Source organism: Strongylocentrotus purpuratus, unplaced genomic scaffold (genome assembly GCF_000002235.5).
Source record: "Strongylocentrotus purpuratus isolate Spur 01 unplaced genomic scaffold, Spur_5.0 spur5_scaffold_14, whole genome shotgun sequence".
Classification (NCBI taxonomy): Eukaryota; Metazoa; Echinodermata; class Echinoidea; order Camarodonta; family Strongylocentrotidae; genus Strongylocentrotus; species Strongylocentrotus purpuratus.
This window is the reverse complement of record NW_022145599.1, coordinates 33212736-33284824: the sequence shown is the minus strand read 5'-3', so window position 1 is coordinate 33284824 and position 72089 is coordinate 33212736. Positions and strand designations below refer to the sequence as shown.

Sequence of the window (72089 nt, the reverse complement as noted above, 5' to 3'; positions counted from 1 at the left end):
ACTTTGGGTGACGATTTTCCTCACTACCGTCACTTCGTGAAAACAGGGACGATATGCTTAGTAATAGAAATAAAAGGTGAAGATTGTATAGTGTACTTACATGGAAATGATAGATGGTAACTTAAATCTTTTTGTTGTGAGAATTGCATATGATACCAAAAAATGCAAAGCCTTGTGTAGGTATAACAACAGGAATGAGACAGGCATAGTTTTGTTTGAAGGGGATGAGAAATTGATTTCATGACTTCAAATTTTTCTATCGTCATCACAGGTTTAATTATTACTTTCCTTTTTTTTTTTATTCAGCTACAGGACAATTCTAGTGCATCAGAGGGAGTAGCGGTAGGAAGTGGAATCACCCAGTCAACACGATGATAATAACCGCTCTACATGTAACAGTCATTCGATACTATCTTCTATCCACATGTACAATATTATCTCATTAGCAGTGAAAAATGTTTCTCATGTTATGACATTATAACTATTCTACTCTACTTCTCACATGTAAAATGCATTATTTGTCATATTTGAAACGATGCACAAGACGTTTTTCCCCGTAAATAGGGATCAATTTATTTTATGTTAACCTTATAACAGGTCTAAATGTCAACTGGCGGATGCATTGCACATTCAAACATGATTATTGTGTTCATATGATGCTTTAATACAATAGCAGAACTTGAAGGATGAGATACATGAAGTACATGTAATGTAAACATTGTGGTATTTACATGTATACGTACCGATACATGTTTATTTAGGAGAAAGTAAAAATATTTGAAACCTTCTTCTTGCTAATGTTAGGAAAGGGCTTACTTAGTCTTACTCTTTGAAGTGTCCACTAATACCAGGGCCCCATAACACAAAAGGTTTGCAATCAGTTGCAAAATGACAATGGCCAATCAAGATCATCCTTGCTTGCACATAATGTTCAAAAAGCTGACCGTTAACCGATCAGAATCATTGTTCTATATTGGCAATTGATTCAAAGCCTCTGTGTTACAGTATATGGCTCAGATGGGAAAAAAGGTACATGTACATCCACTGTGGTAAAAAAAAATGCAATTTGCAATAAACTCTGATGAGAAGTACATATACTTATCTTTAAAGTGACCATAACTTTTTATGCCTCCGCCACCGAAGGTGGTGCCGGAGGCATCATGTTTTCGGGTTGTCCGTCCGTACGTCCGTACGTCCGTCCCGTTTGACCGTTATCACAATATCTCAAGAACCATTTAAGATTTAAACTTAAGACTCGGGAATAGTATTTATCACCATAGGAAGACGATCTGATTAGATTTTGGAGTACGTAGGTCAAAGGTCACAGGTCACAGAGGTCAACTTATGAAATTCCTTGTATTGAGTTTGTTAGCGCGATATCTCAAGAACCATTTGAGATTTAAACTTCAAACTTAAGGATAGTATGTATCACCATAGGAAGACGATCTGATTAGATTTTGGAGCACGTAGGTCAAAGGTCAAGGGTCATAGAGGTCAACTTATGAAATTCCATACATTGAGATTGTTATCATGATATCTCAAGAACCACTGGAGATTTAAAAACTTCAAACTTAAGGATAGTATGTATCACCATAGGAAGACGATCTGATTAGATTTTGGAGCACGTAGGTCAAAGGTCAAGGGTCACAGAGGTCAACTTATGAAATTCCATACATTGAGATTGTTATCATAATATCTCAAGAACCACTGGAGATTTAAAATCAAACTTAATGATAGTGTGTATCACCATAGGAAGACAATCTGATTAGATTTTGGAGCACGTAGGTCAAAGGTCAAGGGTCACAGAGGTCAACTTATGAAATTCCATACATTGAGATTGTTATCGCGATATCTCAAGAACCACTGGAGAATTTTCACTTCAAACTTAATGATAGTATGTATCACCATATCATAATATCCCAAGAACCACTGGAGATTTAAACTTCAAACTTAATGATAGTGTGTATCACCATAGGAAGACAATCTGATTAGATTTTGGAGCACGTAGGTCAAAGGTCAAGGGTCACAGAGGTCAACTTATGAAATTCCATACATTGAGATTGTTATCATGATATCTCAAGAACCACTGGAGATTTAAACTCCAAACTTGTTTAAATTGCTCTATGGCGGAGGCATCATTTTGACTGCGCGCAGTCAAAATTCCATCTAGTTTTAAATTAAATTCACTGATTTCAAGAGCAACAGTTATACTCACTCACATGATCCTTTGCAGGGCTCAGCACTAGCAGGTGCCGGAACACAAACACAAAAATTGCGATGTTATCGCATTAAAACTACAGGGGGTCGAATCTAACGCCCAACCCTTTTAGGGTTAAAGAAAGAATCTGTTTTGTTTTATTTTCTGTTTGTATCCCCCCCCCCCCCCCCCCCCCCCCCCCCCCCCCCCCCCCCCCCGCCTCTACTCTCCTTATGTCATAGCATTGTAACGTTGCATATGAGGCTATGGAATTTAAACAGCATTGGTGGTAGACAGATGATCTAAAGATAGTTCGCTGTACTTTTTCATTACATTTCAGCGGCCTCCATGAGAACCATTGAAGAGGACCATTGACAGTTAAACACACATTCAGTGCATATCATGCTGAATCCTTACATAATCCCTGAGTAAAACCCATATTATGTCTTCGACCGTTTCATGGTCATTTCCATAGTTTTCCTTAGCGAGTTGATTTTACTGTGATCAGTTGGTAAAGCTTGTATACAGTGGATAGATTCTTCTATTGTAAGACAAACTAGACTAGGCACTCGTCTGCACAACTATTGATTATTACATATATTTATTTTAATTAAATGTTGTCATTATGTAAAGTAACTCCTTAAAGGTACTATGTCCCTTTTGCAGCCAACCTCAATTCTGTAGAACTTTGCAGGAATTATGAATATGTCATGTATGTCCTATCTGTGAAATTTAAACGTCAGCATTGTCCTCATATTCAAACTATGCAAGGAAACCTGTTTACTTGCTAGACTTCACCGTCAGACACTATTGAGTGACTGACTGGCTTTTTTTCTTCTTTGGTAATAACATACATGAAAAGAGTTGTAAAGGGTACATGAGCATTTGTCTACATCAATAACCCGCTTCATGTGATGGCCAAGATTAAACTGATTGAATCTTTGCGCAGCATAAAACGTATGATCATTCGGTACAATTGTCTAAAAATCAAGACTATTAGTTTTGGGCTCTATAGCCCTAAAGTCGATTTGACAACTAATAGTTGTTATTTTCCCACTTGAAGACATTTTCAAGCCCCACCTTTTTTAGGGAAGTTCTAAATTAGTATTATCTTTCAAATGCAGTTGGAATTTAACTTTTTCATTTTTTTGGCCTGCAAATGGGACATAGTACCTTTTAAAGTACATCAATTACTCTAGCTATGTATGACCAGGTTATGCAAAGCCTGCAGAGAGTATTGATCCTATTATACATGTACTTTGTATGTCTTCTCATTTGAGGGTCATGTATTGCTTGGTATTCTAAAGAAAGTACACTGAGTAAGAAAGTGGCTATCAATTGCTGTTTCCTCTTGGTGGTCAATTTATACTTACGGTATGTAAATGTCTGTGTGATGCATTCAAAGCTGGCATACAATGCAATCACTGTATGTCTTGTAAAATATCTGATTATTAAAAGCTGAAGATAAAGATGATATCATGTTTGTTGCTGTTTTATTTTGGTAACTTGTCATCTTTGGTTGAAAAAAAAATGAGTTGCAGGATAAAGTAAGGTTCAGTGTTATTATGACTGGATGTTATTGCAATAATCTTATTTCCAGATAGATTTACCACATGTATTAGATTTTGGAAATGATATATACATTTATATACAGTGGATAAACATGCTCTTCCATTCAATCATCACACATAGCGTTACATCATGATACTTTTTCTTCTCTGGTATGTATTTTCTTATGCTAATAATCTAAAAATGTGATTTATTTTCATTCCATTATTGTTAATTATCAAAATGTTAAACAAACACTGTCCAAAAAGTGTATTATGATGGTAAAGCCGCTCGTTTTCTGCCCATCTTGATTATATTTCAGTTTGTTGTCTGCTCAAAAATAATGATTTGTTTTCTTTTGAACCCATCAACTCTTGAGTTTTCTCATTCCCATATACTTAACGCATGGACCACCCAGTTCCATAGACAATGGGTTTCGTGTACAAAGCCATGTACTTAAAGAAATAAATCCTTGGCCATTACAGGGATTTACTTGGTACTTGGTTGGGTAATCCACAAAAACGACACAAAACAAAATGTATCAAAGCAAAATAAATCAAAACAAAACCATAATCATTAAGCGAGAAAAAGAACTCTTCCATACAAACTTGTCATTTACTCTAGAAACGTCCAACGCGGTGAAAGTAACGCGTAATACCCTTTAATACTAAGGAATTTTCACATGCGCTTGTAAAGTCCCATTATCGTTTTGGTAATAGGCTCATTATTGAGGTCGCAATTGCACTAAATCGATTGGTTCAAGGAAGGGTTAGGATTTCGATCCAAACAAAGGTCTTGGTAGTTTTGCTTGAGTAATATCCAACCACACTCTCACTGGTTCAACCTCGTCTTTTATCTGTACTCCGCTGAACTATATTTGACTCCAGAATGTAGACATCTTGTTTTCATTTGATTTCTTTGATCTATTTACATGTACGAGCTCCGGCAAGTTCTCTTTAATCACAGTTCATGGTATTTGCCCAACATTAATATGCCCACAATGGTTGATTAGAATACGACCAACAAAACTGTTGAGCATCTCTTGCTTTGCACAAATTAGTCAGTATATCTTCAACAGATTTCTTCAAAAGCAGCAGAACTGTAGGGAAATTTTGGACCAACTATCTGTATCCCATCTAAATCTACCCAGCACTGATTTTAAGAGTGCATATTATTCGTTAAAATGTAATGTTACCAACAGATGGATATAACTTGCTGAATAAGGTACACCAATTATGGGTGAAAATGAGACCAGCGTTTGGGAAGATGTTGCTTTGACACAAATCGGTCAAACTACCAGCAGATATGAAACAGATTTACACAACTTTGGCTAATTATATTACCAAAACTTCACTTGGAAAACGGAATTTACACTGTTGATATGCACATCATTTGGGCAAACCTTAATAATAGCGCTCCCTACCATAATGTACGTCCGGCAATGATTTGCGTATGGTTGAGATTACTTAATAATAATTAGCATCTCAATAAATTTACTCGAATGCATCAGTCCAGTTTGCCTAACACTAATATGCCCACAAAGGTTGGTTATAACCAAGGCTAGGCAACTTAAATTACACTAGTTGATTAATTCGTCGTTAACAGTTTTGGGCAAGAGTAACATAACTTTGGGCAAATTTCTAACTAACTATCAGTTACCTAACTAAACTAACCCAACATCATTTCACATCTCAGTGACACATGTAATTTATATCAATATACAAATATATGTAACTAAACCTGCTAAAGCACACACACACATACACACAAAAACAACGACAGCAACAACAACATCGATTGACATTGTTTGAAAGAAAATACATGTACTAAAAAGATTTACAACCTTAAGCCATAGTTTGACTGACGTAGGACTAGACTGCGTCAGCGTATAATAGTACGTGCGTTTTTCTCATTTCTGTATTATCTCCTTTGTCACCTTTCGTATTCGTTCTCCTCCCTCTCCTTATACATTCTTTCTTGCCCCTTTTCTAATTTTCTCTTATTTTCCTTATCTTTGTTCTTTTTCCCTCCCGCTTTTCTCATTTTCATTTGTCAATTTGTCCATCTCTTTCTCCTTCTTTCTCATTTATTTTAGTTGACAATCTGCTAGCTTAGGGAAGGTTATCTGTGAATAAAGAACTAAAAGGACCCTTGATTATATGTCGATTATGACGAATGTCGTAAGATGAGAGTTGCTCAAAAGAATTGAAGCTTATTGTTCAATTTATGCCGCGAAGAGGGTTATTTAAGAATCGTGTTCTTTTATAACTCTCTTTGAAAAAGCCTTTCTTGTGGCGTCATTCAACGAAAGCGGGTGGATGTTGTTTAAGTACTCCACCCAGGTAATTCTGTGACACAATCCTCCTTTCTCATTTTCATAATAATTAACAAATGTGATTAGAATTCCAGGAATCGTCTTAATCCGGCCGTTAGAGGAAAACAAATAGCAACAAAAATTGGATTTAGCAAAAGAGGTCCGTATTATGTAAGGACAATGCAAATATAGTATAAGTAGTAGTAGTAGTGGCAGTAAAAGTAGTAGTAGTAGTAGTAGTAGTAGTAGTAGTAGTAGTAGTAGTAGTAATAGTAGTAGTAGCAGCAGAAGAAGTAGTAATAGTAGTAGTAGCAGCAGCAGAAGAAGTAGTAGTAGTAGTAGCAGCAGAAGAAGTAGTAGTAGTAGTAGCAGTAGCAGCAGCAGTAGTAGTAGAAGTAGTAGTAGTAGTATCAGCAGCAGTAGCAGCAGCGGTAGTAGTAGTAGTAGTAGTAGCAGTAGTAGTAGTAGAAGTGGTAGTAGTAGTAGTAGTAGTAGTAGTAGTAGTAGTAGTAGTAGTAGTAGAAGTGGTAGTAGTAGTAGTAGTAGTAGTAGTAGTAGTAGTAGTAGTAGTAGTAGTAGTAGTAGTAGTATAAATAAATAACTTTTAAAACTTCATCTGAAATGTCAGAATTGAATTTCATTTTTCACAAGTTAAGGCCATTAAAGTTTGTTTGATCGATCTATCGAACCCGACCAACCTCGAATACTGTACATGCCAATCCAGACATTCTTTCACTGGACCTATTTACAACAACAACAAAACACCCTAGGCAAAATTTGCTCTCTTTCATAACGTCTTGTATGTCGAACCCAGAGGGAAAGAGAAAGAAAAGGAGTTGACGAAGTAACAGAAATAAGGTGGACCAGGGAGGGGGGGGGGGGGATTCGCAGGCCCATATGAACCCCTCCCCCATAAATCCTCTGCTCTCCCCCATCATCCTCTAAAATGTGATGTTCAACTTGCTGTGTTGTCCATTCTTTTCATTGACAGCTGCCCCATTTTCCCCATTTCTTTTCGAACTCCCGGTACCGCCTCTCTTCTTGGGTCACATGATCGCCCGATGTGAACTCGAGAGAAGCTATTGAGAGCTCCGAGAGCTATTCAAACATGTTCTATTTCACCACCAATGTTTTGATTTGGGATTTTATAGACATGTGTGACGTCCCAGTCTAGCCCAAATCGATCCAAGGGAGTTTAATCTTTTCACTGTTTTGAACTACAAATAGGAAAGAAGTGGGATAAAAGACCATTGACGGGGGAAAGGGCATTAGCTGTCAGATGTCATAATAACAAGACATTGCGAATGTTTCCGCATTCCGTGTCATGGACTAACCCCAAAGAGTCAGTGCAGATATACGGTAAAAATAGATGAATTCCTGACTTTTGATGTACAACAATTCTTACGAACCTGTACAAGAGATATATAAATGAAGATTTCAGGGCATTATGTTATGCCTTATAGCATGACATGGGCGTCATTTTCTTGAAAATGTGACGTACCAGGCGGAATTGTACATGTATCACACGTACACCACGCACCAAGCTTTAATTGGAAAGACTTTCAACTTCAATAACAAAACCTTTACTTTTCAATGAGGGAAACTCATAGCCGAGAAAGTACAAATTACCTTAGTGAAAAAGATATAATAAGATAACAATCATTTATTTGAAAATAAGTAAAATATAGCGGTTGAAAAATCTATTTCATTCATGCGAAACCTTCACCCCAGAACAGCAGCAATTTATTTATGCAATTTGCGTTCTGGCAATTTTATTGGAGCACAAAAGATATGAGCAGATGAATAAAATGCTTCAAGACTACAAACATCTGGGAAGAAAGCATCCATAGATGTGAATACATTTAGTTGATAATAATAATAATAAAAATAACAAGATATTTGTATACCGCAAATTGCCTCTAAGTGGTTTAGAAAAAATAGTTGATAAGTATATAGGAAAACAGAAATTGCATTACAAATTACACCAAACGACTGACTCCGCATAATACGTCATGCAATCAAGAAAATCATGGCGATGCCCATGTCTTGCTGATGAGAAACATTCTTGCCCCAATGCCTTTCTTATACACTGTCGTGGGGAATATTGTAGATTAATGGGCAAGAATGCAATACATTTTTTTTCAGAACAACCAAAGCTATTTTGTGGGGTTAGTTCTCCTTTAAGATCTGAATATGTGAACCCTTTTCTGCAAATGTTTCTCCTTATTTTACCATTATGCTTGCAATGACTAAGATCTGTAATTACGTACAGGGGCGGCCGAGCGACTTCCAAAGTGGGGGGGGGGGGGGGGGCTAAGAAAATAGGGAAATCTCAAAGCGAAAATATACAATCTTTTAGTCATTGGTATATGCCCTTACATTGTGATTACATTATCAGGAATGATTTCAATATTTGTTTCACTTTATACACCATACTAAAGTACAAGATATTGCTTAATCATCATGCTTTGCAGTTCGGTGTGATGGTCCGATAACTTATTTGCGAGTGAGCGAAGCGAGCAAGGAAAACAATTAATACTTGTGAGATCGCAGTGCGAAAATTACATCTTATATAAAGGAAAAACCAAATCCTGATGGGGTTATAAAAACATTCTCATAACGGAAGACTGAAAAGACCCTTGATAAATTAATATATCATCTATAGATGCGTGCGAGCGTAGCGAGCGAGCTTTGGGAGAAATTGCACTTAGTCGCTTGAAATTTGAGGCGCGTTTTGTGATTAGAGGAAAAGGGGACACTTATCAGAAAAGAAAAGGAGCATGTGTCAAAGTACAAAGAGTAATTATCAGAGGTGAAAATGGGACACTTCTTACACCCTCAAAAAGAGGCACTCACCAGGGATAAAAAAAAAAAAAGTCAGTCATGAGAATAGGAAATGGGCATTTGTCGACGGAAAAGGGCCCCCATCAGATTTTGATAGGGGCATTTATGAAAAGGGAATAGGCCCCTTATTAGAAAGAAAAAGGGGCACGTATTGTTAAAAGGAAAACATCAGAGGTGAAAAGAGACACTTATCGCACCTGAAAAGGGGCAATCACCAGATATCTAAAGAGGCACTAATGTGAATGAAAAAGGGGGTCTTATGATAAAGGAAAATGTGCATTAGTTGAAAGAAAATGGGCACCGATCAGATTTTAAAGGGCATTATCGGATGTTAAGGGGGCACTTATCTAAAAATGAAAAGGAGTAACTTCTCGTATCTGAAAGGGTCATGTACCAGAGAAGGGGCACTTATGAAAAGGGGAAGGGAATCTTTTTTTAATGGGGCACTTATCATTAGGAAAATGGGCACTTGTTAGAAAGGAAAAGGGACACATGTGAAAAACGGGGGTAGTTATTAAAAGGGGGAGAGGCACTTATTACAAAGGAAAAGGGGCACTGAAAGTAAAAGAGGCACCTCTCAGATTTAAATAGGGTAATATCAGAGAAGAATGGGACACTAATCAAAAGTGAAAAAGGCACTTCTCGTTCCTGAAAAGGGGAACTTACTAGAGATTAAAAAGGGCACTTATGAGAATGGAAAATGGACACTTATTGCACTGAAAGGAAAAAGGGAACTTGTCGAAGGAAAAGGGCATGTGTCCAGATAAAAGGGGCACTTATCACAGTTGAAAAGGGGAAGAGGCACTTTTACAAATTAATAGGGGCACTTGTCAAAGTAAAAGGGGCACTTGTCAAGTGTTTGAAAAAGTGGGGGGGGGGGGCACTGTGACCCTGCCCCCCCCCCGTAGGGTCGCCTCTGATTACGTATGATGTAATAAGGTTTATTGCTGTTCGGCCCGAGTAGTATGATGTTCTAGAGATAGGTATATAAACCAATGACAATGATATAATTAGTCACAGGTGATTTCATATGATTCATGGGGTTCATATTATTTTAGGTTGGAAAACCCCTAAAAATCGCACCATTGTTAGATCTGGACTTTAAACATGAATTTCTATATTTTTCAGAATAATATATCTCTTCCAGGCGTAGAGTGCATCTCCAAAATACAAAAACAAATATTACATCATTTCGTATTTCATCCTAAGTCTTATAAAAAGGATACCCTCTTCTGCCAAAAGGATGCTTAACATGAGAATGTGTTTGGAGGCTTAATTCAGCCGCACACCCCTCCCAAACCAAATCTGAGCCTGCATACAAAATATAAATGTATGTTAATAAACCTGTCTATTTATTCATGTATGTTTCTCTCCAGAACCCATAGTTACTAATAAATTCACCTCATACGCATAATGGCATCTCCAAATTGCACGCGTTAGTTCTTGCCATGTCTGCCATGTTTCTGGCAAGATTTAGAGTTGTCTAGAGAAAGCTTCGATCAAGATGTATGAATAAAATTAGTGAACGTATCCCTTACAGCTGTCGAGAATACAGTCATTAGTATCGATAGGTGCCGAACGAACGCAGATATCTAGTAGGCCCACTGCATTTTCACTATCAAGATTTGTCGACCGATTAAGTTTGAATAGGCCACTTTCATTCATCTGTTACGAATAATTGTATGCAATATAAGCGAATTGCACACATTGGTTGTTGCTCGGTAGGACAAAAATTATGTCACAGGTGAATGAAATAATTTGTATCAAGGCACTTAACAAAGATTTAGTTACATTACAAAAATGACCTACAAACGTCCTTGCTTATCTCCAAAGGAACAACGTTATGTACAACTCATCCATGCACCATTAGCTCTTTGCTTTGACACATAGATTTAAAGAAATTCTTTGCCACTCTATTTATATAACTGTACAATGGCCGTTGGTATGTATCTAATTACTAGCATGTAGGGCAGTTCAATTTATAAACGTATATTACAAAAATACTCTGCTATTGTTGTTTGTTCTCAACAATTATTCGGCGAAACTGACGATAAAATCAACTGACGTATTTATGGCAGATTGAAAGCGTTCAATTCACTTTGCAGTTTTCATAGGCGTCGTAAGAGTTTCTAGCTTTTAGCATGTCTTTCTCAAAGATTCATCTCGGCGTTGGTCGATCGAGGCAAGGGCATAAAGGATGTACAGTTTGAATAAAACCTTTGTATTGCCTGTTATTGTCCGTATTGTCCGAATTGTTACGGGTATACTGAGGTTTCTCCGAGATGAATACTTATGAAAACGTGATTGTGTTCTCACGTCGATTTTTACGCCACGATACGAATATAAAGTTAATCACATTCACCATCCATTTAGTGTAAGCCGAGTAGAAGATATCAAAGCCTGCTAACAATTAGACTTGGATTGCGTTACTACTTGTACCTGCGACAATCAATCCCGTGAATGTGAATGCAACCAACATACCACAGTATTTCAAGCTAATGTGTGCATCCTTTGCAATAATTTTGTTGGCTCTTTGTGCGATATCACCGCACATGAGTGGCGTCTCAAATGCCACGCCAGTCTCTGACGCATTCCCGTGTCAGCAATACCGCCTCATATCCATGGGCGTAAATCCTTACGTAATACCTATTGTTCAGGGGGGGGGGGATTAATGAATATTTCATCCCCCCTGAACAATAGGTATCAATTACAGATTTACGCCCGTGCTAATATCATATGCAACAAGCAAAGGGATTATATTTGTCGATCGCATGCAAGATTGGCGCTATGCTATCGCAAAATTGGCAATGTACATAAAGCTACAGTCCCATATACGTCCCGGACCGTCCCGGACCATCCCGGACCCCATCCGGGGTGATCCGGGATTCGGTCCGTGTTGACACCGTGTTGGCACCGGGGTGGTCCTGGATGGTCCTGGATGGTCCTGGATGGTCCTGGATGGTCCTGGGCGGTCCGGGAGTCGACCCCGGATGTTTTTGACGGTCAAAAACTGCCGGGGTGGTCCGGGACGGTCCGGGACAATAGTTTGATCCGGGGTGATCCGTGTAGCCACCGTGCTGGGTCCGGGGTCATCCGTAGTGGCGCCGGGGCGGTCCGTGTTGATCCGTGGCAGTCCGGGAGTGAGTTATTGACCGCCCAGGACCATCCAGGACCATCCAGGACCACCCCGGTGCCAACACTGTGTCAACACGGACCGAATCCCGGATCACCCCGGATGGGGTCCGGGATGGTCCGGGACTGTCCGGGACGTATATGGGACTGTAGCTTTTAAAGCATCACACTTTTTTGAACAAAACATCCCGGACCATCCCGGATCACCCCAGACCATGGTCCGGGATGGTCCGGAGTGGTCCGTGCTCGTCCGTGCTGGTCCGGCTTTATATGGGACTGGGGCTTTAAAAGCATCACACTTTTTTGAACAAAACATCCCGGACCATCCCGGATCACCCCAGACCATGGTCCGGGATGGTCCGGAGTGGTCCGTGCTCGTCCGTGCTGGTCCGGCTTTATATGGGACTGGGGCTTTAAAAGCATCACACTTTTTTGAACAAAACATCCCGGACCATCCCGGATCACCCCAGACCATGGTCCGGGATGGTCCGGAGTGGTCCGTGCTCGTCCGTGCTGGTCCGGCTTTATATGGGACTGGGGCTTTATGCTTGGGTTTTGTTTCGGGTTCACCTAATAAGTAAGAGAGAGAGAGAGAGAGAGAGAAGGAGGAGGAGGAGGGGGGGGGTTATTTCCGCCTAAAGGGGAAGGGTGGGGTGTTGTTAAAAGGATGGAAAGCCTGACCTCTGATTGAACTAAAGAGAAGTAAGAGAGAGAGAGAGAGAGAGAGAGAGAGAGAAGGAGGAGAAGGAGGGTATTTCCGCCTAAAGGGGAAGGGTGGGGTGTTGATAAAAGGATGGGAAGCCTGACCTCTGATTGAACTAAAGAGAAGTAAGAGAGAGAGAGAGAGAAGGAGGAGAAGGGGGTATTTCCGCCTAAAGGGGAAGGGTGGGGTGTTGTTAAAAGGATGGAAAGCCTGACCTCTGATTGAACTAAAGAGAAGTAAGAGAGAGAGAGAGAGAGAGAGAGAGAGAGAGAGAGAAGGAGGAGAAGGGGGTATTTCCGCCTAAAGGGGAAGGGTGGGGTGTTGATAAAAGGATGGGAAGCCTGACCTCTGATTGAACTAAAGAGAAGTAAGAGAGAGAGAGAGAGAGAGAGAGGGAGCGAGAGAGAGAGAGAGTTCAATAGACCTGCTTGCTACTATTAGTTCAAGCATATTTATCATTTGAACCTAATGGTTACTAACTATCTAATAGACCTGTTTTCTATAAAAAAATAAAAAAATAAAAATAAAAAACTGTCCATGTATGCAAGTTTCCTTCATTCAACTCATTCATTTACCTTCTAGAAATAACTTAAATTAAATGAATGGAATCCTTTTTACATAAAATAAGTTGTTTCTATATCGGGCAAGCCTCTGTCAACCATTTTAGTTGTAAAGAGATGCTCTTATAATTATATAACCAAATTTGATACATGCGTCTTTGTGAAGTGCCTCGATATAAACAATTTCATTTAGCTGATAAGAATAATATTATTTCAATAGACGGAATCCGAACTGCATTCATTAGTTGTTGCCAGTTAATTATATTTAGTTTGCATTCTGATTATTGAAATACTATTATTCTTATCAGGTGAATGAAATAATTTGTATTGAGGCACTTCACAAAGACTTATGTATTAAATTTGGTTACATTGAAAAAACAGCCTATTCAAAGGCTTGTCTGAGGCTTAATCAACGTTAAGGATATTTCTTTGTGAAACAAATCACTACTCAAGCTTTCCAATATTATTGGCGGCTTCGAACCGTGGACATCAAAGGTAACAGCACACCAGTAGATTCTATTGTGCAAGCATATAAATCGAGTAATTGTGATTAATATTTTAGAAAATGTTGCTCGAATTCCTCTCGCTTGCCTCCTGTAAAGATAACCACTGTGCACTGCTCGTTTTATCAGAGGAGTGGTAGCGAAAAGTAATTATCTTTACAAACACATAATTCTCTTTGAAAGTGGCCCGATAGTTTGCAGCTAGGCAAGAATCTTTTGTCTACGTATCTGCATAAAGATCCAGTTAAGCACATGCCTGACATATGTTCTCCTGGCGGCTTCGAAGATGCGGTACAAAGGGAATGAGCTAGTTAGGACTCCTTCTCTTAAAACGAAGACAAAACTAAGAAAAATTATATAAGAGCATCTCTTGATAACTAAAATGGTTAACAACAGCTTGCCCGATGTAGCAACAACTAATTTTATGGGAATAGGATTCCATCCATTGAATTCAAGAAGTGTGCATAGCATTAGTAATCTAGAATTTTATGAAATGTAAACATTTCAAAAAGTGTTATATATATTACTCTTTTAAAATGATACCCTATCTGTTTTTGTTGTTGTTTGTCTTTTTGCAGTCATGGAATGTGCATTACATGTAAATAAGGGGCAAGGTCAAAAATTGAAAAGTTACAAAATGCTCTGCTCTTGTTCGGGTGTGCATTCTTTTTTTTCTTTGCATTCGTCACTTTTCACTTTTGACCACGCCCCATATTCTGATGTAGGCCTACTGATCATTATATTGCTGCAGATCATAACGTATATGGTATCATTTTAAAGTGGTATAAATATACCTTCGAATGATACTAGACAAAGCGATACTTATTCCATGAAAAGAGAGATATAGTCGACCAATTGTTTTGATTGGTTCGTCAATCCCCTTGTGATATAGAATCTGTCGCCTGTGATTTTTGAAAGCCAACTTTGAGCGTTGGTACTTGAATAATATAGAATGCCAAATTCTCATTAGACATGCTCAAATGGGACCGGTTTGGTAATGTGTTTACGCTTCCAAAACAAATGGACCCTTTAATCGGAGAAAGTCTTTAGAATTCCCTGACAAAGATATTCTTATAGTACCGGGATTATCTTTTTGGTACACCTCGCCAAATTCCAAGAGGGGGTAATGAATTAACATCTCAAAAGGAGGACCCAACTATTTCACCCCCAGCCTTTATCCCTTCTCTCGAAGTTATGTCAAAAGAGTTGGAATTTAAGACTCGCACCGCATAAATATGGTGGCCCAGAAGGAATATCGCGAATCGTGAAATCGCGAAAAATTAAAGACGAAATTTGCGAAGAAATATGCGATGTCGAGAAATTCGTGCTTTTAGTATTATATTACTTTTTTCTCTATATCTCCTCTGTTTATCTCTCTATATATCTCTCTCTGTCTCCCTCTCTCTCCCCTTCCCTCTGTTTTATGCCGTACAACAGTGATGATAATGATGACGAATGATTTAAATTCCGGAGCATGCAAGATGGCCATCTCGGACAAAAATCCCTTTGGTAGGCCTACCTACACTTCCTTCTCCAAGATCTAGAAAAATGTACATGGCTGATCAGGTTATTTTAATTTTCAGTACTTTTATTTATATTTTAAAGTGTGAGAAAAGTGTTAAAAATTGTCAAATTAGTAACGTAGATCGAAAGTTAAAGCCTCTTTCAAGTATTGAGAGCCCCTATATAAAATTGTTACAATCCAACAGGTACTCCAAATCCACTGAACACTGTTAAGGTTGAAATCCTTGTTGATTACCCTCAACATTCTATCACCGTGTTACACTTTAAGACCTTACATAATTGTGTTAAGACGTCGCATATTCTGTCCCGAATGTCGCCACCATACATAAAGAGCCATTCAATGATTAACAATGGGGCAGGGAACTCAGCCTTTGATGTGGAGAGAAGGGAGGGGGAGAGGGGGGGGGGAGGCTAGAAGCAGATGAAAGTGAACGGTGAAGGAGGGTTTGGGGCAAACAAAAAGATGGGCGCGGTTCGGCTTCACCACGCATGACAGAATCCCGTGTCTTGTCTCCTAGCGTCGTTCTAGCTCTTCCAATGTGCTCGGTTACTGAAGCATGTCAAACCAAAGAAAAGGGTGGAGCGATATAAAACCTTTGCCAACGCCAAAATCACCTCACTCGCTGCTTGGGGAAGTTGTTATACGTAAGAGTCCTTGGTATATTGTTGGACTACAGCGCTTGAAGCAGGTTCGTTTGTTGGACATTGTTCAGGTGCCGGTTTCCTCATCCATCACGCTCCTTACCAGTGACTTTTGTTTTCTTCGCTGGAAAAGAACGCTTCAAAATGAGGACGTGGTTACTAGCTGTATTGCTTCTCAGCGTGATAGCTGTTACATACGGGCAAGGTAAGATTATGGCCGCCGTTGCGTTTGCGTGTTTTCGTAATATAAATAACGCATTCCGCCTGACATAGCAACGTGTCGCTTAAAATGTGAACTTCAGAAATTAAAGGAGTACACTCTGATGAATGCATCAACTTTTCATGAATTTATCTATTAGAAGAAAACATGTGACTCATCATTGAAACCATACTTTTCGTGGAAATTGAGTTGAGAGATTCCTTATGAAATATTCAAGATTCTGACAATCTATTAAGGCTATGACGTTAAGTCTACCTTGAATTTCAATTGTTGAGAACATCGATTAACAACACGTTAATTACTTCTGTCCATTAATGGTTATTCTTAAAGAAGCATGTATAACTTCCCAATTAAACAGGAAAGTCCACAAAAGAGGGACATTTAGATTTGTATCTTTTAAATGCATCTGTTTAGCCTTATAAACCTAACTTGTAGATTTCACTTTAAATCTTAATACTTTAAATCTTAATTTGTTAAATCGCCATGAGACCCCCAAAATGACAAACGACCAAACTTATTGTTTATGGTTTCAACTTCTCCGATTTCTCTCATTTCTGAGATGTGTTTGCTGGTGCTTACCGTTGTTATACTTCGAAATTGACCTTCACTTGACATTTTATTCAATAGTACCAGTACCGCTTAAACCAATGTGGTTATTCGTCGATATTCTTCATGGACATCCATACACCCGTATCTTAAAAACACCCTCTTTTATGATTGCACTTCTTGGCTCAGATTATGGTGTATAATAATACTTTCCAGATTCAGATTGAGGAACTTTTATTTACAACTGTTGACGTAACGATAGTGTTAAAAGTTCTTCTAAAAAATCTTAGTGAGGTGAATTTTTAACACCAACATGTATTTCATAAAAATGCACATGTGAAATTGAGATGCTTGCACATGAACAACAGAACAAATTTATTACTTAATCAAACAAATATATTGTTTGTTCTTGTGAGCACAGTACACATGCATTCGGTACGAGGACAAAAAGCATAATTTCAGTCACCGGTATGACATAACCCGACTTGACGCCATTTTGTTAAACCATGTCTTACAAACAGTTGCGAATAATCGCAAATTGTTTTCGATTGATATCAATCGCAACTTTTTACATAAGAGACGAGACTGCAAACTTGCTATTGATTTTCAGACTTGCGATAGATTCGGATCATTGCAACCATATATATCTTTAAGACGGGGCCCAGAGGCAGAGGAACGTTTGGGCAGTATGCTTTATTTCAATTAAGCGTGTACATGTATTCAAGTGGGCAACAAGAATAGGCACCCTTCACCCGAGTGCATTTGAATCGCAGTGGGAAAGTCCGAGATTAGCGTTAAATGTGCACTCGGATGTACAGTAGAAAAAAGTACTATACTTCCACATGTGAATAGTGAAATGCAGTATAAACATACAGATCGTCGATCAATGATTTATTCTTCGTCGATACACCTCATATCTTATACTGTAAGGATAATCAATATACAAATGCATTCAGTTTATCGGTCATTTCCCATTTCATGTATTCGCGAATGTACTAGAAAAACCATATGGCACTCAAAATGCTTAAGTGTAGTATTTTTGTGAATAATTATTTACTTTATTTTGCTTCATCGACCGGTCATGTCATTTGAGTCATCTATCAATTTCTAGAGTTCTATGAATGGCAAGGTGTGTGTGGAGAGTGTATTCACGTTAGTATCCTTCATGGTCATAATTTATATGGATAGTATTTTTCCTCAATGGATGTCTACTAGTCTGTTTTGGAAGGCTTTAACAGATAGGGCAGTAACTATCTCCACCGGTAGCCTATTTAAGACGAACTAAAAGTAAAGTAAATCGCCATATTCATTTCTCAAAAAATGCTCAAGTCTCTTGAGTGTACATGAATGAACTGAACTATAAATAAATATAAATTGAAATACAGAGTACATGGACAATACAAGTCGTTCTGATAAATATTATAGGTTACACGTACACCATTTCTTATTGATCCCACACCTTATGACAGGTTTGGTGTCAAAACAGCCACGCCCATTTGACCCTTATTAGTTTGCTTGCGAAGGTGTGTTTAATAGAAGTAACGACTATTTGAATATGTAGATGTAAGATGTCAATGCATTAAACTAACAGTAAACTCCAACTTTATAACGAAGAAAGTGAACATTGCACAAATGAAAAGCATTTCTTTGGGGCCTACTATGCCATGGAATACGCTACGGTAACCGGATATTCACACGCAAATAAAATGAAATTGGGATCCCAAATGCAAACTTTGTAATCGTCTTTGAGATACGAGTGTGAGAGTCTTGTGAAAATGGGGCATTCTTGAAGACTGCTACTGTTGCTACTTAGTTTTAGAAATGTTTCTTAACTCAAGTTGGGTCATGGCAGCATTTTAAGAAAATCTGTCAATACTGTTTCTAAAACTAACATTGCACACTATTTACTTTAAACTCTGTAAGAAATTCTTCAGGACACGGGTCTCTGTGCTCTTATTGTGGTAAATAATAGATCTATATGTGAAAGGTTACTGGCATCAGCAATGAATTGATTTATTTATTGCACAATGCAATATCCTAGCTATACTAGAGATGAGCTAAACATATATAATTACAGATAAATATACATCAATATTAAGGCCAGTACAAAGTAGGGACAACTTAATACAATTTAAAAAAAAAAATCATAAAATAGTTATTTAATTTTGAACATAATAAAGGTAGTTCAAGTAGTTCCTTTGCTTAGCGAATTAGACTTAACTATGTATCAATCAATTGCGTGTATCGAATCCACAAACACAAGGATCAATATAAAGAGATGCTTCATCTTGCGTTAAAAAGAAATATTTAAAAAATTAGCTTTCGAGGTCCCATGCGACAAAATATAGTCGCAAGGTCCCATTACATGGATTCTTACTACATCCAGTGCTTTTCATTATTACTTTGGAGGCAATTAGAGGTGAAACAAAAATCCGTTGTATAATTGGATTACAAAACCATCCAGTTTTTATAACATACATCCACCCGTTTTGTCAATTTAGGGAGATTGATGTGATTATTTGTTTATTTCTGTTATATTGAATATTTCATTGTTGGAACAATAATTTGCAAATTTTGTTTTGTTTGTAAAGATATGACTACATAACACCAACAGTGATGTACATATTTTTCTGGATAAAGCATCGCAATATACCTTGCCAATAGACCAACTTTTTACACTTCAATTATCAGGAGGAAAATGAAACGACGGAGAAAAAATTCTGATTGCTACCTTTCAGCAGATATTATGGACATACAAAATACTAACTTATCGTTGCATCACCAATATATTCGCGCCAGGATGAATTCTTCCTTTCATTCTGCCCAAATACAGGGTGGGGTCGTTATCTCATTTCCAATTGAAATTCTTGGAGTTACGTAATCACTGGAAGGACGCATTCTCTCTGATCTTCACACATACCATATAACGCAGGAATCCATTGTGCTTGAATATAAAGAAACCAGAATACAAAGGCGTGCCCTTTAACCGAAGGCTTGTCATTACATAGTATACCCGCAAGGGCTGAATCATCAAAGGGCATGATTATCTCACTACTTTAAAACCAAGTTTTTGTGGAAAAGGAATTACGAGCCATTTATTCCCTTATTATAGTAATCATTCACATACTAGCCTATTTATTCAATTTGTATTATATAATTATTCTTAAGTGCCACTTGTACTAGATTCGAGGCAGATTCAGCAATTGTATTTACTCTTTCTTTACCTACCTCTCCACATCTCTCTCTCTCTCTCTCTTTTCTTTTTCAGGTGAATGTGACAGCGATCCCTGTGAAAATGGATCAACCTGTCAGGAGGGTGAAGGGTCGTATATCTGCCAGTGTCCCATGGGATACGATGGACAAAACTGCGACCGTTTCACAGGTAAGAACCTTTTAAAGCAATTCCAACCGCATCTAAGATTCCGGTAACTAATCTGGGCTCCGTGTCATAAACTACCTGTCAACAACACATGCCAAAATCATAATACACATTAATCTCGGCCAATCAAACGTAATTATTTCCGGTAGCTTTTATATTTTACTTTTACGTTTTATTGGTAACGCTTTATGAAACGGGCACTATGAATATAACGGACAAAGAAAGAGGACAAAATTTACAGTTCCTCAGGTAGACAAAGGAACATCCCTTCCCTGCTATTATGTAAAAAATGTGTAGAACAGGTGTCACATGCATATTCACCTGTTCTACACATTTTTACATGATAATAGCAGTGAAGGGGGTGTTCTTTTGTCTACCACAGCATTTGTTGAGGGTAGAGTGAGGAGCTGTATATTTTGTCCTCTTTCTTTGTCCGTCATTTTCATAGTGAGGGCCATGCATTTAGTTTATATCCTTACTAAAAGGCCCGGATCGGACCCAATATTCTGACAGTGACATGGCACTTTTGCATACCTAAATACTTGGTATCGTATGGTACACCATACCAGATACATTGGACTTGCTCTCTTAAAACCTTAGTTATAACTACATATAGACTCTCGATTATGGGACTGTTGCTGATTTTTCTTTTAAAACTATATCACAAAATCGGCATCGTAAGTTATTACTACAAGATTGTATAATCTGTTAGGTGTAGTTGTCATTATTTTGATTGCATTTTCTTTAAGAAATAGATGACAAAGTAACCCGAAATAACGAAATACTAAGCCCAAGTAACTTAGGCTAAGAATTAATACATGAAATTTAATATCACTGTTGCTATCACTTATTCTACACACCAGGTTCAAACTGCGGATACAATGTCTTCGATGCCAACGGTATGATCGATTCACCTAACTACCCGGCCATGTACAACAACCGTGCCGATTGTCTTTATCTTGTTCGTATCACCAAGGCTCGCAGCATCACTTTCACAATCGAAGACTTCATGACTGAGGTCTTCAAAGGTAATTAACTCAACGAATATAATTGGTATCTTGCAGTAGAACTCGTGAATAAAGTAGATATTGAATCCCGATGACGCTACTATAATGTTCATTCTGTATCTATGTATGCTACGATCGTTGGGGTACGAGGTATTCAAAGGGGGCAGGGGCTGCCGTCCCAAGATTATTGTGAAACTGTATAGCAATGAATAGCAATAAATAGCAATAATTGGGTAAACGTCAACTCATATTCGGGCAGCGGGGTGACCCAATTAGTCTCTTGTATTGCATTGTGCATTTGTATTGCTCGTCAACATAGATGCAATGCATTTTTTTTCCCACAAGGGTCTATGATAAGTCAAAATAAGTAGGCCTATACATCATTGTGATAAATTGGTATTTGCTTTGATATAGTTTTTGTTTCCCTATATACATTGACGAATTATTTTACACATAACTTGTAATATTGAAAATTATAAATAATAAAAATGTGTACTCACAACGTCACTGCAAAAACATTAAGACATCACTTGTTTTTACCACGTTTTAAAATCACATGTCTCTTTTTCTTGTATAGACGTTGTCGAGTATGGTATTGGGCCAGAGGCAGACTTCAACCAGGCTCTCGGTTCGTTCGAAGGTAACCTGACACAAGACGACGTCATCCCAGCTCCTTTCACTGTCCAGGGCGATCAGGCTTGGTTCATCTTCAGTACTGATCGTAATATCGTCAACAGGGGATTCAGAATTACATTCTCATCAGGTAAGACCTTAATATGTTTGTATAAATCAAAAATTCTCTTAAAAAATACAATTGGGTCCCTTTTTAAGCCCAATTGTACTACCTAAAGCTAATTGCTCCCTCTATATAGAACACAATGCCTAATCGGTGACCATTGGTCCCCCATGATCCTCTTTTTCTTATGTTAATTGAGAGCTGATTTGATGAGATGGCCACCTGTCAGTGACCACCCAGGGTTGTCTAATCCCTCCTAGCCAAATTAATACAGATGGCCTTTATTCTAAAGTATTTTCTTATAAGGTTTTGTAAATTTACCCCCCCCCCCAAAAAAAAAAAAAAAAAAAAAAAATATATATGAAAGGGACAGAACATGATAATTTAAGAATGATCTATTTTTTAGTAACATATATGTGACTAATGAATGAATTTATCCATCATTTGTATAGATGGAGACGATTGTGATCCCAACCTTTGTCAGAATGGCGCTGCCTGTACTGACCTCGTGAATGATTATGCTTGTACCTGCCCTCCAGGATTCACGGGTAGAAACTGCGAAATCGGTAAGCACCAATCGGTCCATATTCATAAAACCTTTTCATAGGCTTTACTTAGTTGACACATAGGCTTGGTGAGGTATAATAAATATAAGCCACGTTTACTAGGGTATTTCAATTCACTTCATGCATATTTCTCTCCTGAACTGCTACAGGTAACAATTCAATTCACCTGCTATGCCTAATGGCATTCAATTCTAGCATACTTGTTTGTCCAACTGATAACAACTAATATATGGAATTCGCAATCTAAATTTAAAAAATACAATAATGTATAACAGGATAACGAGGTAAACTACCAATTCAAATGCTAATTAAAAATGATCTATTGAACAAATTAAATTTAAATTCCAAGCTCGTTCAATGACTATTTAAAATTGAATTATTGTAGTTACGATATCAAGGCTGTTATATGATAATGAATTCCTTCCCTCCATGATTAAATATATTAAGAACAAACACAATGAAATGGAATCATTAAACCCGTGACCCTTAACCTTGCAGATATTGACGAATGTGCCAGTGATCCCTGTCAGAATGGTGGCGCCTGTGTCGATGGAGTCAACGGCTATGTCTGTAACTGTGTCCCAGGATTCGACGGAGATGAATGTGAAAACAGTAAGTCAACAGGTCTTCCTAGAATCTAGAGATGATTGGTAACTGTACAATCGAAGAAAAGCATTGACTAAAAGACATTCTGAAGCTTTTTTTTAGAGTAAACCACATGTAAAGTACATGTACCACGTTGTCATTGTCAGTTTTCCCGCCCCCCCTTTCCAGCCCCCCCCCTTTTCCAGCCCCCCCCCCTTTCCCATCAATGCCAGATTCTAGACTCACCTTATCGGTGCAATATTAGTTTCATACAATCCTTTGCATATGTGCTTGGGAATCGTGTCAACTTAGCTACAGGACCTACACTTGGTAGTGTTTGGGCTTGTGTTCACTCTATCTAGCGGCTGAAAACATTTTTCGACCACATCGTTATAGTATCCATGGAAGGACAGTGGATATATCATCTGTTTCGAGCCACGAGGGTACTCACTTGTTTAACATAAACACACCTATATATCAGATTATATGTATGGCATCGTCATGGGAATAAAAGAGTCCAATCAATTTAATGGATACATTTTTAATTGCAGATATCAATGAGTGTGCAAGCAGCCCTTGTCTTAACGGAGGAATCTGTGTTGATGGCGTTAACATGTTCGAGTGTACCTGTTTAGCCGGCTTCACTGGCGTACGATGTGAAGTCAGTAAGTAAAATCACTTCTCTCATCTAATCCCGGAAATTTTACGGCGACAACTAACCGTATACAGGTGTATATTCTAGGGCGATGTGTGATTATACAAATTGTGGCTTTTAAAGAGTTTCATGAATTATAACTTCCAAAAGGCTTTGAGCTCCTTATCATATTTGAATACTGCTATGAAGGGAGACAATATTTGCAAGAGAACAATTTAGATTACCGTATTATTCAAGTTACATAACGACAAATTTCCATGTTTAGAAAGTGAACAAGGACATTAACTATGAACGAGTACATAGTATCAATAATGATTTGTTACTAAACATCGCAAATAATAAGGGCATGTTATGGACTTCATATAATTTTCCACGTTTTGTTAGTCAAAATTGGGGTATAATCTTTACTTTTCCCAGATGTAATCACCTTTCATATTTTTGAATGATATCCTATTGTAAAATCTACGAATAGATGCAAATCTTTCATGAAAATTCTTTCTTTCTTTCTAGACATTGATGAATGTGCAAGTGCCCCTTGTCAGAATGGTGGTATCTGTATTGATGGTATCAATGGATACACCTGCTCATGTCCGCTCGGCTTCTCTGGAGATAACTGTGAAAACAGTAAGTATACCCTAACAGGGATAGATTAGTGTTAGGGTTAGATTTATCTAGATTTCCTGAAAGATAATCCTACATTCTGATAGATGGAACTGCAAATTTAGTATTTTAAAAATAACTACAAAAAATAAAAAAAATATGTGATTTGATAATATGTAATGCATTGTCATACCGAAACTAGAACGACAAAAAGGCAGAAATTAATTACATCACCACGGTTTTTTCAGACGTTAGCCATAGATGGCTTGTTTAATATCATGTGCACTGAATGATACAACAGCAAAATACACTCTATACTGTTTCATAGCGTATTAGACTATCATAGCCCGATATCTGATCAAAGGGCAGGAATACATCTCATTTTTCTGAATACCCACACTTATTTTCTTTTGGGTGAGGTTTCCTTTAGTTAGTTGAGAAATATGCTATTGGCGAGTAAGTGATCTTTCAATGTTAATATGCATGGCTATCGATGGTTCGTTTAGGGCCGAGCTCAAGTAGGAATTGACCTTGAATCCTCGTTATTATCGTACATTTCACTAGATGATGATGAATGCTCCAGCATCCCTTGTTTAAATGGTGGAACCTGTGTGGATCTTGTTAACGCCTACATGTGTGTCTGTGCCCCCGGCTGGACCGGCCCTACCTGCGCTGACAGTAAGTATCAAGAACCTGCTCGAACGTCTTGATTTATATTTCGTCACCTAACCCCCAAAAGAGCATTATAGCCAGTGCCAATACATTATAGGGTATTTTTTATTCAGAAAGCCGAAGAGTTATATATAGGTACTGTTTAGTAACATTTATTGAGAAAAGTTCAAAGTCGACAATTATCGAAAATCCATTCTTTTTTAAATAGAGGTGAATAATGATTACCTGACATTCATATAGTTATCGATGAACTATTGCATCAAATAGAACATAATCATAAGCAAGAACTATCAAAGTAGATAAATTATTCGTAAAAATGGAAGAAAAGGTGATTATACCACTTGACATCGCCTCAAATAAATAGGGCTAATCCCATCAACTATATGGTAATATCATTTTTCCCTCCCGATCTTTCTGAAAGGAAATATGTTTTTTTCATTAAATATCTCTAAATCTGCCCACCCCCAACCATTACTACACGCTAATGCTCCGTACCCCTTTTCTCTCCCTGCAGACATTGACGAGTGTGCTAGTGCCCCTTGCCAGAACGGAGGTGTGTGCATTGACGGTGTGAACGGATACATGTGTGACTGTCAACCTGGATACACCGGAACCCATTGCGAAACTGGTAACATTTGACACATTTTGTTTCTTTAAAAATGCGTGTACTACATGCGTAAGAACGGATAAGACTGAGGAAACCCACTTTCCCCATTCATGTTATACATTAGATATATTCTGGTATATAATTACATGACTCGTACTGTTTGACACGATATTCAACACCCTGTGGTCATACTATCGACAATATTAGGGACTTTTAGATTTGCACGACGAGAACGTGGACTGCCACGTGTGATACCTTTAAGGTACTGGCAGTGCCCAGCAGTGTCTTAAAAGGACGTTTCATTGCCTTAAAAGGATGGCAGTCCACGTTCTTGTCGTGCAAATCTAAAAGTCCCTCATGACCAGTGTATACCTCATATTAGGTGTGTTCACACATGGTGTTGAAATGTGTGTTTAAAAAGTAATCTTAAAACGCATTTGCTTTATTCGGCATGTAATCAATTGTTTTGTCATTTTTGTATGTTCTATCTTCTGTTCATTTGTTTATAATGCAGATGCTTTTAATATGATGTCTTGTTTTGTTTCACAAGCGCGCCTTGACCATTTGATTTCAAGTAGATCCGGCGCCTTACTACTTGCATACACTATTATCAATATGATTGGCATACACAAGCAGCATCTAATATTATTGGTATCTTTATCATTAGTATTATTATTACTACTTTTATTATTTTTGTCATGGTCTGTTTCCACAATGCTGCCTTTTTTATGGATCTAGAACCACTCTTTTCTTAAAGGTGAAATTCAAAGAAAATCACAAATATGTCAACTATTGTATCACTAGAAACTGGTAAGCTAACAGATGGTCATCGTACAAGTTTTAGGTCAACTACATATTGGGTGATTTATAAAAATACAAATACAACCACCTCCGTAGCAGCTGGGATATATAAGAGAGATTCGCCGGAAAAATAACGATGTTTAATGACGTCACTATATGGACCAATACTGCCCAAGCAGACGACATCCCATAAAGAATGAACATGAGTGCAAAGCTATTTTTTATCAAATTATAATGAGTTCAGTGTATATACATGTAATGGCATGTCAAACCATTCAAAAGGGGATATGACCCGATTCTGATAACTAAAATCTTTTGCTTGTAAATACACAGGATAGGGGTTAATTAACAATCAAAGAAACCAGACTTTCAAATTGAAAACCCCCCGGAATGATATTAAGGACGGCATTTGTTCCCTCTTGAAACGCCGAACATACCGGGCTGTGTGCAGCTGAATATACAATGGCGTCTTATTTTGTTTACAAGCGACAGATTCCTTTATTTTTGTATCGCTGCATTTGTCATTAAAATAAAAACATGTGCGGGGTTTAGAGTGAGGCAATAGATTATATATTTAGCCTGACGGTACTGAAGTAAGAGGAAGAACTCAAGAGAAGATGAAAACACAGGCACTGAAAATGTGTGTGATGTCATGGGACATCGTCTGCTTGTGCAAATCATGTCCATACTGTGATCTCACACATCTCAGCAGCGTTCGGAGATCTCTTCATGTGCTATGCCGGTGCTGAATTTAAGCGTTTTGTAATTTATGATAATCATTACTTCGAATGCTTTCAAGCATTGAATTTTGATAACCTTGTCGAATCAAAGTTTAAACTTTGCAATAATGAAAATAAAGTTAGTTTTTAAAATCAATGAATATCTACTTTAATGTTTCACATTCTCATCTCACAGATATCGACGAGTGCGCAAGCGCCCCCTGCCAAAATGGAGGTGACTGTGTGGATGGAGTCAACGGATACGTCTGCATCTGCGCTCCTGGATTCGACGGACTCAACTGCGAGAACAGTAAGTATGATTTTTCTTTTTTGCTCCAGCGAGCTCTATTGAATTATTCTTTGTGGTGTATGGATAGAGTCTTAGTTAACACATTCAAAAGCAACCAATGACAAGACAATTGTTTGTGATTTCGTGCATCTTAGATGAACCACCTCAAGTAACGACATGCATAAGTTTATGTACATGTCCATGTTTTTCATTAAAATGGATCCGTGTTTCAAGATATAGAAAAAAAGGGAACTTACTGTTATGTATGTAAATCATCTAAAGATTTGGGGTTGTCCTATATATTGCAGAAAGCAAACTCATGTGAACTATTTGAACCGTGTGGACAATTAAAAAAAAGTTGCATCAAATGTATTGTTACCGAGAACACATTGCTTATCCTCTGAATTCCATTTCATCACTAGATATTGACGAATGCGCCAGCCGTCCCTGCCAGAACGGAGCTGTCTGCGTTGATGGTGTAAACGGGTTCGTCTGCACCTGCTCTGCTGGCTACACAGGAGTCCTTTGTGAAACCGGTAACGTACACAGATAATACACAGCTTCGTATTCGTTTCTCGGTTGATGAACATACAAAGAAAGTGTCTGATCTCGAAATTAAATGCCATACAGTATATTCATTATACTGGATGGTATTGAGTGATCTGAACTTAAACATGTTCAGTTTACCTGCTCTCCAACAAGAAAGAACATTATATAACAGCAAAAGAGGAATTTCACAGCTCACCAAAGATTTTGGCTATAAATAAATTTCCAAAAGCGAGAATTATATCCGGCTGCAGTAGGCCTACAAATATGATCAACTGATATTTTAAAAATGTTTCTTTGATTGCAAGATTATTAAGTGTACCCATTTTCATGTTCTGTTTATATAATAAACACATTCATTAACCCATTTTCTTCACTTGTATTTGGTCTTGTAGCTAATTCGTTGCTAACATCTTTCTAATCTACCCATATGCCATACCACCGTAGCTAGTAGTTGTCGTCATCGTAGTTTGCTGATATGCTTTCTTTCTTACGACAATTATATTATCTGTTTTCTATCTGTATAACTCCTACGATGTTGTCGCATTTTCGTCCAAGTGAGGAACACAGTAGAAATTGATTCCGCACTTGGACATGAATTTGTAATGTCTTTCAAGGAGGTTACACTGTATAAAGTTCCCCTGTATGCGGTGTTAATTTCACTCTTCTAACATCACCATGCGTAGACTTCACAGGGGTACTCTGTGCCTTCTCTGTTCCCCCACCTCACCAGTGTATATGGGCGCACACAGGTGTGAGCTTGAACGTGCGAGTGTTTTGAGTGGTTGTGAAACAGTGACAGTGTGCCTGTTTTGTAGGTATGATGGGTGTATGGTTTGGTGTGCAGTTGCATGGCGTGGTGTGACTTGTTTTATGGTAGTAACATATCTAGGAAAATAATTGCCAGACGTAATACAAATTCTGAATATATTGGTTAGGTACAGAGTTCAACGAAACACTTTATAGAGAAACTTTGCATCTATAACCATGGAACCATTCTATTTACTTAATATAAGGTAATGGATTTGAACTGTCTCTATATAACCAACATTTTTCCCAAGCCAATCTTGGTATTAAGCAGGGAATATATTCAGAGCCCAATTCTTCTACCCCTTTGGTTTCTGGAGGTGTCGTCTTTAAAGCAGGCAGGGTGATGGCAAACTTTGAAAAGGTACACCCCCTTTATTTCATACCATGCGCTTCTTTGATATCTGCATTCATGTATTGTGGACGATATCTCTTAGTATAGACAGTTTTCAACCTGTACATAACTATGGAATATACTTCGAAACATATAAATATAACCTATTCTTGCCAACAAAACGTTATCATTAATGGTGGCTTATATATATATATATATATATATATATAGCTCAGTCTTATTAATCGCAACTTATTTTTCGAATAATATCAATCTCATCTATATACACAAATTTCCGATTGATTTGGATCAATCGCAACTTTTGTTAGACCGGGTCCTGGTATTGAGAATTTAATAATGATGGGCCAAAATTACTACATTTAAACAGTTCTTAAAGTGTATCGATGTAAAACAAGTTGTACTTTGAAAATCTTCCGAAGCTCTATCTGCAGCCCCATTTATTCAAATAAGGATACGATACTTTTTCATCTCAGCTTTAGCGTTAGCATTGTCTTACTATTTGTTTTGTTTTTTAGCATTGGTTTCAATATATTTCTTTTTGCAAAATATGAATGAGATTGTTTAAGCTAGCTAAAGGATATCAATTAATGGACAATATTTGCCAATAAAAAAAAAAACATTTGGCGCTTTACAGGATGGAGCCTTGGTGCTATGATAACATTTTATGAAATGATAATCGGATGTTGATCTACATGTAAATATTCATTGAAACCAAAACATTGAAATTGCGCACTGTTCTACACATAGAACTGGAGAGCTGTTATTCCAACCAATGCCAGAACGGTGCAATCTGTGTGGCGGACTTAAATAGCTACTTCCGGCTTCGAAGGAGTTAATTGTGAACGTGGTAAGATATTACTTGGAATATCCATTCAAGTATATATGACCTGATGAATTTTCGTTTCGTTTAAAGCTGGATTCTTTAGAATATATTTTAATGTTGAGCAGCAGCTTTATTAGGGCAAATGCTGTGATGAATTTCGTTCAGCAAGGACTTTGTACAGTCATGACGTATGATGTGCATTTCAACCTTGGGCAAATAATTTGTGTGGATTTGTTTTCCTCTTGATTATAGTTCTTATTTTTTTCATTTCTCTTACATACGCGTATCTTTTCAGTATCATTGATCATCGTGAAAATAGTTAGTTTGCATGATTTCAGCAGATTAGACAATCATATTTCATCGAGTGTTCGCATATTTTAGAGCAATCATATGTAGAAAAGACTTCTCGATCTCTCGCTTCAATGGCGTGGCAAAATATTCATCATTTTCTGAAATCTAGAATGCATATACATGCGCTTTGCTCAACTCCTTTTCTTACTATCGCTCACAAAAAAGAAGAAATTTTCTATGTTTTTGCTGTTTTAACATGGAATTTTTTCTTCTTCTAGAAACACACGTTTAATTATTAATAATCCTTTTGTATGCATTTCTGTGCACAGTGACCGATGAATGCCTTTCCAATCCTTGTCTTAATGGTGCGACTTGCATTGATCTTCAAGCTGGGTATGAATGTATCTGTCCACCTGGCTTCGAGGGGACACGTTGTGAAATCGGTGAGTTAGGTCACCACCCCCCCCCCTTTTTTTTGTTAAGGGGAGCGTTATTGTAAAAACTTGTTCAAAAATAAAAACAAAAATGGTAATGAAAAAATGTACAAACCGTACATCTTGGCGATTAAGATGAATACGCATGTCTTGTGTCATGTACAAGCAAGTGCTTTTATTTGTTAACGAAATTATTCGATCATTTAAACAAAACCCTATTACTTTCTTTGCTAATTGCTTCAAAAATATTAGTTAATGCGTTCAGCTGCCCGAATTCTTGTACATCTGTTTGTCCATAATGGTTTTGCCATTGTAATTTATTTTAAAACCTGTATTCAAACCAGAGATCTCCATAAAGAGTATAAATAAAATGAATTTCATTTCCGGTATTTTCTTTCAGACACGGACGAATGTGCATCGAATCCGTGTTTAAATGGCGGAGCGTGTGTGGAAGGAATCGCTTCGTACACCTGTGTATGCGTGCAAGGGTTCACAGGAGTGCGCTGTGAAACAGGTAGCACAGTGACATGATAAAGGGACATTTCAGCTTAAAATTTATGATTTTATTTTTAATTCATATCCACGCTTTTTATTGAAACATTATTAGCAATTTCTTGATAACGTTGGAAGTTTGAAGTGTGATGTGTCTTCCGTGTGTTTGATCTTCCCTTTAGTTTCACATAGAGACGGGACACACCAGATAGTGCAATTAAATGACTAAAATAATTGCTATACCGGACTATAGACCCAATTAAATGGCATGAGTTATGATCAAGATGGCCGATTGTTTTGATTTCTTGACGAGTGATCATGTGACGGTGTGAATGCTTGCAGTGACCATAATCTGTTTTTTAATTTAAAAACAAAAATTGTCCGTGAATGTTTTGATTTGTTGTCAAGCACTTATATGCTAACAAACTAACCATATCACATGGGGAGGGACTATTTTATCTTATTGTTAGTTTTTTTTTTTTTTTTTTTGGGGGGGGGGGGGCAAGGATGTCCCTCATTAACAGCATATGTTCCACGTCAGCGAGCACGCTTCAGCAAATTCTTAGCTACGCTGCCCACTTCTCTTTGTGCATGCAAGACAAGCTACTATGTCGAATATCTTGCCGACCACATGAACATATGTGATTATAGTATAATAATAATAATAACTTTTACTTATATAACGCTTTTCATAAGAAATTTATATCAAAGCGCTTTACAATCAAGTTATAGAGCTTGCATTAGACCAAATATTGCTCCTTTTGAGGTGTCATGACCAGTGGATTTTTTTTTTTTTTTTTACAAACTCTATTGAGATTATATCGACCGTTATCAATAATTTTTTGTTTGATCATTCAAAATCCCCAATTATTTGAAAGTGACCTGTGGTAAAACTCTATTTCCTTCAAGAACGCATCTCGATGCCAATACTAACCCAACTTTAGTATGACCCGAATTAAGTTTACGTGATCATAACCCTCTATGTCTGCATTTTATAACCTTACATTCACTTGATCCTGTCTTATTCGTGCGTTAAACGTCTTTTTGTTTGCAACACCATTTACAATCACAACCACTCTTTGCACGATAGCTGTCATACTATTCCATTCCTCGTGTCATCAGTAATCAGACAATGCCGGTTGCTATCAGGTTTCTTAAATATTTACATCCTTTCTTGGTTTTACCCCTAGATATCAACGAATGTGCTAGCATGCCTTGTCTGAATGGTGGTGTTTGCACGGACCTAGTGAACGGGTACATCTGCACATGCGCAGCAGGCTTCGAGGGAACTAATTGCGAGACAGGTAAGGACTGGAAGTCTTCTTGAAAAAGAAAAGTTGTTTACAAATTGTTCACAATCACGTCGTTTACTTGCCCTAGATGTCAATATAAACTGCCATGAATCAATAAGTGTTCAATAATTATTCCAACTGTGTGCTAGAAAGTTCCCATATTTTTGCATTAAAACAAAAGGCCCTATATTTTTTATTGTAGAATCTTTTCCTCACATATCATTAATTATTTAAGTTAAATATTATTTTGGGGTAATATTGTATTGATAATCAAAACATCAAATTTGAATATTGCGAATTTGCTTTGAGCATTTCTTACAGTTATTTACCAACTAAATTCAATAAAATCTGTCGAATAATGTGGAGGCTTTCCAAAACGTTGGTTTTTGAATACCCATGGTAATTTTCTAATGTTCTGTTTTATTTTTCTAGACACCGACGAATGTGCTTCATTCCCATGTCAAAACGGAGCCACGTGTACAGACCAGGTTAATGGATACGTGTGCACATGTGTTCCAGGATACACGGGAGTCCTCTGCGAAACAGGTAAGAATTAATAACGTCAGAGCTATAAGCTAATCTTCAGTTTTTGTAAAGTCAATGCCTTCCGAGAGACTGGCTCTAAGTTCTAAATTGAACTGAAACATAGTAAGTTAGACTTGCTAGAAATCACCTTCAATGAAATTAACACATGTGATTAACATGTTATAGCGTATGATGATTTACATAATTAACGTTTGATAGTATCCAAATGTGCGTAGGGTTATACTACATTTTAAGGCATCAATACAAATAACCAAAAGGATACTGGGTTGCCAACGTCATGGTTAACCATTTACCCCATAAACCCAATCGCCAAACGTAATGCCTTCATTTTCGTTCATCTTGCAAGAATAGTTCGGAATATAACTGTTGTTTTGTTCTACCATCTCGTTCCAGATATTAACGAATGTGCCTCATTTCCTTGTCTGAATGGAGGTACTTGTAACGATCAAGTCAATGGATACGTGTGCGTGTGCGCACCAGGATACTTCGGTGTCAACTGTGAAACAGGTAATTGGACAGTCCTTGGGGAAAACCACTTATCGGGTTCAGTGACACAAATACGCAACTCCATATTTTGCCAAAATGCGCATTTGATGTCAAAATGTTCAGAAAATTTTGGCTTTACAGGAAACAACAAAAAACTTAACTCTACCCAACTAGCCATTGAAGTCAATGGCTAGTGTAACATAGACTAAAGGCCCAAGTGCTCAGTGAAACATAAACCAACTTTTCTGACCCCTCGATATACAAACAGATTTATGTCAATAGCAGCCATTAGAGCTTCTAAACAATATGAATGGGTTTTATCGTAAACGGTTTTCTTGAATGCATTTCATATGTCCAGAAAGACCTTTACCATTTTCAATTTAGAAATAAGATCGTTCTGTTTAAATTTGCAAACATTCATGCAAAGTGTGTTATCAGAGAGTCTGATATAGAATCGAACTTTTAGCGTTTACAACCCATATGGATATTCGAGAAATAAAATTATCAGCAAATTGATTCCACTCAAATCTGTTAATTCATATTATGAAGAAAAATTATAAATTGTTCTCTTTTTTCAGATCGTGACGAGTGTGCATCTGCCCCATGTTTGAATGGTGGAGCTTGTATGGACGTAGTGAATGGATTTGTATGTACTTGCTTACCTGGATGGGAGGGAACCAATTGTGAAATCAGTAAGTAATATCGTGTTCTATAACTCTGTCTTTGTTGTCCAACTTGTTCAACTTGTTGTTGTTTACTTCGCCTAGCTGCACGATCGCTTGCTCGACACACTAGCAAATTTTCACGAAACAATATGCACCGATTGATGGAATGATTGCTTTGTGTGGTGGCTTTATCAATTTCTGATTAGCTTCACGAAAATGCTTTTAACATGTTAGTCTTGCATTGAAAAGTGTCAAGTAATCTTGAAGCCTTTGATATATCTATAACATGATAAATACAACGTTGCCCAGGGGGGATATTTGTTTGGCTTATGAAGAATTAAAGACCAGATAAGAACGAATCCAAAAAGATTATTAGAATACCTAAATAGTTACACAATGCTTTCATTATTTATGCTCATTCTACGAAGTTGAAACTGATTGTGTGTTTTTTCCTCATGCAGACACGGACGAGTGTGCAAGCTCTCCATGCATGAATGGTGGTCTCTGTGTTGACCAGGTCAATAGCTACGTCTGCTTCTGTCTGCCTGGTTTCACTGGCATTCATTGCGGAACCGGTAAGTATACTGCAGCAAAAACAAAAAAACAACATTCATTCAACAACAAATCTTTTCTTTTCTTTAGCATGGAAGACACTAAGGGATATTCTCTGAATTCTCCTGTAATATCATCCCAACATAGGACAGCCATAACATACTCTACAATCAAGATTTCTTTGGGGGCCAATGATTAGTATGAATAATATACACGTGAAAACATTACCGTGTATACTATTTGTATATTTTGTATAGATGCGGGTTAATGTCTAATCTTTTACTTTGAACAAAGTATCTCCTGCACACACTCTTCTGACTTTTGCACCACTGAGCAGCCTACAAAAACATTAGTCTTTAGTGCTTTTGTGTCGTCAATGTAGAGATTTCCCGTTTTGTATTTTCCCATGTGAAGAAATGCTGTATAAAAAAAAACATCAAGTTATAAAATACAACAATATATGCACAAATATTCCACACATACCAGACAATTAATAAGGCATATAATACATCTTAAATTCATTTGAGTTTGATATATTTTTTTAATACAACTCGTATCATCTTTCCAACTTTTACCCTCAGAAATTGACGAGTGTGCAAGCAGCCCATGTCTAAACGGAGGACAGTGTATCGACCGAGTTGACTCGTACGAGTGCGTTTGCGCTGCTGGCTACACTGGTGTCAGATGCCAAATCAGTAAGCTTCGTCACCTTTACATTTCTATCTCAATTACTCTAGCAATTTAATCCCAATCTCTTCGAATGCAAAATACTTGTATTTATTTTCTTTTTCTAAGGCTGTCACAAGCTGTCCTGGTTTCGAATATCTCCGATCACCAATTAAATATGAAGACAAATTATTGTTCTGCAATAAGATATAGCATATAGTGAAACGTTGTCGTTCTTCAAAGTTGTATCGCATTTCCAAGTACATCACATACGAATATTAACGGGGGAGAGATACACTTCATATTACTTATTATAGAAAATGTATCCTTTTGGTAACCTGGGAACTGTTTCAGGAAACTGGCAAAGTACAAGTTCACTGACAGCCCATTAAAACATATTATTATTATATCTAATAACTTGTGGCGGTTTCGTGAAACATGCTCTGGGTTTCTGGAGCGAAACTAGTATGAATTGAACTACATTAACTAAAGGGTCTTTTGTTTCTTGTCTTTCTATTTATAGATATCGACGAATGTGCTTCTGCCCCTTGTCAAAATGGCGGAGTGTGTGTTGATGGAGTTAATGGTTACGTGTGTAATTGTGCACCAGGCTACACTGGCGATAACTGTGAAACTGGTAAGAAATCTGGCCATTACTCAAAAAATATTCAAAAAAGGTTTTCCTCTTAAAGATATAGCTTGTAAGAGAAAATAATGAGCAAAATCATTTATTGTAATCGAACAGTAATTATTGATTTGAATTGATATAAAAAAGAAATTGTGAATCGGTGATCATTCAAATAAAGTACTGATTCAAATTTAATGTGTCTTTTAGTTGACGAGGTTCCGCCTTGAAAATCAATTTGTTTACATCTAGAATAAACAGTAAAGTCCAGGAATTAGAATGTAACTACTTCATGAAAGATTAGCAAAAAAGGCAGTGACCTTCTTGAAATGCTGCTGATTCTAAAGGTAATTGATTAATCTTTAAAATTATTTTCAGAAGTGTTCAAGGACTTCAACTCGTAAAACGTGGTATATGAACATTTCCTAATTTCTCCTCTTCCAGAAATCGACGAATGTGCTTCCATGCCTTGTTTGAACGGAGGAGCGTGCATTGAAATGGTTAACGGATACACCTGTCAGTGTGTAGCTGGCTACACTGGGGTTATTTGCGAGACTGGTAATGTATTTCCTCTAAAACCTAGAGCTATACAGTTTTTTCCTACATTTCAGTAAGATTAAAATACAATACAATACAATCATAAGCAGAATTTGTCTGGATATAGTTGACTGGATGTGTAGCGAGAAAATGACGGATGTCTGAATAAGCACGATTGTTGGGAAATGTGTTGCATATCATTTGCACGTGTGATTTATGCTTGTGAGAGCGAAGGTAGATGTTTAAGGGCGCTCTCATTGTTAAACCATCTTGCTTCTCATTTCTGTGCGCAAAGAGATAACACTGTCGTTATTTGTCACGTTGCATGTCCATTTTATGTTTGCCATTTCGTCATGTGCCTCGTCTTTGTTTGTAACTTTGTTTTTCGTTTTTGCCTTGTTCGTCCTTCAAAATCGGCACGACTAGTAATTACTGGTCAATACTAATTCGCAATTGCGGAGTATGTACTTAAATAACAAACTAAGAAAATTCAGAAAAAATCAAGACAAACCCGACAAGCTACAGATTCCAATACAACTTTTTAAAGTTAGATATATCCAGCATATCACTGTGCTATTCCTATTGAGGTTCCACAAGGGTATCAAAACGTTAATCCCTTCAACCAGTCTGAATTTCACATGCAGTGGAGGGCATTTTTGATATACGCTTTGAATTATAACGACAAAAATCATTCCCTCTACTTGTAATTTTTACTAAACAATTGTGACTTGTCTGTACCATTGTAATTTTTTGTTTAACGCAAGTCACTACGTCTTCCCATGCATTTGCCCATTAAAACAAAAAAAAATAACTTGATCGTCCATAACAATGCGCTCTAACTTTATTCCCCGTCGAATGTTTTAATAACAAACTGACAATGGGATTTTTATTTAATATGGCAAATTTGGGGGCGATTACGTCCAACATGTCCCATATGACATATACATTTCATCCATGAATGAAGAAAATCTCTTGTTTATCGGCAGTGGTACCAGAAAGTACAATTATTTAATGGTCATATTAAGAGAATCCTCATTTTAGGGTGAAATATATTTGGGTAAAAGAGACATATGCCGTAGGCATCTATTGCACGGAATCGCCTTCTTACGTAGAATTGGACGGGAATTTACTCATCTGTTTTATTTTCGTTTTTTTCTTCAGATATTGACGAGTGTGCCAGTGCCCCTTGCCAGAATGGTGGTGTGTGTACTGATACCATTAACGGATATATCTGTGCCTGTGTGCCAGGATTCACCGGAAGCAACTGCGAGACTAGTAAGTTACTGATAATCATGAATCGTCATTAAACTTACAGACCCGTACTCTTCTATACAAGTCGAGCAGACTTGGCAAAATGCAGTTTAACCACGTCTTAATTAAAAATAATAATAATAATTTAATCTTCATCATTGTCTCTTGTGAAATCTTATATTCGGACATCATTTGAAAACCTAATGAACTACAATAGACTTTATTTTACGGATTCCTTGAAACACTAAATTTTGAAGATATTGCTTCAAACAGCTAGTTTTACTAAATGATCCAACCATGAAGCATAACGCAATGTTGAATATTAAAATTGCAGATGTTACTCCCTTCCTCCCCCGAACGACAGCTTATGAACCTTTATAATTCAGTTACATTCAATTGTTTATTGTTTCCTTAGACATCGACGAGTGTGCTAGCGACCCCTGTCTAAATGGAGGTATCTGTGTGGATGGAGTCAATGGTTTCGTCTGCCAGTGCCCTCCCAACTACTCTGGAACTTATTGTGAAATCTGTAAGTATACACTTCCCAAATGCACAAGAAGACTTGTGAAAGACTTTCTGACCATAAATACATGAAGTCTATTTCCTGATTTTATTTTTAAATAGGCTTTATTGGTATCTGCCATCCATCTAAATGACATCCTTCTGCAATTACGTTTCAAAAAATTCCTTGCCTACCATGTATATATTCTCATCAAGTAGCAGCTACATGGTTTGATAGTTTAGTTGACACATCGGCCTCATAATGTCTTTTGTAAAATGTAATTTGACACTTTCTGTACCACACCCCCCCCCCCCCCACACACAAAAACAGATCTTGCATTATGCAATTGATAACTTTACATGATATATTTCTAAAGGCGAGTGTTATGCGGATGTTTGTTGATTACGATTTGTTTGTTCTATGTTGTATAGCACTTGATGCATGCAGGAGTATGCCATGCCAGAATGGCGCCACGTGCGTAAACGTTGGAGCTGACTACGTCTGCGAATGCGTACCAGGATATGCTGGACAAAACTGTGAAATTGGTAAGTAGCCCTAGCCTGCTTTATTTGGTTATCCTAATTTTACACAATAGATGAAATAATAACCTTCCTGCCGCCCATAGCAAATATTAATCGAGATCAAACCAGTTGAAATAAATGGTTAACTGAGGAAGTACTTCATTCAATGTTTTAAGCATTTTTGGTAATAGTCGTACTTTTAGGCGCCTTGAGTACTCACTGAGCTCCATATGTGTGCGACAAATAGCTATTAATCAATCGATTTTCTTTCAATCTTTCAGACATCAACGAGTGTGCTAGTCTTCCATGCCAAAACGGCGGTCTATGTATTGATGGTATTGCTGGATACACCTGTCAGTGCCGTCTAGGATACATCGGTGTCAACTGCGAGGAAGGTATGTATCATCACACATTACATTTCAGGTTACAACCAACGCTTTACCGATTACAACCACAATGCCCGTTGCACATACAGCGTCATTTGCCGAAATCGGGCCCCGTTTCATCAATAACCAATGCTAAATTTCTACGACAAATTTTCTCCCAGCCTATCAAATCACGATTTCAATAGCTTATAACACTTAACGCATGAAATAGGGCCCATGATTGCCTCAATGATTAGAGTAGACTTAATTAACTTTTGCTTTCGCACCTCTCTACTTTGGAATTGTTGCACTGGACCAATCAAAACGAATATGACCCTATCATAAATAGAAATTGAGCCTAATTACTCTATAAATGTCGTCGAGCACGGTTTCGACATTATTTTGAGGAGGGTAGTAATGGAAATATATGTCGGGTTTGAAAGAGGAAAATGAGTAAACAGGAGAATTAGGAATATTTCTGATTGATTTTCTCTACTTATGGACTATTGAGAAAGAGAGAGAGAGAGAGAGATAACTAGACAAAATGTAGAAAAAAGAATTATTCTTTCCTGCGTGGGTGATGTCTTTGAAAGGACGAATAAACCGGGTAATAAATGCAAAGATAGGCATCCAACACTCCAAACAGATTGGTTAATCGTCATAAGGAGTGAATCGGCGATCGCCCAAATATATGTGTAAATGTTATTCATGATTTGTTTTTCTTCTCTCGTAGTTGGTTTCTGCGACTTGGAGGGTATGTGGTACAACGAGTGCAATGATCAGGTCACCATCACCAAGACCTCTACAGGAATGATGCTTGGAGATTACATGACTTACAATGAACGTGCCCTCGGATACGCAGGTAAATATAAATCCCATCGTACACAGGGGCGGATCCAGGATTTGTTTTGATTTTTTTAAGGGGGGGGGGGGGGCTGAAAAATGATATATAAATGTCATTTGGAACGCAAGGAATCCAGTAATGCTACTTGGGTTTCAAGGGGGCAGTATCCGATTATTGCCCCCCCCCCCCGCAAATCCTCCCGCGCATCATGTTGGTAGTATACATGATTGGGACTATGAATGGCCATTGACCTGCTTACCTCTCGACACGTTAAATGCAAAACAAATATTAGTAGGCCTATCTATCAAAGTCTGATTTCAATTAAATCATAAAAGCGATTGAGAGATAAAGACTGTTATTGACCTTTATGCATGCATGAAATTACCCTTTCCTTTGTATTTTAATTCAATTGCTATTTGATAATACTTTTTATTCAGCCCCAACCGTCGTGGTCGGTTACGCCAGCAACAACTATGACTTCCCATCTTTCGGTTTCACGGTGGTCCGTGACAATGGTCAGTCTACTACCAGTTGGACCGGTCAGTGCCATCTATGTGACGGTGAAGAGGTTCTCTACACCACCTGGATCAACACCAACATGGTCAGCACCTGCCAGGACATCAAGAAATCAAACATGTGAGTATATTCATTCATTCTTTCATCGAATCATTCCAATATTCATATATTTATTTGTGCTTTCACGTATGCATTCATTCATTCATACATGAATGAATTCATGAATGAATTCATGAATGAATTCATGTATCCATACATTGATTCATTCATTCACTAGTCAGTAAATCATTCTTTCCTTCAATCCTTAATTACCAAAATGTTAAAAATACATTGAAAATTTGAGTACCTCTTCCTTCCTCGGCTGCCCCTTCTACCTTTCTATCGTATCTATGTCTCTCTCTCTCTCTCTCTCTCTCTCTCTCTTTCTGAATGACTCTCCCTCTCTTTGACTCTCTCTGACGGTTTCTCTCTTCCTCTCTCTCTCTCTCCCTCTCCCTTCCTTCCTCGGCTGCCCCTTCCACCTTTCTATCTTATCTTTGTCTCTCTCTCTCTCTCTCTCTCTGAATGACTCTCCCTCTCTTTGTCTCTTTCTCTCCCTCTCCCTTTCTTCCTCGGCTGCCCCTTCCACCTTTCTATCTTATCTATGTCTCTCTCTCTCTCTCTGACGGTTTCTCTCTTCCTCACTCTCTCTCTCTCCCTCTCCCTTCCTTCCTCGGCTGCCTCTTCCACCTTTCTATCTTATCTATGTCTCTCTCTCTTTGACGGTTTCTCTCTTCCTCTTTCTCTCTCCCTCTCTGACGGTTTCTCTCTTCCTCTCTCTCTCTCTCTCTCTCTCCCTCTCTCTCTCCCTCTCTCTCTCCTCTCTCTCTCTCTCTCCTTCCTTCCTCGGCTGCCCCTTTCACCTTTCTATCTTATCTATGTCTCTCTCTCTCTCTCTCTCTCTCTCTCTCTATCTTTGTCTCCCTGAACTTATAACCCTTTGGATTCATTGTCAATATTTCCAAGTATTCCATTTGACCTGTTAAACGTGTAGTGATGAATTGTCAAGGCTGAAATATATCATCCACACACTGACAATGAAGCCAAATGCGGCAACACCCATAATCCTATATACTGTGCAATACCTAACAAGGGCAAATAAAAAATATGCAAAGCCTCACTCCCATTTTCTTTTTGTTTTAATATCAAAAATATGTGACATCAGTACTTAACCTCATTTTCGCTTTTTATCTTGAATTCTGTAGGGTTGGCCAGGACAAATGGACGCGTTATGAACAGAGCATCGCACCTCAGCCTGATGCATAGGCAATTTAACTACATTAATATTGTAACATGAATAACATCTAGTACTCGTCTTGTAAATTTGTTTGAAAAAAGTACTAGTACTAACTTTTATCGAATCTTTGCACTTTTTAAAGTATTTTAAACAAATGTCAATGAGTCACATGAGATTTTTGCAGTTATCATAGATTGAAAAACTATTTTTATCCTGAGATTATAGCTGTACAAAAGTTTTACAAATGTATGTTATGAAGTATTGAATAAGTAACGACAAGCATATTCATGGCGGTTAAACATTTCACCAAATCAGTATTTCTTCAAATTTTAGTTTCCTAGTTATTCTCATTATTCGTATAGCTTGTTCTGATTCCAACCTGGTTTTATCATACAATATATTAATACCTTTTTGTTTTTTCATATTATATCACTTTTTATAGTATTAATGCGTCATGTTTTTAATAGGATCATTGATCAAATAAATTTTGTATTAAATAATTAACGGTCTTGGAAACAAAATGTGAATATGTCTGACTGTAAGCACTGCCTTGTTTTTAAACATTTTTTATCATTCGTTTTTTAAAATAAAATGCTGCGAAGACCAAATATTAAAACATTTCATCAGTTTTCGTGTAAATAGGAAGATATGTGAATGGTAAATTGGATTTAGCATTCCTGAAAGCTAAACACTGGAATAATGTACATGAACAGTGAATATAATACTAGGTAGAGGGAGATGAAGAGAGAGGGGAGATGAAGAGAGAGAGAGTGGGAGATGGGAGATGGGAGATGAAGAGAGAGAGAGAGGGGGGAGAGAGAGAGAGAGAGAGAGAGAGAGAGGGGGAGATGAAGAGAGAGAGAGAGAGAGGGGAGATGAAGAGAGCGAGGGCAGAGAGAGAGAGAGAGAGAGAGAGAGGAAGAGAGACGTGGATAGGACCCATCTTACTCTCCTTATCCCCGAGTTATATAGAAAAGGTAATGAAGTAAAAATGGCGTATAAGCCGACTTGATTTGTATTTCATGACGATATCATAACTTGTCTCCTTATGAAAGCGTACTGCATAAAATGTTTAATCCCCCCCCCCTTATTGATTTTTTTTTTGTTTTACAAATATTTAAAGCTAACTAAAACCTCAAAAACATTATATCGTCTGCTGCCCGCATGAAAGCCGCAAATGCTATGTGTAGTATGTGGCAATAATGGCCTTTATGTGAGCAGCCAATGATAATGTAGGCCTAATCCAATTTCTTCATGCTAATACTAAGTTTTTTTGGCAGTTTAAAACTTGTTAGTTTTCTGGAAATAGCAATATTTTTGACATGTTTTTTCTTCCGCTATATATGTTACTCTTTTCCATGATTTTTTATTCTGGGAGAGGAGCGAGGACAATTGGAATACTTATATTTTGTTCAGAGTGAAAGAGAGACAAATAGAGGGAGAAGTAGAGAGACGAGAAGAAGACGACATACATAGACATACAGACGTACACAGACACACACAGACATATGCATATACGTACATAGACATACATACATACATAGACAACATACAAGACCTACATAGACAAACATAGACAAACAGATAGACATACACAGACATACATAGACAGAGGGAGGGAGAGTTATGAGAAAGAGAAACGGACATACATATAAAGAAAAAAAAATATAAACAACACAAAGGATGTCAGTTATTACCAATTTCTACTCTTTAATTACAATCCTACCATTACTGAGAATTATAAACAATTTTCAAAATAAACACAACGGTTTATGCATTAAGTTCTTTAAAAGAAATTACCCAATTTAAGAGCTTAAACAAAAAGGTAGTATAATGCAAGATATAAACCTGACAATATTATATACCTGAATAGATACTGCAGCAAAGTTCAAGTCTTCTTTTTCTCAAAGGATGGTACATCCTAAACAGTGAAAATGTTATGGGACGTACATGTGAAAAAATAAAACCTAGAATATTAATTTGTTCTTTTAGTCGTCGGGGAGGGGATGGAGAAGGAGAGGGTGGAGGAGATTGAGAATGAGAGGGGTCGGGGGGGGGGGGTAATGTCCCCATTATAATCCTAAAGGACGTATAAGCAGAGGGAGTCTGAAAAGCCATTGGTCCCCAATTAAATTTTACATGGTAATTCACAATACTATTATTCGACACCTGATGTTCTTTTAATATTATAGGGCAGTAAAAAAAAATATGTATTTGTGCCAGCGCAGTTGTAATGGTTAAACATCTTCTGAAAGATAGACGTAGTAAAAATAATCAATTTATAAGATATACTCGTATAGACTCATTGGGTGGTATTCCGGTAGCGCGTACTAAGTTAGCGCATACTTAGTTAATTCACACTTCTATGGAGTGCCTGTTGCAAACTAATTTACCCTGTACAGATTATTTTAATCCTTCAATGAAGAGTTTTCAAAAAATTAATTTTGCGATGAAATGGGAAGAAAAAGATAATATGAGTATGAACTGAATTTCAACAAAGTTTTTGGTAGATTATCTTTGTCATGAATATTGAAGGAGGAAGATGAAACCTAGCATTCCATAGAAGTGTGAACTAAAATTCTTGTTTAGTCTGGACTTAGTCCCGGCTTAACTTATGAGAATACCACCCTTTAGCTGCATGTTAAATGTATCTAAAAACAAATATTACAATTGTAAAAACGCACCAATGAAATATGTACAATACGATGATATTTTATCTTAGAAAATACCAAATATATATACGCTTTAGGCCTATATGCCTATTTCTCTACGAAAAAAACAATAAATTGTTCCGTATTCTACTAATTCAGTTCAACCCGACCCAGGGTCGAAAATCACGTTTAACAGAAGGAAAACTTAGACCTCATACTAAATTTCTTTGTTAAAATTGTAGTAGAATATGGATCATTATGTTTACCATCCCGAATTCTTTTCTCTCTTATTACAGGTATGCGTACTGAAGTAATATTGTAAGCACACATAGAGAACAAAAATGAAACCACAACACCCTTCCAAATAGAATGCTTTTATACCAGTATCGTGTATATTACTATCCTCTAAAACGACACAAAAAGTACAAATAGGGAAACATTTTATAACAAATAACAAATATAGATATAATCCCTCTTATTATAACCAAAAACATAACATAAGCTACGGTAAAATCTAAAAGTATTTATATTTACGTACGATCAAAGCTAAACCACAAACCAGCAGATTTAGAATTGCCTTCACAAAAAGACGACATTTTGAAATTTATTGGTTGATACCAATCTTCTACTTTCCGTATTATCCTATGATACGAGCTGAAGTAAGATGAAGTAAACATTCTCCTTCGTCCGAAAGGTCTACATAATTCAAACAGTGCTGTTCGAAGGTGCTGTGCTTTGCATGTATCGAGTCCATTTGTCCTGCCCGATTCTACACAGAAGGAAATATAATGGAATAAAGAGAGAGACAGAGAGACAAAGAGAGACAGAGAGAGAGAGAGAGAGAGAGAGAAACATATAGAGAAATTGGGGAGAGGGTAGAAATTGAGAGAGAAATAGAGAGAGAGAGAGAGAGAGAGAGAGAGAGAGAAAGCGACGGGGAATGGGAGAGAAAGAGAACACGGTGTGTTACATCATCATCATTACATATTCAGCGCAAGTAATATGCGATCAAAATGACCGTATCTGGACACCTACCCACTGGACATCCACCCCGGATAAACAGCCCCAGTCAACTACCCCCTAGGACAACTATCCCCTAGGGAAACCACCCTCTAGGACGACTACCCCCCAGGACAACTACCCCCAGACAACTACCCCCGGACAACTACCCCGTAGGACAACTACTCCCCAGACAACTACCCCCTAGGATAGTTTTCCGGGCGTAGTTGTCGTAGAGGATGGTTGTCGTAGGGGGTAGTTGTCTGGGGCTAGTTGTCCGGGGGTAGTTGTCCGGGGGATAGTTGACCTAGGGGGTCGTTATCCGGGGGTAGTTGTCAGGGGGGGGGGGTAGTTGTCTGGGGGTACTACTACTACTACTACTACTACTACTACTAATAATAATAATAATAATAATATTTTAGTTTTTATAAAAAGCGCTTATCACAACTCTGAGCGCTTTACAAATATACTAATAATAATTTTCAAAGCTCTTTGGAAGCGCATAGAGGCAATATAATGTGATATGAGCTACACAATAACCGAATATTATTATTATTATTACTTGTCACTTTTGCGATCGTGGTTAGTATAAATTTCAAAGAGAGAAACATCAACTTACTTTGTTGCTTCCCTGACTTCGAAACACGTATTGACGGATAGAATGTTGATCCAGGTTGAGTAAAGGACTTCCTGCTGATCACAGATCTGGCACTGTCCGGTCCAGCTGGTTGTTGATTGGCCTTCCCATCGGACCACGGTAAAGCCGAACGTTGGGTTAGTAGGGTTTAGCCCCGCATACCCCAGAGCAACGGTGGAGGCTGCAGAAATGGCAATAGGGAAAATATACGCAAATTATCAATAACACGAAAGATTCACAAACATAATGCATGAAGAAAGCTATCGCCTAAAACCCAACGCACACTATATGATCTGTCTACGGTCCGATTTAGGAAGAACTGGCAATAGCATTTGATATGAACATTTCAATCTCAATGACCGAGGAGTAATGAGTAATACAAATCTAAATTTCAGGGGTTAACTTGAGGAGAGAAAGCTAAATTGGCTCAGAATCGTAGTGATGTCAGACCGGTCGTGCGATCACCTACGATTTGAAGCCGATCCGTATTTCATTTTAACTAGAAGTGTTAAGTGCACTAAAACTTCGGTTGTTACTATTCTTATCATTATTCAGAACCTTAGTCAGGAAGATGATGTTTGTTGTAATATATTTCTATATCTAACTATTGTTATTTCTTCGAAAATTGGATCGCAGTGTGCGGCGAGCCTAAAGCAGCTGTGCGAAGATTGTAAAAAAAAAACTTTTATTATCATTATTGCAAAGGTGAAAACTTTGATTGGACAATTTCATCAAAATTCAATGCTTGGAAAACTTGGAACTAATGGTAATTATCAATTACAACACGCTGAAATACAGCCAATGCTTAGGACCTGAAGAGATCTCCGAACATTATATGAGTTCTCAAAGGGCGGGGAAGATTTGACCCTTTGGATCTTAAGAATCAATAAAAAGAGTCCAGAACTAGGTACCAATTAACAGAAGGATTTCGCCATGTGTTACGAAGGGTATGAATATCTGTGGGCCCTGTCTTAGTATTAGTTGTGATTGATATCAATCGCAAATAAATTGCGAGTAATCGCTACCGTTTTGTAGACATTGTCCTGGTCTTAATCATTAAACTCCATGGCAACCTGTTTTAATCATCTCCTTGTAGACGTTTTACAATTATAGAAATTTGGAAATAAATTCAGATCCAGTGTTAAGAATACCCTCGTCTTGATAATGTACTAAGTGGCACAAAAAAAATAGACAAAGGCTTGTACTATATAATATAAACTAACCTGCCATGCCAGTAAGCTGCTCGACATACGTCATGTAGTCTCCCAAAAGCATGCCAGTAGATGTCTGCACGATGATCAATTTATCGTTGATTTCGTTGTACCAGGTTCCCTGTAAATCACACAGATCGACTTGAAAAAAGAGAGAAATAACGATACAGCATAAGAGCATGCATTTAAGAAGCATAACCACATTAACAGCTCTCTCTCTCCCTCTCTCCCCCCCTCTCTCTCTCTCTCTCTCTTTAATTCTCTATATTTTGTTATATCTGTATATTTGTGTTTTTTCTTCTAAACTATTGTTTGGCCATTTCCGATGAATGAAAATCATGTCGCAATATATAAGAGTAGGAAAAAAGATATAAAAGGAAAACATTTCAAAATATTTCACACTTTCACCATTTTGTTTCTTTTATTTTACTTCTTTCATACCAAGGCCAAGGGCGTTATAACGAGTGTTGAATTGCCCTTTCATTACAGTATACGGCTGTCAGCTTGTTCAATTATAGTATCGTACTAACATGCAGAGTGTTAGTGATAAGAGATTTGGAAATAGATATCTGCGCATGAGCAGACAAAGGCCATTGTATCAGTGCTCTTCCCAATCTCACGCGTATGTTAAACTTTTACTATGCAAATCCAAGCTTATAATTACGTTAACAACTGTGCAATATAATGTTATTTTTAACAGTGAGGCAATATTAATCGTTCATTTTAAATTCCGTATATATTTCACTACCTAGCAAATTTTGAATTAATGCTTGTACACATTATATTTAATTCCATTTATCCTGATCTCATGTTGTTATTTATACTTGCATTGTATTTTACCTGCACTGTGATAGCATGTACAATTCAGTCTATGACTGCCATTCATGTCTTTAAAAACCTTGATTGAATGATAATAAGATAGGTATGACGTCATTATCATTCTTTTCAAAGGTAATGTCACAAATTTTTCATGAAGCATGTTCATCACGTTGAGAGTGATTTTCTTCTTGTTCTAAAATGCATTCGGTACAGTGGCATTTCTCCATTTTTAAAGTATCTGTGGGTCTTTCGGGTCGTTTGTATCGTAATGATACATAAGAACTGGTCTATTACTGTCAACTCAGCAAACAGCTCTACAAGCACTTTTTAGAATTGTAAATAAGTCTTACATATTTCGCAGATCAGTCCCGAGTATCCGAAGCGGCAGTCGCATGTGAACATGTCCAGTCCATCTGTGCATGTACCGCCATTTTGGCACGGTAGGCTGAGGCACTCGTTGATTTCTAAAAAAAAATGATCATACCCCTTTCAAACTGGCCTGATTTTCATCGGATGCATCCTGACGCATCCGATGAAATGGCCAGTATGAATGGTACAGAGGAGGAAAAGCCGATAGAATAGCCGATGAAAAGAAGAGAAATAGGCGATCAAATTTTTAATCGCCGATTTTTCTTCTTTCTATCTATAAGGAAAATTCTATCGGTATTTTCATCGGTGCGACTCCGATAGAAGCTCTATGAAAGGGGAGAGAACACAAAATAAAGGAATAAATATTGTTATAAAGTTCTCATCGTCTACCAATCGAAATTGATCAACGTGTCCAATTTCAGAACCCCGGTCTACATATACACTTTAGCTGCACACAATGGCGCATGCAGACTTCGGCCTTGGCCTGGGAAATGGGCAGAGGAGTAATCACTAAAAGTAAAAGTAATCACTAAAGTCCGGGTACTTTGAAGTGCTACGTATGGTCCGTCCTCCTGTACGGCTGCAAGTGCTGGACGTGAAATAAAATCTTGGACAGCAAATTTCAAGCAGCAGAAATGTTGTTATTAAGAAGAATGATTAGGATACCTTAGACCGACAGGATATAAGATGCAGAAGTGCTAAACAAGGCATGTGTCGATAGATCCCTCCTAAACGTCATAAGAAAGAGACAACTTCACTTTGTCGGACATATTATGAAACCAAAAATAATGGTCTGCCCTTTTGCATGGCAGTGCAATTCAATTTTTCCAAAATGATTGCCAAATAAACAGATTATATGAATTATCACATGTCGTAGGTCAGGAAAATAAGCAAGTAAAATATCGCGTTTCAATATATAAACGTTCAGATTGTAGTATCATTCGAAATCTAAAAGCTTTGGATTGGATATTTTGATATAGTGTCCGAATTCTCTCTGAACGGGGGGGGGGGGGGGAGCTTGCCCTACTTCATCCAAACAATGGACACTGTGTGTGTGAGAGAGAGAGAGAGAGAGAGAGAGAGAGAGAGAGAAAGTTGTGCAACAGAAGAAGAAGAAGAGGAAGGGGTAGCGGAGCAGGAAGTTATGGAGGAAAATGAGGAAGAGAAGAATACTCCAAACTCCAAATTCAAAAGCAGAAAAAAAATTCAAAGCTACAACTTCCGACAATGTTTTACAGAGACTTGCGTTTCATCCCTACCCCGCCCCCTTTCGGTGACACCCTGATTCTACCTAAGTATTTAACATGTTTTTATATCTTACCCGATTCACAACGATCCCCTTCAAAGCCCGGTGCGCATATACAGATAAAGTCAACTCCGGAATTGACGCAGGTAGATCCGTTTGCGCAAGGGTCACTCATACAGGCGTTCGCAACTAAAATGGGATTGGATTTCGAAATATTAAAATCAATATATAATATACATATTTGTTTTGATTATCACAACAAAGAACCAAGGAATAAACCCCTAGTCCATTGTTGCCACAGACAGTGGTATTGACGCATGTACAAATGGTCATAAAGTGTCATCTCGTTGCACCTCGACAGGCTGTCCATTCCAAACGTTATCTGAGAAATTTTATTTTGGTTAAATAAGAATATTGTGTACAATTTAATAAGAAATGTACAAATTAAATCAAATGGTGTTTAAAGTTAAATGAGGTACATAAAATTTGGACATTAAAATAACCCCCCCCCCAAAAAAAAAAAAAAAAAAAAAAAAAACTTAATCCGTAAAGTTCGTTTTTTTATCAATTTGATAAATGGTTGATAGGAAAATCAAATGTTGCTGAAGTACCTAATAATAAGTTATAATATATTATATGATTACTGAAGCAGATGTAACTTCACAAGGAAGAATAACACTTTTAATCATACTTACGAGCGAATTGTATTATAAACTGACGAAGAACGTTTTATCAATGTACAGAAACAATTGGTTGCTTATACGTCTATGCTTCTTACCCCATGATTACAGTTCATTGTAAAATCAAAAAGAGAAACATCCAATCCAATCTGGGGATTTGCAGATCAGAAGTATACAGTTGCCTAATACCAAAACGCAGGTGAGACTGAAAAAATACTTTTGAATATGCCGTTCGTGATTCACCTGGGAAAGACTGGGGTAGTGGCTAGTTGTAAGGATTGTGGAATGCTAAGACACAATTATGTAAATGATTGCATGAATGTCACTTGCTGTGGATACCATGTATTGTTGAACACAGAGGAATATTGTACTTACGTATCTCGCAGTTTGTACCATTTGCACCTACGGGACACATGCATGTGTAGCCATTTACCTCATCGTAGCACGTACCGCCATTTTGACATGGGCCACTCTCGCACTCATCGATATCTGAAAAGACAAACATTATTATGTAATGAAATGGTTTCATCTTTACAAAAACTAGGATTTAATTCTTCTAAAGACGACAGTATGCGCAAATGATTGCACTTATAGCTTTCTTCATTGCGATGAAGATGGAAGATTTACATTTGAGAGACTGCTCTTAGATAATTGTATTACTGTTCGGGAAGGCGTCTTAATGTTGGAGAGCGACAGAATAAGATGCAGTGGTGGCAATAAGTGGCTGACAACTCGTTCCCTAGTAGTCGTGTTTAGGAGCGGGGGCTTGTCAGCCGTGCAAGTTCTACGACAAGCAAAGAACCCAAATAATTATATAAATAAAGGAATAGATAAATAGTTAAATAAATAAATAAATGAATACAGCTATCCCAAGTTGGTCTATATGTACTGTCTTTGCGCACATGGGGAGGGCGCAAGTTATATCTTTTAAACACAAGATATGAAACATGTTTGTGTTGAGGGGAGGGGGGGGGGTATACGTATCGCCATGTACCTGTTGCTTAATACGTTGTTCGGTTAGGAATCATAATCCGACGCCTAATACTAACTAATCAATCACAACGTTTAGTATGAATGGGCCCGAGGTAACATTATGTTGCATTATCTGAATAAAGTATGCGCAATTTGTATTGCACCTCAGGAAGTAGCAGACTATAAAGTCCCCTTTACAGACAGAGGTATACTCAATATAGAACTTGGCATTACAGAAGGCTCGACTGTTCCATGGTACTTCTTGTAACAATACAATGACCTACTAGTTTCACATGTAAGGTTGGTCCACCCAGGAGCGCATTGGCAGCTGAATTCGTTGGTTCCGTCATCACACGTTCCACCATTAGAACAAGGATTACTAGCACATTCGTCAATATCTGAAGAGAAAGCAAAATGTAGATTTATTTATTCAACCATTTAATTTCATGGCAAAGACAGAAAAAAAACTTAAAGAGTCAAAGAAGGTAGGAAATACAATCGGGGCATCACAGTAATAGCCATAACCAAGAAGGACATTCGTTCAGGAAGGTTAGATAGGAATTGAAGGTCCGCGAGTGCAAAACCAGTGAAGTATTTGTACCTTTCCATAAGTCGTGAACACGACTCATACACCCCCAGATCATGGTATGGTTCACGAATCCATATTTTGGTTGCTTACATGTCAAGTAGTAAATTTACACTAATATCTATGTGCTTTTGGCTCTGCAAATCGATTCGCGATGACGAAAAAATAAAACCCGAGAGAAATGGAAGAGGGGGAATGCAAACTGAAAAGCAGGTGTCCCTTCAGATATAGCCCTTTTCTACACCACCGTATTTGAGTGATTTTGTATACAGACGTGTATCAATCGGATATGATAATATCTTTCTCATTAAATCGCCAGAGAGGTTCATCTGTTTGGTGATGTAACTTAAACGTTATTTCTTTCTTTATACGTCAGCTTTTGAAGGATTTCAAACTAGTCATGATAGTGAAAAAGCATTATGAAAAGGATTCCAATTAAAATTCCTAATGAATCGAGTTAGACAAAAGATAGCTGAAAATGTTGGTCTTAACACCTGTGCGTAGTCCCATATACCATTTTTTTCGTGCGGTGCATGCCATCAACAATTAGACGTAGTCAATTTCTTATCCTTTTTAACATTTCGAAACTCCACAGTACACACCAATTTGTATGTACTACATAAGCAACATTTCCTATAGCTTCCAGAACAGTTTCTATCAAAATGTGATTACATGGCCAGTACTCAGCTTTATATTTAAACTTCATATGAGAGCTTCATATCACAAGAATATATCGGTGAGATGATTCCTAGAGTTTTGGATACTCACTTTCATTACATAACGGACCGGTCCATCCATCCATACAGTCACACGTGTAGCTGTTGATTGCATCCATGCATGTTCCGTTGTTCTGACAGGGTGTGCTTCCACACTCGTTGAAGTCTATTTGATAGTGAAAATATAAGAGAAGAATAGGGTTGTTATAAGACAAGCACGCGCTTATTATTTACATCAGAGTTCATCTATTGGCTTGAGAGACAAAAATGATAAGCCAAGATCCAGGCATGTAAAGCCATTTAGACAATTACATAATGTAACAGCTCAAATGTTCGACAATCTTGTGAGTCGTTCGCAGATCCCCATAGATTAGACTGATGTTGACAGACCCACACGCACACACACACACACATATATATATATATATATATATATATATATATATATACATATATATTGTCCAGCAGTTAGTAACTAGAAATTATCATATTCCTAGTATCTTTATAGGCAATATATCAATGAAAACACACATGCATACACCAAACATACTTACTTATTTCACAGTCGTCTCCGATGTATCCAGGCTCGCAAGTACAACTGTAATCATTGATCCCATCCGTACATGTACCGCCATTCTCACACGGGTTATTAGCACAGTCATCAATATCTAGGTGAAAAGAGTACGAAAGTCACATTGGGTAAGGTAACTTATTTTTCTGGTCGGATACGATCTTCCATAAATCCATCCCAAATGACTGAAATCACATTATAAATCTTCACTATCCCACAATTTTTGTTTAAATCCATATAAATTAAGCTCTACATATAATATCGGAACCTGTATTGTCCATGAATCATTTCAATTCAAGTGTTTTATTCATTTCAAGTTGAAATAATATGCATTTTTAAAAATAGATACGTATACAATACATAATAATTTAACATTCGATATGATATACATTTTTAAATAAATGCCTTAGACTTAAAAAGAACAAAAACTCCTCCACAAATATAATTTTTCACAAGAATGGATAAATATTAAGGCAAATGAGATCAAATAAATAAAATATCAGAACAATCATGCGTACAGCAAACCAATTTTTAAAAAGAAGGTTTATCGTGATCTTTCTTTTTCCTCAAACTATGTTGACAAAATAACAAAATAACAAATTTACGCGGCGTGTAAAGTGTTCGTTCCAGAAAACCGTCATAAAATTACATGTTGCTTTGTTTTTTGCTTAATTCTTTGTATTGGGTTCGTTCGTTTTCTTTGTTTGTTTGTTTTGGTGGGATTTTTTTTCTCCTGTTATTGATGTGAATGTATTATATTCATCACTTACCTAGGAAATGTATTTTTGGTTCCATATTACTCAAAGCTTTGTTGTAGACTATATGTTTTCAATAACTTACAATAGATAAGTAGAATATTTAGCTTATGCTTAAGACGACTTATTTCTGTATACACCATGTAATTTTCATACATCTAAATGTATAAGATTGTTAATAATTATGTTGATGTATAATAAACATCAAATCAGATCAAATATTATATGAAGAGCAGCGGGCCAATACAAGTCTTCTAATACAAAGACTGCTGGCATAACCAGCTGTCCCCTATACTGATATTTTTGCACAATAATCTTACGCTGAATCCCATAATGATCTATTAAAATGGTTTGGATGGATTGATGTTGACGTACACCACAGGATTAAAAGAAATATTCTACAGAAGTCTAAGCATATTGGTTCATTCACTTGACTCTCAATCTAAGGGTTGTGGGTTCGAATCCCAGCCCGACCCTAGCATCTTTCGGCAAGGCATTAATCGACATTTGCCATTCTCCACTCAGGTGTCAGTGGGTACCTGACAATTGATAATCATACTTGTACGGCCCCAGCTAGAACAGCTTTTATGCTGATAAGATAAGGCTTCCCTGGGCAAACAAATTATGATACTTGTTATTATTATCATTATTGTTGTTATTATAATTATTATTATCACTATTATTATTACTGCTATTATTATTATTATTATCACTATTATTATTATTATTATTATTATTATTATTATTATTATTATTATTATTATTATCATATTATGATGATCATCATTATTATTACTTCAAGAAATCTTTATATTGATATGGTTTTAAGTAAAAACAAAATTGGTACATACTGTTGTCGCAGTTGGTTCCGTCGAACCCGGTGTCTGTACAGATACAGACGTAATTGTTGATCCCGTCCACGCAAGTACCACTATTTTCACACGGCATACTCATACACTCGTTGATGTCTGGAACAGATCAAGAGAAGGACATGAAATCGGTCACTTGGTTCATGATCAGATATATGCAGAATATGCTTCTTCTTTGTCATTCGAAAGCCTTGCAAGCTCACACAACTCCTTTTCTTCTCAGAAATCTATGCAGATCCGGCTATATTGGTAATATATTTACTTTATTCTGCAACAAAAGTAAATACTGCACAAATATCTTTGCTTTTCACTGTGATTTTCAGGAAGATGGTACTAAATACTTTAGTATTTTCTGACTTTGAGGATTCCGTTATATCAGACCACAATGAAAAAGGATTACTCAAAGCTATCCTTTTTCATATTTTGAATATATGGGCATTTGAATAGCCACCCTTGTCAGTTAGAGGACATTTGCTCCCTGGCATCTTTCCATACTAACAAACAAAGAATGAACAAAAAGAATCACAAATTACTTTTCACATTTTCCTGAACTCAACTAAACTATCTATTTGAAGTGAAAGACGGAGTGAATCCTCAAATATCGAAGGAGGAAACACTTACTCGTTTCACAATTGTCACCCATGAATCCTGCTGCACAGTCACATGTGTACATTGCAATCTGATCGGTACACGCACCCCCGTTCTCACAAGGGTTGGAAGAACACTCGTTAATATCTGAAAAGTGAAAAGCAGTAATTAAACAAAATGTAAACCACAATAATGCTGAACACTCCACCCTAAACATTTTCCAGCATGAGGGGTGGTATCTAATTGCTTACGATTCAATATACACGATTTTATAATATGTGTCGAACTTATGATCACTTTTGACAAGAATTTGCTACAATATTCCTCACACGGGGAAAACGAGAATTTTGCAAGTTTTTTGTTTTGTTTATTTGTTATTGTAGCATTTATTCATTTGTTTATGTACCTATCTATCAATATGATTATTTGAGAAGGGGAGGTCGCACAGTCGTCGATATCTAACATGACACAATCCTAGCAAACAAACAAAACTAAGAAACATAATTATAAACAAACTGGTGTATCGTAAATGAAATCTGTGAAGACCTGAAAATGTTATCATATATATTCTTGAAAAACATCATGTCTATGTCTTTTTTTAGATTTCCTTTCTCAAACAACCTGAATATCAAATAACTCATTTAGGCCAATATTGTTCAACAGTAAATCAAAATATGATATGGATGGCGCCTAAATATGAATTATGAACTAATACAGTCAAGTGTTTGTTACGTTGTCACTTCTACCCACATGGTCCACGACTTGTGTCCTTCGGCAAAAGCCAGAGAGTTTCTTCTATCAGGATTCATTACTTAAATTTACTTTTTTTTTTAAACAGTTAAAACAAATATTGGCATGGGGCAAGTAACTGAAATCACGGATAAAGATCTGAATTACGTTTCACCTCACTCCTTCTAATTTTTGTTCCCATACAGTATCAACTGAAATCAAATAAATATGACGCAAGATTGACTTTGGCTTTATTACGGGAAATATGCAGACGCTTTCTGAAATATCCATAACTTAAAGTTTAAGATTTGATGAATATCGTTCTACCTTACCACATAATCCAAAAGAAGTTTTCGTTATTTGTCCTGGTTAATCTTATCAGATATCTGCCCCCTACTTGATTCTTTGAATTTTCTAGTATAAAGTAGTCTATCATAGTGAAACGATATGTATGACATATTGTTGAATCCAGCTCTCACCTGTTTGACACTGTTCGTCCGTGTATCCTGCTGCACAGGTACATGTGTACATGTTAATTTCATCTGTACATGTTCCGTCGTTCAGGCAGGGCTGAGAATCACATTCGTCAATATCTGGATAGTGAATAAAAATAGTAATAATACATCGTGATAATCCTTATATTATTCAGTTTTAGAAGTAAGAGATAGAACGTCGGTTACGTGCATGACATGAAAAGTTATGTTTTCTTTGACAATTATATGACCCACAGAGCAGTATGAAATCCAACTATGATAATCTTTTGTTGTGCATCTAATAATGTTTCAGTTGAGGCAAGATTGGCCTGATTTTATGTTGCATGAAATAGACTTGTGTGTCCCGACAATACCTACTTTTCAGGTATCCGATTGGATGAATGATGCTTAAAGGGATCGTTTAACAATTTTAAATCTGAGATGCACGGCCCTACGTGTTATCAGTGTCTGTGATATGGTGTTATATTGAAGCCCTACAAAAAAATGCGCTTCAAAATGATCAAGAAGTGCCTCAAAAGGGTAAAAACCTTTGAGTGACGGGTTCTTCCATATTCGTTTTCCCAATAGACTGCAGTGTTATGGAAACCGTTTGGCAAAAGCAAAAATTGATTTCGATTTTCAATCATAAATATCTTGATAATCAGACAGGCGATCGGCTTGTTAAAGTCGTGGGGTTACTGACTGATCTAAAGGTTTATAATTATCATTGCAGCATGAGCTAAATCAAGGATTTTTTAAAGAATCTAAGACAAAGTTACCAGATCCCTTTAAATCAGCATACAAATAAATAAAGTATTATTTAATCGTTCGTTGTTACTAAGCCCATGTTCTCGTTGTTTGTCCGGTTTCGTTCAGCATTTCTTCAGAGCAACTTGCTATTACGATTGAATTCCCCTTTACTGTACCCAAGTGGGCACACCATCAGAGTGGAGATAGGGAAAGGTTCGCATTTTGTTATTTTTTCAACAACAACAAAAAACACCATAAAACTTGTCAAAGATCACCATATACACACTGTACTTCAGCAAGAACGCGTATGAACCAATAACGTCATAAGGCCTAGAACGCATTTATGTTTTTGAAAAAAATTAAAAATCCAACACGTTACAGCTTTATGAGGAGAAAATCTAGCTGGGAGACCGTTACCGAGGATGATGTAAATGAATAAAATCGGTTTTGTTGCAGAATTAATGATTTTGTTTGATGTAACACATCCATGTGGTATGGGCGGCCTGCCAAAAGTTCATTTTAAATCTAACATAAAGATAAACTCCAGTTCTGGTAAAAAAAAAGAAAATTAATTTTCACATAATCAAACGAAACTTACACTGAATGTTCAAGATTACAAATAAATGACATGTGCCAAACAATTTTGGAAAAAAATGTATACTGGCTGAGTAATGAGCATAGAAAGACAAGGAAATCAAGGTAGTACTAGCCCCGACACCATACGTGTTGTCCCATATATAGCTTTCTGTGTACAGTGCTTCTTACTTTACCAAGACTCGGTCAAATTTATTATGATTTTGATGACTCCAGAACCTTGCAGTGCACACCAATACTTACATGCTACATGATCAACTGTTTCTGATCCTTCCCACACCTCTTCTTTCACAATGCAATCGCATTACCAGTACTAAAGTTTATCTTTAATAATAATTTCGCGAAGTTCAATTCTTAAAGTTCGGAGAGGGGACCCTAAAAGTCATCTTCTTTCATATATCACTATATATTTACACCCTACAAAAGGGGTAGAGTAATTTTAATGCATGTACGTACTTGTTTGACAATTGGGATCGTCCCATCCTGGTGCACAGGTACAAGTGTATCCTGCTATACCATCAGTACACGAACCCCCATTCCGACACGGAGTAGCCATACATTCATCTTTATCTGTTTACCAAAACAAAACCAACACCATATTAAGAGCAGGAATGAGGATGTTTGGAGGGGGTGAGTCAGATATAGATAAGGATACCATAGTAGATGAAAAACAAATTGGGATGCAGAGAAAGTGCTATCTACAAAGAGAAAGTGGTTGGAAAATTAATTTACATAAGAAAATGACAAACTGATACACACAAATATTGATAGACTATTTTATTTTCGTACGCGTTCTTTTACTAATATTCACGCATTGTTTTGGCACCATGATACGCTTCCCAGTGTTAGTGTAAGTAATTCTGTGATAAATTTTGGTAAGTCATTGAAAGCAACCGGATTTTCTTTCTTTTTTTCGAGGGGGGGGGGGGGGGTTATCAACAAATATTAAGAATGATACTACTGAATTATTCTTCCTCGGGGTGCTTATTGATGTTACTATATAGCTTTTGTTGGTGTCTTATAAAAATCCAAATGTCGATACACTCATAACTCTCTCTCGAGATGCTCAGTAAAATTTCATATTTTCCTTTGATAGATACTTGGCTGTGGAAACGAAAGCACTTCAAAGCAGTGGGTTCCAGCCAAAGTACATGTTCAGCACCTATATCCTTTATCAAGAGACTGATCTAAAATACTACCTAAATGAGTGACTTTACCTGTATTTTTAAGTCCAAATTTTCTAGTTAGACTTTTAAAGGGTCTACATTTACCCGGCGCTCGAGACCAACATGTTTTAAGTAGGTATACTTCCTTTAAATGTATAAAAGCCTGGCAATGGCTATTGGAGCAGTCGTGAAAATCAGGGGCCGTATTTTTGAAAACGATGAATTTCATGGTAGGAAAAAAAGAATTGAGATAAGTTGTCGTAAATTGCGCGGAATTAACACCTGTCTTTAGTGCATGGGAAGATATTTCTTTTAACACTAACGTCACGCGAACGCAGCCAGCTATGCCAGACATTTACCAATGACTTGTCCAAATTGTCATCTGTTATGACAATAAATAACATGTTTAACAAAGAGGGGTAACAGAGCAATTTTCACTAGGGCTTATGTCGTATAATCCATTTGGGACTACTAGAGGGTCCTCCTGAGCAACGAATATGGCGTACTTACTAATTTCACAGTAATCACCACTGAATCCCATAGGGCAATCGCAGAAATGTCCATTAACAAGATCCATGCAATTCCCACCATTGTCGCACGGCATGGAGCCACATTCATTGATATCTGGGAATAAAACATGCGTGATTTATGTTTATGGTGGGCATATTTATCCAAAGTATAGAGCACTAGAAAATGGTTAACGTTTTCCCCGCATACAAATTAGGATCATGCAACAAAACTTGTTCATAAGAGGTCACCTGACAAGGCATAGTCTACCTATCTACTTATGGAGGTGCCGTGGTTCATTTATGGTTCATTTCACTTGACTCTCAATCAAAGAGTTGAGGGTTCGAATCACAGCTCGGCTCTCTCGTCTATTTTCAATACATCAATCTACATTTACCAATCTCCATTAGGTGTAAAAAGGGCACTTTGCAGGATTTAATTCTTGAAATGCACTGTACGCTTATTACGGCTGCCAGAGCCAGAATTAAGGATATTCATTTCCAAACTTCTGTGGAAGTGCATTGGTCCGTTCTATCATAATATGATATGTGCTATACAAGAACGGTTTATTTTGTATTTAATGATATTATTGTTTGTAGTACTACTACTACTACTACTACTACTACTACTACTACTACTACTACTACTACTACTAATATTACTACTACTACTACTACTACTACTACTACTACTACATAACTACTACTACTACTACTACTACTACTACTACTACTACTACTACTACTATTACTGCTATTATCATTATAATTATTATTATCCAAGGGGGACTTGTTATATGTTCCCCTTTGCTGGCATAAACGTTATGTGATTGTAGCGGAGGTAAAGTGGAACTTTGAACGTGACCTTGGACGTCATTGACGTGTCATCTGGCAGTACAAGCCTACCTACAACAGCCTTATAGCGGTATTTAGATCACCCATTTTGCTTTTCGTTCTAAAACAGTTCGATAAAGTATTACCCAATTTTTGGTGAAAAGGGAACGTGCATGTTTGTTGGATAAAATGTCACTCAGTATTGGATATAGTGTACTCGACTTGGGTAAAACCGACTCCAAATTGGTTAATATTTTACCGAATAAACATGCCAGATGGTTTTAACGCCAAGGTCATGCAGACCCAGCGTCCTCCACATGACCAGGCTCGTGTGGTGACTCGGAAAGAATAACACCTCGACCTTGCTATATTTAATCCTAGAAACCTTGTAAACATATCGTATATTATCCATGTAGCCATCATAAAAACAATTTTCGATATAAATTTTAAATGCAGATGATGAGAATAAATGTTTATATATACTAACCGACTCCGCAGTTTCTACCGGTATACCCAGGCGCACAAATACATGAGTAGTCATAGTATTCATCCATACAAGTTGCGTTATTAAGACATGGTCCAGACACACACGAATCAATATCTTGGTGAAAATATAAAGAAAGAATAACATTTATTAATGTGAATTCTCAATGCATTATACAATGTATGTTTTGACAAACAGGAAAGCTATTAATATGTACCTATTATTTCATTAATTTATTAAATTATCAATTCATTTATCTCTCTTTCTAGTGATTTTATTTCGTCGATTAAATCGTGTTGTGTAACATAATAAAGATAAATTTTGTTTGTAAAAAAATACGTTACGAGTGGACGGTGTAATAATTGTCATCACCTAAAGGATGCGTGTTGGTCCATTTGGAGAACTGCGGTTCCCTCGGAAGGGACTGCATATATCCTGGTTGCCTACCTATTTGCATTTACAACCATACTGGCTGTAAGATGAAATTAATTACCATGACCAAACCCCTATCATCCTTCAGTTTTTTAGGCAATGAAAGTAAACAATACTTCATCTTACATCAACCACAAAGAATATTATAAGGCAGATACTTCTGAATATTGTCCCTGTACATTTATTGACATAAATTTGAAATAATACTGAGCAGCATTTCTGTACATTAAAGATTTTTAAAAAGACTAAGGAATTCGTATCGTTTAACATAACGTGAAATTATCACAATAAATTTACATTACTAATATTAATATTGGGAATACATTCACGGGCCCTGCATAGATCAAAGAGCCATTCTCATTTCACCGATAAGGATAAAAACTATAAATACAAATCGTTTACAAAAATTAATACGGAAAAAAAATAACGAGAACTTTTTCTTACCAGCCGTATAGGAAATGCGATAACCCGGATAGACTTCGTTTTTGTCCGAGTAGAAGTAGAAGAAGATTTGGTTTGTGTCGTTGAATACATATGTCCTTTCGCTCAGAGGTAAGCTTGTGAGGTCTCCACCAAATTCATAAATGTCAGGTTGCATGGGATCTACTTCATAGATTGCGGGACCTTTTCCAAAAAGGAGGGTGTCCTTGACCTGTGGTTCTAAATTGAATTCCTCTAGGATGAGCGTGATTTGTGTTGCATCTGCGATTTTCAGATGAGAGTAGCAATCCTGAAGATTTGGGTAATCATTTGGGTAACCAGGACTCGTGATATTCCCTTCACTGTCGTAGTAATTGATATTGCATCCAGCGACCCCTGCGAAGAATTTAAAATATTAAAAAAAGAGATATTATTTTATAGATCGAACTTTTCTATTCCGATGCAACCCTAAGTCACTAACAGAGTGACGACAACCGATAAAAAAGTTGCATACATTGACGACCGTATCTGGACACCTACCCCCTTGACATCCACCCCCGGATAACCACCCGCAGTCAACAACCCCTAGGACAACTACCCCCTAGGGCAAGTGTAGGGTAGTGAGCACTAATTTTGGGGGGGTTCCTCGATTTTTTTTCATCGCACCTCCCCCCCCCCCCCACCCCACCTTGAGCGCCAGGGGGGCGGGGGGCATCTCCAAAAAATAGAATTAACGTGTTTTTATACGCTTTTTTCCAGGGGGGGCGGGCCCCATAGGGATCCGCCAGTGGGCCACCCTGATTCAAATATTCTAATCAAATCGACGTTTAGCAATGCGTTACTACTTTTAAGTTTAAGGCTACAGATATCGCAAGAAAACTACTGACCCTTAATACATATAGGTATTTCTGAGTCACTTCTTACCAGTAAATGATTCATCACAGTTCTGTCCAGAGTAAACAGTTTCAAATGACGATGAAGCAGAAACAGGAACAACTGGACATTGACAGTAGTATCCCAAAGTAGCGTTGACACAAGGAGCACCATCTTCGCAAGGATCCGAGGAACAGTCTGTGAATGCAAAATAAAGGGTCATTAAATAGATATATATATATATACATGTATATTTAAAATCCCTTTGATTTTTTTTCAATTTTTGATCAATTGGATCAATTCAATTACAATCATAACATGGAATTGACAAATGCCTATGAGCCAAAATACAACTGTGATCATTAAAAACAATTAAGTGACAGAGAGTACGAAATAAATAAACTACGAAGAGGAATAGGCAACAATGAAACAGGTCCGAAACCAACAGGGGTGGGAAATAGTGGGAATGAAACTCAACGGACCCCCAGACGACACCATCACGAACGAACCGACCGGTCACCTGGGGTCGTTGCATGGAACCGTTTGACCTACTCCATATCAGTCCTTTCTCTGTCCGCGAAGTACGGAGATGTCAGGAAGCCGACAATCCGTTTTACCCGGTTTTTTTATATATTTATTTACCTATTTATTCATTCATTAATTCATTTAATTATTCGGTTATCCATTCAATCATGCTTTCATTCATTATCTAGTTAGGTATCCTTTTTGTTTGACAAGCAAAGATCATCAGTATATGCAATACATAAAGAAAGCCACACATTTCTTGCATGAATCAAAAGAAGACAAAAGACTTGATGCATGGCTGATCGTCAACGAAATGGAGTTAAGTCTTTTGTCAACTCTGTTTATTGCTACGGCAGGCAGCTAGTGAAAACGAATTCGTTTGATCAAATTTGTTGGTCAAACAGTTTTGAGCGTTAAGTGACGCCTAGCAGGAATGCTCCCCAGGGAGTGGAGATTGTGCACACAGTGTGTGCGGGCAAGCACTGAATCCAATGACCGGGGTAATAGTATATTTGTAAAGCTCTTAGAGACATTGTACTCAGCGCTATATAAAAGCTAAATATTATTATTAAATGCAAGCATTATTTTAAACCGACAGAACTTTGTTATTCCTGGCTCATTTTTCCTGATTGAGTTGTCATATATTTATAGAAATGTGATTTTCTCTTTGAAATTCAAATACCGCCCGCCAAATTACTTTTTGGTACCCTCTCTCCAAATTGTTTTTAATCGTTCAAGCGTGAAATATGCGTCATAATGAGTTGCATCAAATGAAAGAGGAGCTAAGCTTTACAAATAAGTGTCATTTATTGATTATAATTGTGATTAAATTATGATAAAACATCGATAATTCTCGGTTTCGTTTTTTTTTCTGGGACGCACTGTATATGTTACTACTAGACCATGATGCATTCCTGTCACACCATTCCGGCGCCAATGTTCATATAATCCTTTGTCTTCGTTTGACGCAATCATCGCTGACGGGGAAGCGACCTGAATGCATATCTCGCTCATTCTTTTGACTTTTTCCGATCGTGGATTTTGTCAGTATTGTTTGTGTTTAAAGGATGTATTTCAGTTTATTCGAGCTTCAATGGACCTCTTCATTACTATCTGGTTCAAATTCATTACACGCGCCGAAGACAAAATTGAAAGAAAGCTCAGTCCGCCCTCATGGAGGAATGTATTAGGCTGTATGAGAACAAAGAAGAAGAAGAGAGAACAATCACCCACTAATATGGCTGATTCCTTAGAGATATCTTTCGCTTTTGTCATGGAAGGGATTTTTTATATTCAATTATGCCAACCTAGTAAAAACGAGATTGAATACGATCTACCATGCATAGATTAGAGTCGTGTTTCTAGATAATCCCCGTAATGAAGCATTTGCTTTTATATCCAGTTAGAGCTTCTATATCTCATAATCAGACGAGAAAACATCAAATGAAAACTATAGTTCTGTACTAAGAATGCGCAAATTTCAAACGCTTTTCACCTGCACGTCAAGTTACTTTTATTTCTTTCTCTTTTTGCATCCATTTCTGTCTAAGCTTATTTGATGAAATACCTACGAGGAAGCATTATAAATTAATTATTTCCACCTTCCCCGGATCTCCTTCCCTTTATCTGTGTATAGGAAAGTTACACTGCAAGGCGTGGTTAGAATGGCCCGGGTATTATGTGGTTTTGCATATTTATATGCTTATATCAACAATACAAATATGATTCATACTAATAGACAATAAAGTCACAATTAATACATTCTTTCAACAACAAAATGACAACATACACCTTCCATTTTGTTGTTATGTGGCTTTTAGAGCAATTTATCATAGACCACAGGACCACACCCTCGGCCTATATAGATGTCTGATCAACATTACCGGGCCGTGGAAGGCATCATTCCCCCATACAACCGAACACACACCCCTTTATCCTCAAGAATGTTATTACAGCATGTATGAGTAATGTAACCTTTTCGGGGCGTATTCTTATCAAGGGGGTATCCTCCCTTAGATTAAACCAATGAATTACCGACTCTCACTTAACAGGAGAATAGAGGATTCTTAGAAGAACGATGCATGACACGTCTTCACCTACATATAGGGATATCCTCCCTTATTGACATGCTGTATTTGAAAAGGTAATTCAAATTAAAAAAAGATTTTAAAAAAATAGATTTGTATATATCCTTCACCCTCGAGAAAGGAAGACCGTTCATGCATTTCTGTGTTGTTTTGAAAACTACCTATTCCAAGCACCAAAGATTCTCATAAATGGCCCAAGGTTCAAATTTACCTACTTATTACTCATCAAATGACCTTCCGCTATCCAGCGTGATGCTCTCAGGTCATTTATCTCCATGGGTTTATGATTTTTGTCTTTTTTTAAAATATTTTTCCGTTTTCTTGCATGTTGTTTTTAGCTACTTATAATTACCTTCTGTTTGTATCTTGCTTAGTTAGTACTATCATATATAGTCTCTCTACCCCCCCCCCTCTCTATCCCCCTCTCTCTCTCTCTCTCTCTCTATCCTTCTCCCTCTCTCTTTCACACACACCCTTTTTTTGTTTCTCTCTTACCATAATATGTCTTTTCTTTATGCACATATAATTTTTGTTTGGCTCGTTTTTCATTTTCTAGCATTCTTTTATTGTTTTGCTCTCTCTCTCTCTCTCTCTCTCTCTCTGTGTATGTCTGTCTCTCTGTCTCTCTCTGTCTCTCTGTCTCCCTCTGTTTCTATCTCTATCTATTTCGTTCTTTCTCTGTCTCTGTCTCTCTCTCTCTACCTCTCTCTCTCTCTCTCTTCCTCTCTCTCTCGCTCTATAACTCCCAACATGCTTGAATTGTAGTATGATCAGATTGTTTATGGCCTTTTACATCCATTATCTGGATAAAAGAGATTATTCTTTTTTTCTTCGCTTTCACCCTTGATCAGCAGAGGAATTATTTCGTGGGAGTACCACCATAAACAGCAAATAACCAGTCATTGATCTGCACTTGTGTGCATCGGTTTGTGACGATCGACAAATTCCGCAAGTCCAAGTTTACGGTCCCAAGGTCTTTACACATTCAGGCTGCACAAAGTTTAATGTAAACAAAGTATTTAACTACATGTACATTTTTAGTAACTTGTTGATTCATTTCGGGCTAAATGACGAACAAAAAATAAATATATCATTGTGCAATTTAAATGACTTTTATTTGTCGGCGTTGATAATTTTCAGTCATGGTCCTTCATTCTCAATCAAGTATTTTACGATGTTCCCATCAGACCAAATCCCTTTACAACTTTCCATGTCAGGAGAAGTATCTGAAACTGTATGCGCTTGCGAATAGACAACCAGTGCGGAGGCGCGATAGCTCAGTCTGTAGAGCAGTGGTCTCGTAATCCGGTGACCCGGGTTCGAAACCAAGTCGATGCGCTAGTACCCTTTGGTAAGGCATTAATCCTCATTACCAGGGTCCTCTGCTTGCTTGCTTATTTACACGCATTTATGCTTTCTTAGCAGTCAGGTAAAATAACCTTCAGAAGAACGTGTTCAAATATCAAGGGGGAGAGAGCCCTTTGCTCAGTGAAATTTCATTAAAAATATTGTATTACTCTGGGGATGCATTAGGGGTCAAATCCCAAAGTCTGCCAAAATCCCCCCCCCCCCTTCGCACCTCACCCCCTTCCTGGACAGATCGCAGTGAAGTGGTTATAACACTTGGTATCACGCGACTGGGTCGTAGGTTCAAACCGAACTACTTTTTCTCAATGGAATACAATATTCGTGACGTTTATAGGTCATAAATATCAAGTGTGCTAGTTTTTAAGGTTAATTGCTTTTTAAACTGGGGTCCTCTTTGTTTGGGTCTTTTCGGGTTTAACAGCCTGTGACGTAGTGTTAAAGGCTATCTATATTAGTTTGACAAAGTGATACCTCTAAAGAGAGTTACATTGTCCGGATTGAGATTGTCCACCAAAGATATAGTTTACTCCGACATGTACCATGTAACACAATACTGGCCATGTCTTTAATAATATATTTTACAATTCTTCATCAGGCGGTAATAAGTAAGGTACATTTGTGTCGTGGTATAATGAATCTCAGTCTAAGGGTCGAGGGTTCGAATACCAGCCCGGCACAAACATTCTTTGGCTAGAGATCAATCAAAACATGTGCCACTCTCCACCCAGGTGTAAATGGTTACCTGGTTATGCTAGGGTAATATTTAGTATATATTTAGCAGTATTTATACATAGCCTATTAATGTGGCTACCCTGGGTAAATAAGGCCCAATTTTCATTATTATTAGGTTTTATTGAAATGTATTATCAACAAATGATCATACATAGTGAACAGTGTAACACATAGCGTTCTGAATTAATAAGTGTCTACAAAACAAACAAATCCAAACAAACAAAACAAAACAAAACAAAAATAAAACATCAACCAAAAGGTCGATTCATATGTTGGATCTTGCAAACCTCAACTGTTCAAATGAATATGATCATGTTGATTAAGATTTCCGCGGCTCATAAACGGGGCGTGTCTTTTGTTAAAACAGGTACCATTAAACTCAGACTATTGTCCAATCAGGTTCCTGCATACAGTGAAAGAGTTCCAACTAAAACGCTTGATCTCGTCTGATTGGCCCATGCATGCCGGGAAAGTCACGACTGAGCGCAGGTGTTGTCGGGTCGCAACTCTTGTGCAACGAAGCCCCAGTTCTTTTTCAAATTTAATCTGCATATGTTTCACCTTGTAATACTTCTATTTGTGTTTCTAATATGCAATTTCAATATTTTAACAAATCATGGGCGTCAATCCTTACGTAATACCTATTGTTCAGGGGGGTGATCTATTCATTCATCCCCCTGAACAATAGGTATTACGTAAGGATTGACGCCCATGTAACAAATATTTATTGCTTTAGATTTTACTTTGCTTGTCTCAAATTTTCTTTTCCACTCTTAAACCCCTCTTTAGTCTTTTCCATTGGTCCTTGGTTTTCAGGGTTCTTCATCTAGGTCCTGTTACCTTCTCCCATAACACTATTCCTCAAGAAAAGAAATCGTCTCTTGATCTGACCAAAGAAGACCTTTTCCTATTTTCTCACTTTGCCTCATTCCCTCACAAGTGTTTGATGGAGATATGATGAAGTAGCATTTGGTATTTCATGTTAGTTTTCATTTAAAAAATATGAAAACATTCTGTTATACTATAATAAAAACAATTTTTATTCCGCATTTCTAGTAAGGGCACAGAAATTTAAACCCGGATAGTGGTACTAATAACTTAGTTATGTTCCATAATGTTTCGCTAAAATAATAATAGCAGGATGATCTCTTTACCCTTCCTATTTCTATCTATCTACCCCTGCTCCTCTCTATTTCTCCGTCTGTCTCTTTCTCTCTCCCCTCTCACTCTCTCTCTCTCTCTCTTTCTCTCACCTTCACTCTCTTTCTTTTTCTCTTTCTCTCTCGTTTTTTTAACTAGCAACAGAAGCTTTCTAGTTCCTCAGTCGTTTTTTTTTCATTCATTCTCTTTTTCTTCAATTAAAACCTGATCTTGAGTTCCAGTATCAAATTTTCGAGTGAAACTATATTAAAGTATTTTCGAATCGTTCAGCATGAAATGTAAATTACCTACTGAAAACTTGCTACAAATATTTGTTTTTATTTCAATGGGCGTGTGAGAACAATATTGACTATGCAAGCGGGTAGACGGGAGATTCTCGTTTTACTTCCTTATCTTTCTTAAATCATTCCTAGCAAAAATCTTTTGGCAAATTAATAATTCCTTTTCATCTGTAGTCTTGAACATGGAGGTTGAAAATTCTTTGATTGTGCATGTGAGAACCTATTTTCGTCATTTCTAAAAGTCAATTTGACATTTAAATAGAAACTCAGTTATTTAGTAAAATCAGGATATAAATGTTGTTTAATCACATTTTATCACATCAATGAACTCGCATTCAGCAATGCAGAATTATATTAGGAACATTAAATGAGGCTTGACCACAAAAGCTGAGGAGAAACGACTGTTAAAGAGAAGGTTGAGTTCTGGGAAGAAGTAAAAAATAATTTGTGAGCGTTATCATTGTATTATGCAAGTGTGGAAGAATATCAGATAAAACATGTTCCCTGAAAAGCATGGCTCTTCAAGTGCCTTAATATTCTAAGTATGGCATGTAACATCATAACAATCGGGACGGAATTTTATGCCACATGTTCGGGTAGTCCCATATAAATCTTTCTGTCTACAGTGATTGTAACTTTACCAAGACTAGGCCAAATTCTTATCATGTTGACGATTCCAGAACCTTGCAGTACACACCAATACTTATATGTTAGAAGATCAACCTTTTCTGATCGATTCCACAACGTTTCTTTCACAATGCAATCGCATGACCAGAACTCAACGTTATCTTTAAACTACAGAATGTTCGAGGGCTTGGGGGCACTGCACTTTAATAGTAATTGATAAAAGAAGGTACTCTGTCATGACTACAAGCATACATCCGCCTTAAATAGGTGCAACTGTTAATCAATAGTAAAGAAATAAGAATGGAAATATGATTCGGTGTGAGAATGAAATGTTACGTTTGAAACCTTACGGGTGTGACAACTGGCATCCTCTACCAACCATTTGAAACTGTGCAAAGAGTTCGAAGTTTAAACGTGGTACAAGTTTGAATAACTCATAATTCATTGTTCGTCTCATTGTAAACCATGCATGATGCAAACAGGAAATACTTAGTAGAATGCAAAAAGAGACCAGCCCAAATTAAAGACAACCCCTGATCAACGATGGAAAATATAATTTCATTATGCAAACAAAAAAACTGGATATCGCAAACACTTAAAACAAATAACTGTATATGGTGCCAATAGATACGGCCTCACCGAACAAAGTATAATAGAAGATTTACTCCTGGGCCATATGTGCCTATAGTGACCAAAACTGAACGTTTTGTTTTACCTTCGAAAGGTTTCTTGACTAATGCTGGTAGATGATTTGGAGGTTGACCAAACTGGATAATTTCAGAAATACTGAAAAGGTGTGTCTGGGGAATGTGTGAGTATTTAGACACGTATTAGAGATCCACTTGAAAATGCTTTGGTCTTCTACATTTTCCACTCTCCACCCAGGTGAGAGAAAAAAACCTATCTTTGTCCAGAGTGGATCTCTAATACAAGTCTAAATACCAACACATTCCAAGACATGCATGTATTCATTAAATGCTTTAGCGCCTTATTATGGTAGCTGAGCTACAGTCTGGGTAATGATATGATAATTTGTATTACGCGCAGTAGAGTATATTTATTTAGAAGCTGCGTTATATAAATAAACCTGTTATTATTATTATTATTATTCATACTCGAGTCAAGAATACTCCTTTCTCAGAATTCTGTTTCTCAATATACCTGTAGTCAGTAGCCGTTCTGTATTTTCTTACAATTTTCTAGAGGCTGGATGTTTAATGTAATAAAGTGTCACCAGAACCGCAATTCCATACAAATGGTTACCCTTGCCCCCTTCCCCATATCACCATCGTTACCATCACTTTTTCCTTCTTCCTCTCTTTAATTTCTTATTTTTCTTCTCCTTCTCCTCCTTCTTTTACACTGTTCTTCTCATCCTTCCCCTCACCCAACATTTTCTTCTTTGTCCTCCTCTCTTTCATCATCTACCATCAGCACCATCCCCCATCACCACTACCACCACCATGGCACCATCATCACATTCATTATTACGTCACGCCATAGAGGACAACATCGAATTGTGTGTGAAGCTATTACGGTATGACTTCTGGAAATTCAAGTTACAGGAAGCAGTGTGGTAATACTTGCCTTGGCAAAAGCCAGATGATACAAGTGTCGCCAAGAGCATGACGACGACAATTTTCCTGTACATCATCATGAAAGGTATTCTTGATCAAATTTCGTCTGAGAAAAGAGACAGATCACTTTGTTCAGGTTCTTCAAAAAATGAACGAATTTATCTGTAGAACGAGACTTCCTCGGTGCCAGAAGAGAATACTGTAACGCCTTCCTCTTTGCTCGGCAGCCCAACGTGGGAATGGTGTGAATCCGCCCAGCTTAGACCCACTTTTCAAGTTTGGAGTCAATGGACCCGAAACACCAAGGGGTGTCGCCCCGAAATACTCTGACTCGTGGGCGCATGCCCTGCTTTCGTTTACCTGTGTACACCAATGTTCATGGTAATTGGGTTCTCACTATGCGATTTTCAGTTACAGTTACTCCTTTTTTGTTGAAATTCCAGAGTATAAAAAAAGCTCAATATAGTCGTGACAAGAGGGATACTGATTAGTTTGTAATCTGGATGTGAGCTTTGCCAGTACATGAGCATTGTATTTTACTGTATTCACTTTAAGCCGTGGAGACATTCAGCATAATTATAGATTGTCAAAACTGCCCTTGCTGGGAAATTATTTGGACCTATAGTAAATATTATTTATTAGTATTCCATAGATTTATTACTACAATTAAAATCGAATCAAATCGTTATTGTTGCAAATGATTCAGGACTCAAATTAAACTTTGAGTTCATATAGAATCTTACTTTAATTTGTTGTTATTTAGTGTGTTACGTTGTCGATGGAAGTCCAGGATAAGATTTTTAAAATAATTCTTTAGGATATAGCCCAAACCTTTCAAAGTTTTACTTTATATAAGATAAGTTCACTTTTCAGTGTAGGAGGAAATGCTTGTGAAAACAAATTAACAGGGCTTACATCTCTGGGATTACACCGGGTGAATGTGAGATATTAATTCATATCTAATCTGACAAATCAACAGGGCTTACATTCTTTGCGATTATACTGGGTGAATGTGAGATATTAATTCATATCTAATCTGACAAATCAACAGAGCTTACAT

At 37.3% G+C, this 72089-nt stretch overlaps 3 protein-coding genes across 5 annotated transcripts in view; 2 read left to right on the top strand and 1 right to left on the bottom strand.

The window, feature by feature from the left end:
- Positions 1 to 1060, top strand: part of LOC115923654 (COP9 signalosome complex subunit 1-like) — a 26911-nt gene extending 25851 nt beyond the window's left edge. For both annotated transcript variants that reach the window (XM_030984786.1, XM_030984787.1), the window contains one exon: positions 307 to 1060. In XM_030984786.1, the coding sequence (XP_030840646.1) occupies positions 307 to 375 (69 nt within the window). In that variant the 3' untranslated portion in view covers positions 376 to 1060. The remainder of the gene's footprint in view (positions 1 to 306) is intronic.
- Positions 1061 to 15941: 14881 nt separating this feature from the next.
- egf1 (fibropellin I) lies at positions 15942 to 42352 on the top strand. 2 transcript variants are annotated; one of them, XM_011685925.2, is made up of 29 exons: positions 15942 to 16172; positions 20002 to 20115; positions 20976 to 21140; positions 21697 to 21882; positions 22308 to 22421; positions 22920 to 23033; positions 23558 to 23671; positions 24172 to 24285; positions 24826 to 24939; positions 25448 to 25561; positions 27257 to 27370; positions 27772 to 27885; positions 30501 to 30614; positions 31006 to 31119; positions 32288 to 32401; positions 32822 to 32935; positions 33329 to 33442; positions 34000 to 34113; positions 34548 to 34661; positions 35220 to 35333; positions 35828 to 35941; positions 36374 to 36487; positions 37628 to 37741; positions 38133 to 38246; positions 38651 to 38764; positions 39022 to 39135; positions 39839 to 39967; positions 40387 to 40585; positions 41710 to 42352. In XM_011685925.2, exons 1-29 carry the CDS (start codon positions 16112 to 16114, stop codon positions 41768 to 41770), a joined length of 3423 nt encoding a protein of 1140 aa, XP_011684227.2. In that variant the 5' UTR covers positions 15942 to 16111; the 3' UTR covers positions 41771 to 42352.
- Positions 42353 to 44672: 2320 nt separating this feature from the next.
- LOC105447630 (fibropellin-1-like) lies at positions 44673 to 71307 on the bottom strand. The gene is made up of 18 exons (XM_030985238.1): positions 71040 to 71307; positions 62723 to 62869; positions 61823 to 62194; positions 60950 to 61063; positions 59633 to 59746; positions 58413 to 58526; positions 56619 to 56732; positions 55444 to 55557; positions 54805 to 54921; positions 53182 to 53295; positions 52680 to 52793; positions 51610 to 51723; positions 50729 to 50842; positions 49749 to 49862; positions 48409 to 48522; positions 47252 to 47380; positions 46011 to 46209; positions 44673 to 45161 (listed from the first exon to the last, which is right to left on the bottom strand). The coding sequence occupies exons 1-18, from the start codon at positions 71107 to 71109 to the stop codon at positions 45098 to 45100; spliced, it is 2352 nt and encodes a 783-aa protein (XP_030841098.1). The 5' UTR covers positions 71110 to 71307; the 3' UTR covers positions 44673 to 45097.
- Between the last annotated feature and the right edge of the window lie 782 nt (positions 71308 to 72089).

What these genes read in the sequence shown, in the direction of transcription:
- egf1 (XM_011685925.2), top strand. Translation starts at nt 16,112, where the DNA reads ATGAGGACGTGGTTACTAGCTGTATTGCTTCTCAGCGTGATAGCTGTT. An exon ending in AGCTGTTACATACGGGCAAG is followed by an intron (nt 16,173 to 20,001) that starts GTAAGATTATGG and finishes TTTCTTTTTCAG; the next exon opens with GTGAATGTGACAGCGATCCC. An exon ending in CGGTGTCAACTGCGAGGAAG is followed by an intron (nt 39,136 to 39,838) that starts GTATGTATCATC and finishes CTTCTCTCGTAG; the next exon opens with TTGGTTTCTGCGACTTGGAG.
- LOC105447630 (XM_030985238.1), bottom strand. Translation starts at nt 71,109, where the DNA reads ATGATGATGTACAGGAAAATTGTCGTCGTCATGCTCTTGGCGACACTT. An exon ending in CAACCTTACATGTGAAACTA is followed by an intron (nt 50,843 to 51,609) that starts GTAGGTCATTGT and finishes TTGTCTTTTCAG; the next exon opens with ATATCGATGAGTGCGAGAGT. An exon ending in GCAGCTTACTGGCATGGCAG is followed by an intron (nt 46,210 to 47,251) that starts GTTAGTTTATAT and finishes CCATTTCTGCAG; the next exon opens with CCTCCACCGTTGCTCTGGGG.